The sequence below is a fragment of the Pristiophorus japonicus genome, unplaced genomic scaffold, assembly GCF_044704955.1.
Source record: "Pristiophorus japonicus isolate sPriJap1 unplaced genomic scaffold, sPriJap1.hap1 HAP1_SCAFFOLD_244, whole genome shotgun sequence".
Classification (NCBI taxonomy): domain Eukaryota; kingdom Metazoa; phylum Chordata; class Chondrichthyes; family Pristiophoridae; genus Pristiophorus; species Pristiophorus japonicus.
This window is the reverse complement of record NW_027252166.1, coordinates 850,696-922,784: the sequence shown is the minus strand read 5'-3', so window position 1 is coordinate 922,784 and position 72,089 is coordinate 850,696.

Genomic DNA, 72,089 nt, shown 5'->3' with positions numbered 1-72,089 from the left:
CTCTCTGAGTGTGGGAAGGGATTCAATCAGTTATCCCAGCTGCTGATACACCACCGTGTTCACACTGGGGAGAGACCGTTCACCTCTCTGAGTGTGGGAAGGGATTCACTCAGTTATCCCACCTGCGGATACACCAGTGAGTTCACACTGGGGAGAGACCGTTCACCTCTCTGAGTGTGGGAACGGATTCACTCAGTTATCCCACCTGCTGATACACCAGCGAGGTCACACTGGGGAGAGACCGTTCACCTGCTCTGAGTGTGGGGAGGGATTCACTTAGTTATCCCACCTGCTGATACACCAGCGACTTCACACTGGGGAGAGACCGTTCACCTCTCTGAGTGTGGGAAGAGATTCACTCAGTTATCCCATCTACTGATACAAGAGCGAGTGCACACTGGGGAGAGACCGTTCACCTCTCTGAGTGTGGGAAGGGATTCACTCAGTTATCCCACCGACTGATACACCAGCGAGTTCACACTGGGGAGAGACAGTTCACTTCTCTGAGTGTGGGAAGGGATTCACTCAGTTATCCCACCTGCTGATACACCAGCGAGTTCACACTGTGGAGACACCGTTCACCTCTCTGAGTGTGGGAAGGGATTCACTCAGTTATCCCACCTGCTGATACACCAGCGAGGTCACACTGGGGAGAGGCCGTTCACCTCTCTGAGTGTGGGAAGGGATTCACGCAGTTACCCCACCTGCTGATACACCAGCGAGTTCACGCTGGGGAGAGGCCGTTCACCCCTCTGTGTGTGGGAAGGGACTCACTCAGTTATCCCACCTGGTGATACACCAGCGAGTTCACACTGGGGAGAGACCGTTCACCTCTCTGAGTGTGGGAAGGGATTCACTCAGTTATCCCACCTGCTGATACACCAGCGAGGTCACACTGGGGAGAGGCCGTTCACCTCTCTGAGTGTGGGAACGGATTCACTCAGTTATCCCACCGACTGATACACCAGCGAGTTCACACTGGGGAGAGGCTGTTCACCTCTCTGAGTGTGGGGAGGGATTCACTCAGTTATCCCACCTGCTGATACACCAGCGAGGTCACACTGGGGAGAGACCGTTCACCTCTCTGAGTGTGGGAAGGGATTCACTCAGTAATCCCACCTGCTGATACACCAGCGAGGTCACACTGGGGAGAGACCGTTCACTTCTCTGAGTGTGGGAAGGGATTCACTCAGTTATCCAACCTGCGGATACACCAGCGAGTTCACACTGGGGAGAGACCGTTCACCTCTCTGAGTGTGGGAAGGGATTCACTCAGTTATCCCACCTACTGATACACCAGCGAGTTCACACTGGGGAGAGACCGTTCACCTCTCTGAGTGTGGGAAGGGATTCACTCAGTTATCCCACCTACTGATACACCAGCGAGTTCACACTGGGGAGAGACCGTTCACCTCTCTGAGTGTGGGAAGGGATTCACTCAGTTATCCCACCTGCTGATACACCAGCGAGGTCACACTGGGGAGAGACCGTTCACTTCTCTGAGTATGGGAAGGGATTCACTCAGTTATCCCACCTGCGGATACACCAGCGAGTTCACACTGGGGAGAGACCGTTCACCTCTCTGAGTGTGGGAAGAGATTCACTCAGTTATCCCACCTGCTGATACACCAGCGAGTCCACACCGGGGAGAGACCGTTCACTTCTCTGAGTGTTGGAAGGGATTCACTCAGTTACCCCACCTACTGATACACCAGCGAGTTCACACTGGGGAGAGACCGTTCACCTCTCTGAGTGTGGGAAGTGATTCACTCAGTTATCCCACCTGCGGATACACCAGCGAGTTCACACTGGGGAGAGGCCGTTCACCTCTCTGAGTGTGGGAAGAGATTCACTCAGTTATCCCAACTGCTGACACACCAGCGAGTTCACACTGGGGAGAGTCTGTTCACCTCTCTGAGTGTGGGAAGGGATTCACTCAGTTATCCCACCTGCTGATACACCAGCGAGTTCACACTGGGGAGAGGCCGTTCACCTCTCTGAGTGTGGGAAGGGATTCACTCAGTTATCCCACCTGCTGATACACCAGCGAGGTCACACTGGGGAGAGGCCGTTCACCTCTCTGAGTGTGGGAAGGGATTCACTCAGTTATCCCACCGACTGATACACCAGCGAGTTCACACTGGGGAGAGACCGTTCACCTCTCTGAGTGTGGGAAGGGATTCACTCAGTTATCTCACCTGCTGATGCACCAGCGAGGTCACTCTGGGGAGAGACCGTTCACCTCTCTGAGTGTGGGAAGGGATTCACTCAGTTATCCCACCGACTGATACACCAGCGATTTCACACTGGGGAGAGACCGTTCACCTCTCTGTGTGTGGGAAGGGATTCACTCAGTTATCCCACCTGCTGATACACCAGCGAGTTCACACTGGGGAGAGACCGTTCACCTCTCTGTGTGTTGGAAGGGATTCACTCAGTTATCCCACCTGCTGATACACCAGTGCGTTCACACTGGGGAGAGGCGGTTCACCTCTCTGAGTGTGGGAAGGGATTCACTCACTTATCCCACCTACTGATACACCAGTGAGTTCACACTAGGGAGAGACAGTTCACCTCTCTGAGTGTGGGAAGGGATTCACTCAGTTATCCCACCTGCTGATACACCAGCGAGTTCACACTGAGGAGACACCGTTCACCTCTCTGAGTGTGGGAACGGATTCACTCAGTTATCCCACCTGCTGATACACCAGCGAGGTCACTCTGGGGAGAGGCCGTTCACCTCTCTGAGTGTGGGAAGGGATTCACGCAGTTACCCCACCTGCTGATACACCAGCGAGTTCACGCTGGGGAGAGGCCGTTCACCCCTCTGAGTGTGGGAAGGGACTCACTCAGTTATCCCACCTGGTGATACACCAGCGAGTTCACACTGGGGAGAGACCGTTCACCTCTCTGAGTGTGGGAAGGGATTCACTCAGTTATCCCACCTGCTGATACAACAGCGATTTCACACTCGGGAGAGATCGTTCACCTCTCTGAGTGTGGGAAGGGATTCACTCAGTTATCCCACCTGCTGATACACCAGCGAGTTCACACTGGGGAGAGACCGTTCACCTCTCTGAGTGTGGGAAGGGATTCACTCAGTTATCCCACCTGCTGATAGACCAGCGAGGTCACACTGGGGAGAGACCGTTCACCTCTCTGAGTGTGGGAAGGGATTCACTCAGTTATCCCACCGACTGATACACCAGCGATTTCACACTGGGGAGAGACCGTTCACCTCTCTGTGTGTGGGAAGGGATTCACTCAGTTATCCCACCTGCTGATACACCAGCGAGTTCACACTGGGGAGAGACCGTTCACCTCTCTGTGTGTTGGAAGGGATTCACTCAGTTATCCCACCTGCTGATACACCAGTGCGTTCACACTGGGGAGAGGCGGTTCACCTCTCTGAGTGTGGGAAGGGATTCACTCACTTATCCCACCTACTGATACACCAGTGAGTTCACACTGGGGAGAGACAGTTCACCTCTCTGAGTGTGGGAAGGGATTCACTCAGTTATCCCACCTGCTGATACACCAGCGAGTTCACACTGAGGAGACACCGTTCACCTCTCTGAGTGTGGGAACGGATTCACTCAGTTATCCCACCTGCTGATACACCAGCGAGGTCACTCTGGGGAGAGGCCGTTCACCTCTCTGAGTGTGGGAAGGGATTCACGCAGTTACCCCACCTGCTGATACACCAGCGAGTTCACGCTGGGGAGAGGCCGTTCACCCCTCTGAGTGTGGGAAGGGACTCACTCAGTTATCCCACCTGGTGATACACCAGCGAGTTCACACTGGGGAGAGACAGTTCACCTCTCTGAGTATGGGAAGGGATTCACTCAGTTATCCCACCTGCTGATACAACAGCGATTTCACACTCGGGAGAGATCGTTCACCTCTCTGAGTGTGGGAAGGGATTCACTCAGTTCTCCCACCTGCTGATACACCAGCGAGTTCACACTGGGGAGAGACCGTTCACCTCTCTGAGTGTGGGAAGGGATTCACTCAGTTATCCCACCTGCTCATAGACCAGCGAGGTCACACTGGGGAGAGACCGTTCACTTCTCTGAGTGTGGGAAGGGATTCACTCAGCTATCCCACCTGCGGATACACCAGCGAGTTCACACTGGGGAGAGGCCGTTCACCTCTCTGAGTGTGGGAAGAGTTTCACTCAGTTATCCCACCTGCTGATACACCAGCGAGTTCACACTGGGGAGAGACTGTTCACCTCTCTGAGTGTGGGAAGGGATTCACTCAGTTATCCCACCTGCGGATACACCAGCGAGTTCACACTGGGGAGAGACCGTTCACCTCTCTGAGTGTGGGAAGGGATTCACTCAGTTATCCCACCTGCTGATACACCAGCGAGTTCACACTGGGGAGAGACCGTTCACCTCTCTGAGTGTGGGAAGGGATTCACTCAGTTATCTCACCTGCTGATACACCAGCGAGGTCACATTGGGGAGAGGCCGTTCACCTCTCTGAGTGTGGGAAGGGATTCACTCAGTTATCCCACCTGCTGATACACCAGCGAGGTCACACTGGGGAGAGACCGTTCACCTCTCTGAGTGTGGGGAGGGATTCACTCAGTTATCCCACCGACTGATACACCAGCGAGTTCACACTGGGGAGAGGCCGTTCACCTCTCTGAGTGTGGGAAGGTATTCACTCAGTTATCCCACCTGCTGATACGCCAGCGAGTTCACACTGGGGAGAGACCGTTCACCTCACTGAGTGTGGGAAGGGATTCACTCAGTTATCCCACCTGCTGATACACCACCGAGTTCACACTGGGGAGAGACCGTTCACCTCGCTGAGTGTGGGAAGGGATTCACTCAGTTATCCCACCTGCTGATACACCAGCGAGGTCACACTGGGGAGAGACCGTTCACCTCTCTGAGTGTGGGAAGGGATTCACTCAGTTATCCCACCTGCTGATACACCAGCGAGTTCACACTGGGGAGAGGCCGTTCACCTCTCTGAGTGTGGGAAGGGATTCACTCAGTTATCCCACCTGCTGATACACCAGCGAGTTCACACTGGGGTGAGACCGTTCACCTCTCTGAGTGTGGGAAGGGATTCACTCAGTTATCTCACCTGCTGATACACCAGCGAGGTCACATTGGGGAGAGGCCGTTCACCTCTCTGAGTGTGGGAAGGGATTCACTCAGTTATCCCACCTGCTGATACACCAGCGAGGTCACACTGGGGAGAGACCGTTCACCTCTCTGAGTGTGGGGAGGGATTCACTTAGTTATCCCACCTGCTGATACACCAGCGACTTAACACTGGGGATAGGCCGTTCACCTGCTCTGAGTGTGGGAAGGGATTCACTCAGTTATCCCACCTACTGGTACACCAGCGAGTTCACATTGGGGAGAGACCGTTCACCTCTCTGAGTGTGGGAAGGGATTCACTCAGTTATCCCACCGACTGATACACCAGCGAGTTCACACTGGGGAGAGGCCGTTCACCTCTCTGAGTGTGGGAAGGTATTCACTCAGTTATCCCACCTGCTGATACGCCAGCGAATTCACACTGGGGAGAGACCGTTCACCTCACTGAGTGTGGGAAGGGATTCACTCAGTTATCCCACCTGCTGATACACCACCGAGTTCACACTGGGGAGAGACCGTTCACCTCTCTGAGTGTGGGAAGGGATTCACTCAGTTATCCCACCTGCTGATACACCAGCGAGGTCACACTGGGGAGAGACCGTTCACCTCTCTGAGTGTGGGAAGGGATTCACTCAGTTATCCCACCTGCTGATACACCAGCGAGTTCACACTGGGGAGAGGCCGTTCACCTCTCTGAGTGTGGGAAGGGATTCACTCAGGTATCCCACCTGCTGATACGCCAGCGAGTTCACACTGGGGAGAGGCCGTTCACCTCTCTGAGTGTGGGAAGGGACTCACTCAGTTATCCCACCTGCTGATACACCAGCGAGTTCACACTGGGGAGAGACTGTTTACCTCTTTGAGTGTGGGAAGGGATTCACTCAGTTATCCCACCTGCTGATACACCAGCGAGTTCACACTGGGGAGAGACTGTTTACGTCTCTGAGTGTGGGAAGAGATTCACTCAGTTATCCAACCTGCTGATACACCAGTGAGTACACACTGGGGAGAGGCCGTTCACCTCTCTGAGTGTGGGAAGTGATTCACTCAGTTATCCCACCTGCTGATACACCAGCGAGTTCACATTCGGGAGAGATGTTCACCTCTCTGAGTGTGGGAAGGGATTCACTCTGTTATCCCACCTGCGGATACACCAGCGAGGTCACACTGGGGAGAGACCGTTCACCTCTCTGAGTGTGGGAAGGGATTCACTCAGTTATCCCACCTGCTGATACACCAGCGAGTTCACACTGGGGAGAGACCGTTCACCTCTCTGAGTGTGGGAAGGGATTCACTCAGTTATCCCACCTGCTGATAGACCAGCGAGGTCACACTGGGGAGAGACCGTTCACTTCTCTGATTGTGGGAAGGGATTCACTCAGTTATCCCACCTGCGGATACACCAGCGAGTTCACACTGGGGAGAGGCCGTTCACCTCTCTGAGTGTGGGAAGAGTTTCACTCAGTTATCCCACCTGCTGATACACCAGCGAGTTCACACTGGGGAGAGACTGTTCACCTCTCTGAGTGTGGGAAGGGATTCACTCAGTTATCCCACCTGCGGATACACCAGCGAGTTCACACTGGGGAGAGACCGTTCACCTCTCTGAGTGTGGGAAGGGATTCACTCAGTTATCCCACCTGCTGATACACCAGCGAGTTCACACTGGGGAGAGACCGTTCACCTCTCTGAGTGTGGGAAGGGATTCACTCAGTTATCTCACCTGCTGATACACCAGCGAGGTCACATTGGGGAGAGGCCGTTCACCTCTCTGAGTGTGGGAAGGGATTCACTCAGTTATCCCACCTGCTGATACACCAGCGAGGTCACACTGGGGAGAGACCGTTCACCTCTCTGAGTGTGGGGAGGGATTCACTCAGTTATCCCACCGACTGATACACCAGCGAGTTCACACTGGGGAGAGGCCGTTCACCTCTCTGAGTGTGGGAAGGTATTCACTCAGTTATCCCACCTGCTGATACGCCAGCGAGTTCACACTGGGGAGAGACCGTTCACCTCACTGAGTGTGGGAAGGGATTCACTCAGTTATCCCACCTGCTGATACACCACCGAGTTCACACTGGGGAGAGACCGTTCACCTCTCTGAGTGTGGGAAGGGATTCACTCAGTTATCCCACCTGCTGATACACCAGCGAGGTCACACTGGGGAGAGACCGTTCACCTCTCTGAGTGTGGGAAGGGATTCACTCAGTTATCCCACCTGCTGATACACCAGCGAGTTCACACTGGGGAGAGGCCGTTCACCTCTCTGAGTGTGGGAAGGGATTCACTCAGTTATCCCACCTGCTGATACACCAGCGAGTTCACACTGGGGAGAGACCGTTCACCTCTCTGAGTGTGGGAAGGGATTCACTCAGTTATCTCACCTGCTGATACACCAGCGAGGTCACATTGGGGAGAGGCCGTTCACCTCTCTGAGTGTGGGAAGGGATTCACTCAGTTATCCCACCTGCTGATACACCAGCGAGGTCACACTGGGGAGAGACCGTTCACCTCTCTGAGTGTGGGGAGGGATTCACTTAGTTATCCCACCTGCTGATACACCAGCGACTTCACACTGGGGATAGGCCGTTCACCGGCTCTGAGTGTGGGAAGGGATTCACTCAGTTATCCCACCTACTGGTACACCAGCGAGTTCACATTGGGGAGAGACCGTTCACCTCTCTGAGTGTGGGAAGGGATTCACTCAGTTATCCCACCGACTGATACACCAGCGAGTTCACACTGGGGAGAGGCCGTTCACCTCTCTGAGTGTGGGAAGGTATTCACTCAGTTATCCCACCTGCTGATACGCCAGCGAGTTCACACTGGGGAGAGACCGTTCACCTCACTGAGTGTGGGAAGGGATTCACTCAGTTATCCCACCTGCTGATACACCACCGAGTTCACACTGGGGAGAGACCGTTCACCTCTCTGAGTGTGGGAAGGGATTCACTCAGTTATCCCACCTGCTGATACACCAGCGAGGTCACACTGGGGAGAGACCGTTCACCTCTCTGAGTGTGGGAAGGGATTCACTCAGTTATCCCACCTGCTGATACACCAGCGAGTTCACACTGGGGAGAGGCCGTTCACCTCTCTGAGTGTGGGAAGGGATTCACTCAGTTATCCCACCTGCTGATACGCCAGCGAGTTCACACTGGGGAGAGGCCGTTCACCTCTCTGAGTGTGGGAAGGGACTCACTCAGTTATCCCACCTGCTGATACACCAGCGAGTTCACACTGGGGAGAGACTGTTTACCTCTTTGAGTGTGGGAAGGGATTCACTCAGTTATCCCACCTGCTGATACACCAGCGAGTTCACACTGGGGAGAGACTGTTTACGTCTCTGAGTGTGGGAAGAGATTCACTCAGTTATCCAACCTGCTGATACACCAGTGAGTACACACTGGGGAGAGGCCGTTCACCTCTCTGAGTGTGGGAAGTGATTCACTCAGTTATCCCACCTGCTGATACACCAGCGAGTTCACATTCGGGAGAGATGTTCACCTCTCTGAGTGTGGGAAGGGATTCACTCTGTTATCCCACCTGCGGATACACCAGCGAGGTCACACTGGGGAGAGACCGTTCACCTCTCTGAGTGTGGGAAGGGATTCAATCAGTTATCCCACCTGCTGATACACCACCGTGTTCACACTGGGGAGAGACCGTTCACCTCTCTGAGTGTGGGAACGGATTCACTCAGTTATCTCTCCTGCTGATACACCAGCGAGGTCACATTGGGGAGAGACCGTTCACCTCTCTGAGTGTGGGGAGGGATTCACTTAGTTATCCCACCTGCTGATACACCAGCGACTTCACACTGGGGATAGGCCGTTCACCTGCTCTGAGTGTGGGAAGGGATTCACTCAGTTATCCCACCTACTGGTACACCAGCGAGTTCACATTGGGGAGAGACCGTTCACCTCTCTGAGTGTGGGAAGGGATTCCCTCAGTTATCCCACCGACTGATACACCAGCGAGTTCACACTGGGGAGAGGCCGTTCACCTCTCTGAGTGTGGGAAGGTATTCACTCAGTTATCCCACCTGCTGATACGCCAGCGAGTTCACACTGGGGAGAGACCGTTCACCTCTCTGAGTGTGGGAAGGGATTCACTCAGTTATCCCACCTGCTGATACACCACCGAGTTCGCACTGGGGAGAGACCGTTCACCTCTCTGAGTGTGGGATGGGATTCACTCAGTTATCCCACCGACTGATACACCAGCGATTTCACACTGGGGAGAGACCGTTCACCTCTCTGTGTGTGGGAAGGGATTCACTCAGTTATCCCACCTGCTGATACACCAGCGAGTTCACACTGGGGAGAGACCGTTCACCTCTCTGTGTGTTGGAAGGGATTCACTCAGTTATCCCACCTGCTGATACACCAGTGCGTTCACACTGGGGAGAGGCGGTTCAGCTCTCTGAGTGTGGGAAGGGATTCACTCACTTATCCCACCTACTGATACACCAGTGAGTTCACACTGGGGAGAGACAGTTCACCTCTCTGAGTGTGGGAAGGGATTCACTCAATTATCCCACCTGCTGATACACCAGCGAGTTCACACTGAGGAGACACCGTTCACCTCTCTGAGTGTGGGAACGGATTCACTCAGTTATCCCACCTGCTGATACACCAGCGAGGTCACTCTGGGGAGAGGCCGTTCACCTCTCTGAGTGTGGGAAGGGATTCACGCAGTTACCCCACCTGCTGATACACCAGCGAGTTCACGCTGGGGAGAGGCCGTTCACCCCTCTGAGTGTGGGAAGGGACTCACTCAGTTATCCCACCTGGTGATACACCAGCGAGTTCACACTGGGGAGAGACCGTTCACCTCTCTGAGTGTGGGAAGGGATTCACTCAGTTATCCCACCTGCTGATACAACAGCGATTTCACACTCGGGAGAGATCGTTCACCTCTCTGAGTGTGGGAAGGGATTCACTCAGTTATCCCACCTGCTGATACACCAGCGAGTTCACACTGGGGAGAGACCGTTCACCTCTCTGAGTGTGGGAAGGGATTCACTCAGTTATCCCACCTGCTGATAGACCAGCGAGGTCACACTGGGGAGAGACCGTTCACTTCTCTGAGTGTGGGAAGGGATTCACTCAGTTATCCCACCTGCGGATACACCAGCGAGTTCACACTGGGGAGAGGCCGTTCACCTCTCTGAGTGTGGGAAGAGTTTCACTCAGTTATCCCACCTGCTGATACACCAGCGAGTTCACACTGGGGAGAGGCTGTTCACCTCTCTGAGTGTGGGAAGGGATTCACTCAGTTATCCCACCTGCGGATACACCAGCGAGTTCACACTGGGGAGAGACCGTTCACCTCTCTGAGTGTGGGAAGGGATTCACTCAGTTATCCCACCTGCTGATACACCAGCGAGTTCACACTGGGGAGAGACCGTTCACCTCTCTGAGTGTGGGAAGGGATTCACTCAGTTATCTCACCTGCTGATACACCAGCGAGGTCACACTGGGGAGAGACCGTTCACCTCTCTGAGTGTGGGAAGGGATTCACTCAGTTATCCCACCTGCTGATACACCAGCGAGGTCACACTGGGGAGAGACCGTTCACCTCTCTGAGTGTGGGGAGGGATTCACTTAGTTATCCCACCTGCTGATACACCAGCGACTTCACACTGGGGATAGGCCGTTCACCTGCTCTGAGTGTGGGAAGGGATTCACTCAGTTATCCCACCTACTGGTACACCAGCGAGTTCACATTGGGGAGAGACCGTTCACCTCTCTGAGTGTGGGAAGGGATTCACTCAGTTATCCCACCGACTGATACACCAGCGAGTTCACACTGGGGAGAGGCCGTTCACCTCTCTGAGTGTGGGAAGGTATTCACTCAGTTATCCCACCTGCTGATACGCCAGCGAGTTCACACTGGGGAGAGACCGTTCACCTCACTGAGTGTGGGAAGGGATTCACTCAGTTATCCCACCTGCTGATACACCACCGAGTTCACACTGGGGAGAGACCGTTCACCTCTCTGAGTGTGGGAAGGGATTCACTCAGTTATCCCACCTGCTGATACACCAGCGAGGTCACACTGGGGAGAGACCGTTCACCTCTCTGAGTGTGGGAAGGGATTCACTCAGTTATCCCACCTGCTGATACACCAGCGAGTTCACACTGGGGAGAGGCCGTTCACCTCTCTGAGTGTGGGAAGGGATTCACTCAGTTATCCCACCTGCTGATACACCAGCGAGTTCACACTGGGGAGAGACCGTTCACCTCTCTGAGTGTGGGAAGGGATTCACTCAGTTATCTCACCTGCTGATACACCAGCGAGGTCACATTGGGGAGAGGCCGTTCACCTCTCTGAGTGTGGGAAGGGATTCACTCAGTTATCCCACCTGCTGATACACCAGCGAGGTCACACTGGGGAGAGACCGTTCACCTCTCTGAGTGTGGGGAGGGATTCACTTAGTAATCCCACCTGCTGATACACCAGCGACTTCACACTGGGGATAGGCCGTTCACCTGCTCTGAGTGTGGGAAGGGATTCACTCAGTTATCCCACCTACTGGTACACCAGCGAGTTCACACTGGGGAGAGGCTGTTCACCTCTCTGAGTGTGGGAAGGGATTCACTCAGTTATCCCACCTGCGGATACACCAGCGAGTTCACACTGGGGAGAGACCGTTCACCTCTCTGAGTGTGGGAAGGGATTCACTCAGTTATCCCACCTGCTGATACACCAGCGAGTTCACACTGGGGAGAGACCGTTCACCTCTCTGAGTGTGGGAAGGGATTCACTCAGTTATCTCACCTGCTGATACACCAGCGAGGTCACACTGGGGAGAGACCGTTCACCTCTCTGAGTGTGGGAAGGGATTCACTCAGTTATCCCACCTGCTGATACACCAGCGAGGTCACACTGGGGAGAGACCGTTCACCTCTCTGAGTGTGGGGAGGGATTCACTTAGTTATCCCACCTGCTGATACACCAGCGACTTCACACTGGGGATAGGCCGTTCACCTGCTCTGAGTGTGGGAAGGGATTCACTCAGTTATCCCACCTACTGGTACACCAGCGAGTTCACATTGGGGAGAGACCGTTCACCTCTCTGAGTGTGGGAAGGGATTCACTCAGTTATCCCACCGACTGATACACCAGCGAGTTCACACTGGGGAGAGGCCGTTCACCTCTCTGAGTGTGGGAAGGTATTCACTCAGTTATCCCACCTGCTGATACGCCAGCGAGTTCACACTGGGGAGAGACCGTTCACCTCACTGAGTGTGGGAAGGGATTCACTCAGTTATCCCACCTGCTGATACACCACCGAGTTCACACTGGGGAGAGACCGTTCACCTCTCTGAGTGTGGGAAGGGATTCACTCAGTTATCCCACCTGCTGATACACCAGCGAGGTCACACTGGGGAGAGACCGTTCACCTCTCTGAGTGTGGGAAGGGATTCACTCAGTTATCCCACCTGCTGATACACCAGCGAGTTCACACTGGGGAGAGGCCGTTCACCTCTCTGAGTGTGGGAAGGGATTCACTCAGTTATCCCACCTGCTGATACACCAGCGAGTTCACACTGGGGAGAGACCGTTCACCTCTCTGAGTGTGGGAAGGGATTCACTCAGTTATCTCACCTGCTGATACACCAGCGAGGTCACATTGGGGAGAGGCCGTTCACCTCTCTGAGTGTGGGAAGGGATTCACTCAGTTATCCCACCTGCTGATACACCAGCGAGGTCACACTGGGGAGAGACCGTTCACCTCTCTGAGTGTGGGGAGGGATTCACTTAGTAATCCCACCTGCTGATACACCAGCGACTTCACACTGGGGATAGGCCGTTCACCTGCTCTGAGTGTGGGAAGGGATTCACTCAGTTATCCCACCTACTGGTACACCAGCGAGTTCACATTGGGGAGAGACCGTTCACCTCTCTGAGTGTGGGAAGGGATTCACTCAGTTATCCCACCGACTGATACACCAGCGAGTTCACACTGGGGAGAGGCCGTTCAACTCTCTGAGTGTGGGAAGGTATTCACTCAGTTATCCCACCTGCTGATACGCCAGCGAGTTCACACTGGGGAGAGACCGTTCACCTCACTGAGTGTGGGAACGGATTCACTCAGTTATCCCACCTGCTGATACACCACCGAGTTCACACTGGGGAGAGACCGTTCACCTCTCTGAGTGTGGGAAGGGATTCACTCAGTTATCCCACCTGCTGATACACCAGCGAGGTCACACTGGGGAGAGACCGTTCACCTCTCTGAGTGTGGGAAGGGATTCACTCAGTTATCCCACCTGCTGATACACCAGCGAGTTCACACTGGGGAGAGGCCGTTCACCTCTCTGAGTGTGGGAAGGGATTCACTCAGTTATCCCACCTGCTGATACGCCAGCGAGTTCACACTGGGGAGAGGCCGTTCACCTCTCTGAGTGTGGGAAGGGACTCACTCAGTTATCCCACCTGCTGATACACCAGCGAGTTCACACTGGGGAGAGACTGTTTACCTCTTTGAGTGAGGGAAGGGATTCACTCAGTTATCCCACCTGCTGATACACCAGCGAGTTCACACTGGGGAGAGACTGTTTACGTCTCTGAGTGTGCGAAGAGATTCACTCAGTTATCCAACCTGCTGTTACACCAGTGAGTACACACTGGGGAGAGGCCGTTCACCTCTCTGAGTGTGGGAAGTGATTCACTCAGTTATCCCACCTGCTGATACACCAGCGAGTTCACATTCGGGAGAGATGTTCACCTCTCTGAGTGTGGGAAGGGATTCACTCTGTTATCCCACCTACGGATACACCAGCGAGGTCACACTGGGGAGAGACCGTTCACCTCTCTGAGTGTGGGAAGGGATTCAATCAGTTATCCCACCTGCTGATACACCACCGTGTTCACACTGGGGAGAGACCGTTCACCTCTCTGAGTGTGGGAACGGATTCACTCAGTTATCCCACCTGCTGATACACCAGCGAGGTCACATTGGGGAGAGACCGTTCACCTCTCTGAGTGTGGGGAGGGATTCACTTAGTTATCCCACCTGCTGATACACCAGCGACTTCACACTGGGGATAGGCCGTTCACCTCTCTGAGTGTGGGAAGCGATTCACTCAGTTATCCCACCTACTGGTACACCAGCGAGTTCACACTGGGGAGAGACCGTTCACCTCTCTGAGTGTGGGAAGGGATTCACTCAGTTATCCCACCTACTGGTACACCAGCGAGTTCACACTGGGGAGAGACCGTTCACCTCTCTGAGTGTGGGAAGGGATTCACTCAGTTATCCCACCTACTGGTACACCAGCGAGGTCACACTGGGGAGAGACCGTTCACCTCTCTGAGTGTGGGAAGGGATTCCCTCAGTTATCCCACCGACTGATACACCAGCGAGTTCACACTGGGGAGAGGCCGTTCACCTCTCTGAGTGTGGGAAGGTATTCACTCAGTTATCCCACCTGCTGATACGCCAGCGAGTTCACACTGGGGAGAGACCGTTCACCTCTCTGAGTGTGGGAAGGGATTCACTCAGTTATCCCACCTGCTGATACACCACCGAGTTCACACTGGGGAGAGACCGTTCACCTCTCTGAGTGTGGGATGGGATTCACTCAGTTATCCCACCTGCTGATACACCAGCGAGGTCACACTGGGGAGAAACCGTTCACCTCTCTGAGTGTGGGAAGGGATTCACTCAGTTATCCCACCTGCTGATACACCAGCGAGTTCACACTGGGGAGAGGCCGTTCACCTCTCTGAGTGTGGGAAGGGATTCACTCAGTTATCCCACCTGCTGATACGCCAGCGAGTTCACACTGTGGAGAGGCCGTTCACCTCTCTGAGTGTGGGAAGGGACTCACTCAGTTATCCCACCTGCTGATACACCAGCGAGTTCACACTGGGGAGAGACTGTTTACCTCTTTGAGTGTGGGAAGGGATTCACTCAGTTATCCCACCTGCGGATACACCAGCGAGGTCACACTGGGGAGAGACCGTTCACCTCTCTGAGTGTGGGAAGGGATTCAATCAGTTATCCCACCTGCTGATACACCACCGTGTTCACACTGGGGAGAGACCGTTCACCTCTCTGAGTGTGGGAACGGATTCACTCAGTTATCCCACCGACTGATACACCAGCGAGTTCACACTGGGGAGAGGCTGTTCACCTCTCTGAGTGTGGGGAGGGATTCACTTAGTTATCCCACCTGCTGATACACCAGCGACTTCACACTGGGGATATGCCGTTCACCTGCTCTGAGTGTGGGAAGGGATTCACTCAGTTATCCCACCTACTGGTACACCAGCGAGTTCACATTGGGGAGAGACCGTTCACCTCTCTGAGTGTGTAAAGGGATTCACTCAGTTATCCCACCGACTGATACACCAGCGAGTTCACACTGGGGAGAGGCCGTTCACCTCTCTGAGTGTGGGAAGGTATTCACTCAGTTATCCCACCTGCTGATACGCCAGCGAGTTCACACTGGGGAGAGACCGTTCACCTCTCTGAGTGTGGGAAGGGATTCGCTCAGTTATCCCACCTGCTGATACACCAGCGAGGTCACACTGGGGAGAGACCGTTCACCTCTCTGAGTGTGGGAAGGGATTCACTCAGTTATCCCACCTGCTGATACACCAGCGAGTTCACACTGGGGAGAGGCCGTTCACCTCTCTGAGTGTGGGAAGGGACTCACTCAGTTATCCCACCTGCTGATACACCAGCGAGTTCACACTGGGGAGAGACTGTTTACCTCTCTGAGTGTGGGAAGGGATTCACTCAGTTATCCCACCTGCTGATACACCAGCGAGTTCACACTGGGGAGAGACTGTTTACCTCTCTGAGTGTGGGAAGAGATTCACGCAGTTATCCCACCTGCTGATACACCAGCGAGTTCACACTGGGGAGAGACCGTTCACCTCTCTGAGTGTGGGAAGGGATTCACTCAGTTATCCAACCTGCTGATACACCAGTGAGTACACACTGGGGAGAGGCCGTTCACCTCTCTGAGTGTGGGAAGTGATTCACTCAGTTAGTCCACCTGCTGATACACCAGCGAGGTCACATTGGGGAGAGGCCGTTCACCTCTCTGAGTGTGGGAAGGGATTCACTCAGTTATCCCACCAGCTCAAACACCAGCCAGTTCACACTGGGGAGAGACCGTTCACCTCTCTGAGTGTGGGGAGGGATTCACTTAGTTATCCCACCTGCTGATACACCAGTGAGTTCACACTGGGGAGAGACCGTTCATCTCTCTGAGTGTGGGAAGGGATTCACTCAGTTATCTCACCTGCTGATACACCAGCGAGGTCACACTGGGGAGAGACCGTTCACCTCTCTGAGTGTGGGAAGGGATTCACGCAGTTACCCCACCTGCTGATACACCAGTGAGTTCACACTGGGGAGAGACTGTTCACCTCTCTGAGTGTGGGAAGGGATTCACTCAGTTATCCCACCTGCTGATACACCAGTGAGTGCACACTGGAGAGAGACCGTTCACCTCTCTGAGTGTGGGAAGGGATTCACTCAGTTATCCCACCTACTGATACACCAGCGAGTTCACACTGGGGAGAGACCGTTCACCGCTCTGAGTGTGGGAAGGGATTCACTCAGTTATCCCACCTGCTGATGCACCAGCGAGGTCACACTGGGGAGAGGCCGTTCACCTCTCTGAGTGTGGGACGGGATTCACTCAGTTATCCCACCGACTGATACACCAGCGAGTTCACACTGGGGAGAGACCGTTCACCTCTCTGAGTGTGGGAAGGGATTCACTCAGTTATCTCACCTGCTGATACACCAGCGAGGTCACTCTGGGGAGAGACCGTTCACCTCTCTGAGTGTGGGAAGGGATTCACTCAGTTATCCCACCGACTGATACACCAGCGAGTTCACACTGGGGAGAGACCGTTCACCTCTCTGTGTGTGGGAAGGGATTCACTCAGTTATCCCACCTGCTGATACACCAGCGAGTTCACACTGGGGAGAGACCGTTCACCTCTCTGTGTGTTGGAAGGGATTCACTCAGTTATCCCACCTGCTGATACACCAGTGCGTTCACACTGGGGAGAGGCCGTTCACCTCTCTGAGTGTGGGAAGGGATTCACTCACTTATCCCACCTACTGATACACCAGTGAGTTCACACTGGGGAGAGACAGTTCACCTCTCTGAGTGTGGGAAGGGATTCAGTCAGTTATCCCACCTGCTGATTCACCAGCGAGTTCACACTGAGGAGACACCGTTCACCTCTCTGAGTGTGGGAACGGATTCACTCAGTTATCCCACCTGCTGATACACCAGCGAGGTCACTCTGGGGAGAGGCCGTTCACCTCTCTGAGTGTGGGAAGGGATTCAAGCAGTTACCCCACCTGCTGATACACCAGCGAGTTCACGCTGGGTGCAGGCCGTTCACCCCTCTGAGTGTGGGAAGGGACTCACTCAGTTATCCCACCTGGTGATACACCAGCGAGTTCACATTGCGGAGAGACCGTTCACCTCTCTGAGTGTGGGAAGGGATTCACTCAGTTATCCCACCTGCTGATACAACAGCGAGTTCACACTCGGGAGAGATCGTTCACCTCTCTGAGTGTGGGAACGGATTCACTCAGTTATCCCACCTGCTGATACACCAGCGAGTTCACACTGGTGAGAGACCGTTCAGCTCTCTGAGTGTGGGAAGGGATTCACTCAGTTATCCCACCTGCTGATAGACCAGCGAGGTCACACTGGGGAGAGACCGTTCACTTCTCTGAGTGTGGGAAGGGATTCACTCAGTTATCCCACCTGCGGATACACCAGCGAGTTCACACTGGGGAGAGGCCGTTCACCTCTCTGAGTGTGGGAAGAGTTTCACTCAGTTATCCCACCTGCTGATACACCAGCGAGTTCACACTTGGGAGAGACTGTTCACCTCTCTGAGTGTGGGAAGGGATTCACTCAGTTATCCCACCTGCGGATAAACCAGCGAGTTCACACTGGTGAGAGACCGTTCACCTCTCTGAGTGTGGGAAGGGATTCACTCAGTTATCCCACCTGCTGATACACCAGCGAGTTCACACTGGGGAGAGACCGTTCACCTCTCTGAGTGTGGGAAGGGATTCACTCAGTTATCTCACCTGCTGATACACCAGCGAGGTCAAATTGGGGAGAGGCCGTTCACCTCTCTGAGTGTGGGAAGGGATTCACTCAGTTATCCCACCTGCTGATACACCAGCGAGGTCACACTGGGGAGAGACCGTTCACCTCTCTGAGTGTGGGGAGGGATTCACTTAGTTATCCCACCTGCTGATACACCAGCGACTTCACACTGGGGAGAGGCCGTTCACCTGCTCTGAGTGAGGGAAGGGATTCACTCAGTTATCCCACCTACTGGTACACCAGCGAGTTCACATTGGGGAGAGACCGTTCACCTCTCTGAGTGTGGGAAGGGATTCACTCAGTTATCCCACCGACTGATACACCAGCGAGTTCACACTGGGGAGAGGCCGTTCACCTCTCTGAGTGTGGGAAGGTATTCACTCAGTTATCCCACCTGCTGATACGCCAGCGAGTTCACACTGGGGAGAGACCGTTCACCTCTCTGAGTGTGGGAAGGGATTCACTCAGTTATCCCACCTGCTGATACACCACCGAGTTCACACTTGGGAGAGACCGTTCACCTCTCTGAGTGTGGGAAGGGATTCACTCAGTTATCCCACCTGCTGATACACCAGCGAGGTCACACTGGGGAGAGACCGTTCACCTCTCTGAGTGTGGGAAGGGATTCACTCAGTTATCCCACCTGCTGATACACCAGCGAGTTCACACTGGGGAGAGGCCGTTCACCTCTCTGAGTGTGGGAAGGGATTCACTCAGTTATCCCACCTGCTGATACGCCAGCGAGTTCACACTGGGGAGAGGCCGTTCACCTCTCTGAGTGTGGGAAGGGATTCACTCAGTTATCCCACCTGCTGATACGCCAGCGAGTTCACACTGGGCAGAGGCCGTTCACCTCTCTGAGTGTGGGAAGGGACTCACTCAGTTATCCCACCTGCTGATACACCAGCGAGTTCACACTGGGGAGAGACTGTTTACCTCTTTGAGTGTGGGAAGGGATTCACTCAGTTATCCCACCTGCAGATACACCAGCGAGTTCACACTGGGGAGAGACTGTTTACGTCTCTGAGTGTGGGAAGAGATTCACTCAGTTATCCAACCTGCTGATACACCAGTGAGTACACACTGGGGAGAGGCCGTTCACCTCTCTGAGTGTGGGAAGGGATTCACTCTGTTATCCCACCTGCGGATACACCAGCGAGGTCACACTGGGGAGAAACCGTTCACCTCTCTGAGTGTGGGAACGGATTCACTCAGTTATCCCACCGACTGATACACCAGCGAGTTCACACTGGGGAGAGGCTGTTCACCTCTCTGAGTGTGGGGAGGGATTCACTTAGTTATACCACCTGCTGATACACCAGCGACTTCACACTGGGGATATGCCGTTCACATGCTCTGAGTGTGGGAAGGGATTCACTCAGTTATCCCACCTACTGGTACACCAGCGAGTTCACATTGGGGAGAGACCGTTCACCTCTCTGAGTGTGGGAAGGGATTCACTCAGTTATCCCACCGACTGATACACCACCGAGTTCACACTGGGGAGAGACCGTTCACCTCTCTGAGTGTGGGAAGGGATTCACTCAGTTATCCAACCTGCTGATACACCAGTGAGTACACACTGGGGAGAGGCCGTTCACCTCTCTGAGTGTGGGAAGTGATTCACTCAGTTATTCCACCTGCTGATACACCAGCGAGGTCACACTGGGGAGAGACTGTTTACCTCTCTGAGTGTGGGAAGGGATTCACTCAGTTATCCCACCTGCTGATACACCAGCGAGTTCACACTGGGGAGAGACTGTTTACCTCTCTGAGTGTGGGAAGAGATTCACGCAGTTATCCCACCTGCTGATACACCAGCGAGTTCACACTGGGGAGAGACCGTTCACCTCTCTGAGTGTGGGAAGGGATTCACTCAGTTATCCAACCTGCTGATACAGCAGTGAGTACACACTGGGGAGAGGCCGTTCACCTCTCTGAGTGTGGGAAGTGATTCACTCAGTTATTCCACCTGCTGATACACCAGCGAGGTCACATTGGGGAGAGGCCGTTCACCTCTCTGAGTGTGGGAAGGGATTCACGCAGTTACCCCACCTGCTGATACACCAGTGAGTTCACACTGGGGAGAGACTGTTCACCTCTCTGAGTGTGGGAAGGGATTCACTCAGTTATCCCACCTGCTGATACACCAGTGAGTTCACACTGGAGAGAGACCGTTCACCTCTCTGAGTGTGGAAGGGATTCACTCAGTTATCCCACCTGCTGATACACCAGCGAGTTCACACTGGGGAGAGACCGTTCACCTCTCTGAGTGTGGGAAGGGATTCACTCAGTTATCCCACCTACTGATACACCAGTGAGTTCACACTGGAGAGAGACTGTTCACCTCTCTGAGTGTGGGAAGGGATTCACTCAGTTATCCCACCTGCTGATACACCAGCGAGTTCACACTGGGGAGAGACCGTTCACCTCTCTGAGTGTGGGAAAGGATTCACTCAGTTATCCCACCTGCTGATACACCAGCGAGGTCACACTGGGGAGAGACCGTTCACCTCTCTGAGTGTGGGAAGGGATTCACTCAGTTATCTCACCTGCTGATACACCAGCGAGGTCACACTGGGGAGAGACCTTTCACCTCTCTGAGTGTGGGAAGGGATTCACGCAGTTACCCCACCTGCTGATACACCAGTGAGTTCACACTGGGGAGAGGCCGTTCACCTCTCTGAGTGTTGGAAGGGATTCACTCAGTTATCCCACCTGCTGTTACAGCAGTGAGTTCACACTGGGGAGAGACCGTTCACCTCTCTGAGTGTGGGAAGGGATTCACTCAGTTATCCTTCCTGCTGATACACCAGTGAGTTCACACTGGGGAGAGACTGTTCACCTCTCTGAGTGTGGGAACGGATTCAATCAGTTATCCCACCTGCTGATGCACCAGCGAGGTCACACTGGGGAGAGACCGTTCACCTCTCTGAGTGTGGGAAGAGATTCACTCAGTTATCCCACCTACTGATACACCAGCGAGTTCACACTGGAGAGAGACCGTTCACCTCTCTGAGTGTGGGAAGGGATTCACTCAGTTATCCCACCGACTGATACACCAGCGAGTTCACACTGGGGAGAGACTGTTCACCTCTCTGAGTGTGGGAAGGGATTCACTCAGTTATCCCAACGACTGATACACCATCGAGGTCACACTGGGGAGAGACCGTTCACCTCTCTCAGTGTGAGGTAGGATTCACTCAGTTATCCCACCTACTGATACACCAGCGAGTTCACACTGGGGAGAGGCCGTTCACCTCTCTGAGTGTGGGAAGGGATTCACTCAGTTATCCCACCTGCTGATACACCAGCGAGGTCACACTGGGGAGAGACCGTTCACCTTTCTGAGTGTGGGAAAGGATTCACTCAGTTATCCCACCTGCTGATACACCATCGAGGTCACACTGGGGAGAGACCGTTCACCTCTCTCAGTGTGAGGTAGGATTCACTCAGTTATCCCACCTACTGATACACCAGCGAGTTCACACTGGGGAGAGGCCGTTCACCTCTCTGAGTGTGGGAAGGGATTCACTCAGTTATCCCACCTGCTGATACACCAGCGAGGTCACACTGGGGAGAGACCGTTCACCTTTCTGAGTGTGGGAAGGGACTCACTCAGTTATCCCACCTGCTGATACACCAGTGAGTTCACACTGGGGAGAGACAGTTCACCTCTCTGTGTGTGGGAAGGGATTCACTCAGTTATCCCACCTGCTGATACACCAGCGAGTTCACACTGGGGAGAGACCGTTCACTTCTCTGAGTGTGGGAAGGGATTCACTCAGTTATCCCACCTGCTGATACACCAGCGAGGTCAAACTGGGGAGAGGCCGTTCACCTCTCTGAGTGTGGGAAGGGATTCACGCAGTTACCCCACCTGCTGATACACCAGCGAGTTCACACTGGGGAGAGGCCGTTCACCTCTCTGAGTGTGGGAAGGGACTCACTCAGTTATCCCACCTGGTGATACACCAGCGAGTTCACACTGGGGAGAGACCGTTCACCTCTCTGAGTGTGGGAAGGGATTCACTCAGTTATCCCACCTGCTGATACAAAAGCGAGTTCACACTCGGGAGAGACCGTTCACCTCTTTGAGTGTGGGAAGGGATTCACTCAGTTATCCCACCTGCTGATACACCAGCGAGGTCACACTGGGGAGAGACCGTTCACTTCTCTGAGTGTGGGAAGGGATTCACTCAGTTATCCCACCTGCGGATACACCAGCGAGTTCACACTGGGGAGAGGCCGTTTACCTCTCTGAGTGTGGGAAGAGATTCACTCAGTTATCCCACCTGCTGATACACCAGCGAGTTCACACTGGGGAGAGGCCGTTCACCTCTCTGAGTGTGGGAAGGGACTCACTCAGTTATCCCACCTGCTGATACACCAGCGAGTTCACACTGGGGAGAGACCGTTCACCTCTCTGAGTGTGGGAAGGGATTCATTCAGTTATCCCACCTGCTGATACACCAGCGAGTTCACACTAGGGAGAGACCGTTCACCTCTCTGAGTGTGGGAAGGGATTCACTCAGTTATCCCACCTGCTGATACACCAGCGAGTTCACACTGGGGAGAGGCCGTTCACCTCTCTGAGTGTTGGAAGGGATTCACTCAGTTATCCCACCTGCTGATACACCAGCGAGTTCACACTGGGGAGAGACCGTTCACTTCTCTGAGTGTGGGAAGGGATTCACTCAGTTATCCCACCTGCGGATACACCAGCGAGTTCACACTGGGGAGAGGCCGTTCACCTCTCTGAGTGTGGGAAGAGATTCACTCAGTTATCCCACCTGCTGATACACCAGCGAGTTCACACTGGGGAGAGACCGTTCACCTCTCTGAGTGTGGGAAGGTATTCACTCAGTTATCCCACCTGCTGATACGCCAGCGAGTTCACACTGGGGAGAGACCGTTCACCTCTCTGAGTGTGGGAAGGGATTCACTCAGTTATCCCACCTGCTGATACACCACCGAGTTCACACTTGGGAGAGACCGTTCACCTCTCTGAGTGTGGGAAGGGATTCACTCAGTTATCCCACCTGCTGATACACCAGCGAGGTCACACTGGGGAGAGACCGTTCACCTCTCTGAGTGTGGGAAGGGATTCACTCAGTTATCCCACCTGCTGTTACACCAGCGAGTTCACACTGGGGAGAGGCCGTTCACCTCTCTGAGTGTGGGAAGGGATTCACTCAGTTATCCCACCTGCTGATACGCCAGCGAGTTCACACTGGGGAGAGGCCGTTCACCTCTCTGAGTGTGGGAAGGGATTCACTCAGTTATCCCACCTGCTGATACGCCAGCGAGTTCACACTGGGCAGAGGCCGTTCACCTCTCTGAGTGTGGGAAGGGACTCACTCAGTTATCCCACCTGCTGATACACCAGCGAGTTCACACTGGGGAGAGACTGTTTACCTCTTTGAGTGTGGAAAGGGATTCACTCAGTTATCCCACCTGCAGATACACCAGCGAGTTCACACTGGGGAGAGACTGTTTACGTCTCTGAGTGTGGGAAGAGATTCACTCAGTTATCCAACCTGCTGATACACCAGTGAGTACACACTGGGGAGAGGCCGTTCACCTCTCTGAGTGTGGGAAGTGATTCACTCAGTTATCCCACCTGCTGATACACCAGCGAGTTCACATTCGGGAGAGATGTTCACCTCTCTGAGTGTGGGAAGGGATTCACTCAGTTATCCCACCTGCGGATACACCAGTGAGTTCACACTGGGGCGAGACTGTTCACCTCTCTGAGTGTGGGAAGTGATTCAATCAGTTATCCCACCTGCTGATACACCACCGTGTTCACACTGGGGAGAGACCGTTCACCTCTCTGAGTGTGGGAAGGGATTCACTCAGTTATCCCACCTGCTGATACGCCAGCGAGTTCACACTGGGGAGAGGCCGTTCACCTCTCTGAGTGTGGGAAGGGATTCACTCAGTTATCCCACCTGCTGATACGCCAGCGAGTTCACACTGGGGAGAGGCCTTTCACCTCTCTGAGTGTGGGAAGGGACTCACTCAGTTATCCCACCTGCTGATACACCAGCGAGTTCACACTGGGGAGAGACTGTTTACCTCTTTGAGTGTGGGAAGGGATTCACTCAGTTATCCCACCTGCAGATACACCAGCGAGTTCACACTGGGGAGAGACTGTTTACGTCTCTGAGTGTGGGAAGAGATTCACTCAGTTATCCAACCTGCTGATACACCAGTGAGTACACACTGGGGAGAGGCCGTTCACCTCTCTGAGTGTGGGAAGTGATTCACTCAGTTATCCCACCTGCTGATACACCAGCGAGTTCACATTCGGGAGAGATGTTCACCTCTCTGAGTGTGGGAAGGGATTCACTCAGTTATCCCACCTGCGGATACACCAGCGAGGTCACATTGGGGAGAGACCGTTCACCTCTCTGAGTGTGGGAAGGGATTCACTCAGTTATCCCACCTGCTGATACGCCAGCGAGTTCACACTGGGCAGAGGCCGTTCACCTCTCTGAGTGTGGGAAGGGACTCACTCAGTTATCCCACCTGCTGATACACCAGCGAGTTCACACTGGGGAGAGACTGTTTACCTCTTTGAGTGTGGAAAGGGATTCACTCAGTTATCCCACCTGCAGATACACCAGCGAGTTCACACTGGGGAGAGACTGTTTACGTCTCTGAGTGTGGGAAGAGATTCACTCAGTTATCCAACCTGCTGATACACCAGTGAGTACACACTGGGGAGAGGCCGTTCACCTCTCTGAGTGTGGGAAGTGATTCACTCAGTTATCCCACCTGCTGAAACACCAGCGAGTTCACATTCGGGAGAGATGTTCACCTCTCTGAGTGTGGGAAGGGATTCACTCAGTTATCCCACCTGCGGATACACCAGTGAGTTCACACTGGGGCGAGACTGTTCACCTCTCTGAGTGTGGGAAGGGATTCAATCAGTTATCCCACCTGCTGATACACCACCGTGTTCACACTGGGGAGAGACCGTTCACCTCTCTGAGTGTGGGAAGGGATTCACTCAGTTATCCCACCTGCTGATACGCCAGCGAGTTCACACTGGGGAGAGGCCGTTCACCTCTCTGAGTGTGGGAAGGGATTCACTCAGTTATCCCACCTGCTGATACGCCAGCGAGTTCACACTGGGGAGAGGCCTTTCACCTCTCTGAGTGTGGGAAGGGATTCACTCAGTTATCCCACCTGTAGATACACCAGCGAGTTCACACTGGGGAGAGACTGTTTACGTCTCTGAGTGTGGGAAGAGATTCACTCAGTTATCCAACCTGCTGATACACCAGTGAGTACACACTGGGGAGAGGCCGTTCACCTCTCTGAGTGTGGGAAGTGATTCACTCAGTTATCCCACCTGCTGATACACCAGCGAGTTCACATTCGGGAGAGATGTTCACCTCTCTGATTGTGGGAAGGGATTCACTCAGTTATCCCACCTGCGGATACACAAGCGAGGTCACATTGGGGAGAGACCGTTCACCTCTCTGAGTGTGGGAAGGGATTCAATCAGTTATCCCACCTACTGATACACCAGTGAGTTCACACTGGGGAGAGACTGTTCACCTCTCTGAGTGTGGGAAGGGATTCAATCAGTTATCCCACCTACTGATACACCAGTGAGTTCACACTGGGGAGAGACCGTTCACCTCTCTGAGTGTAGGAAGGGATTCACTCAGTTATCCCACCTGCTGATACACCACCGTGTTCACACTGGGGAGAGACCGTTCACCTCTCTGAGTGTGGGAACGGATTCACTCAGTTATCCCACCTGCTGATACACCAGCGAGGTCACATTGGGGAGAGACCGTTCACCTCTCTGAGTGTGGGGAGGGATTCACTTAGTTATCCCACCTGCTGATACACCAGCGACTTCACACTGGGGATAGGCCGTTCACCTGCTCTGAGTGTAGGAAGGGATTCACTCAGTTATCCCACCTACTGGTACACCAGCGAGTTCACATTGGGGAGAGACCGTTCACCTCTCTGAGTGTGGGAAGGGATTCCCTCAGTTATCCCACCGACTGATACACCAGCGAGTTCACACTTGTGAGAGGCCGTTCACCTCTCTGAGTGTGCGAAGGTATTCACTCAGTTATCCCACCTGCTGATACGCCAGCGAGTTCACACTGGGGAGAGACCGTTCACCTCTCTGAGTGTGGGAAGGGATTCACTCAGTTATCCCACCTGCTGATACACCACCGAGTTCACACTGGGGAGAGACCGTTCACCTCTCTGAGTGTGGGAAGGGATTCACTCAGTTATCCCACCTGCTGATACACCAGCGAGTTCACACTGGGGAGAGACTGTTTACCTCTCTGAGTGTGGGAAGAGATTCACTCAGTTATCCAACCTGCTGATACACCAGTGAGTACACACTGGGGAGAGGCCGTTCACCTCTCTGAGTGTGGGAAGTGATTCACTCAGTTATCCCATCTGCTGATACACCAGCGAGTTCACATTCGGGAGAGATGTTCACCTCTCTGAGTGTGGGAAGGGATTCACTCTGTTATCCCACCTGCGGATACACCAGCGAGGTCACACTGGGGAGAAACCGTTCACCTCTCTGAGTGTGGGAACGGATTCACTCAGTTATCCCACCGACTGATACACCAGCGAGGTCACACTGGGGAGAGACTGTTTACCTCTCTGAGTGTGGGAAGGTATTCACTCAGTTATCCCACCTGCTGATGCACCAGCGAGGTCACAATGGGGAGAGGCCGTTCACCTCTCTGAGTGTGGGAAGGGATTCACTCAGTTATCCCACCGACTGATACACCAGCGAGTTCACACTGGGCAGAGACCGTTCACCTCTCTGAGTGTGGGAAGGGATTCACTCAGTTATCTCACCTGCTGATACACCAGCGAGGTCACTCTGGGGAGAGACCGTTCACCTCTCTGAGTGTGGGAAGGGATTCACTCAGTTATCCCACCGACTGATACACCAGCGAGTTCACACTGGGGAGAGACCGTTCACCTCTCTGTGTGTGGGAAGGGATTCACTCAGTTATCCCACCTGCTGATACACCAGCGAGTTCACACTGGGGAGAGACCGTTCACCTCTCTGTGTGTTGGAAGGGATTCACTCAGTTATCCCACCTACTGATACACCAGTGAGTTCACACTGGGGAGAGACAGTTCACCTCTCTGAGTGTGGGAAGGGATTCACTCAGTTATCCCACCTGCTGATACACCAGCGAGTTCACACTGAGGAGACACCGTTCACCTCTCTGAGTGTGGGAACGGATTCACTCAGTTATCCCACCTGCTGATACACCAGCGAGGTCACTCTGGGGAGAGGCCGTTCACCTCTCTGAGTGTGGGAAGGGATTCACGCAGTTACCCCACCTGCTGATACACCAGCGAGTTCACGCTGGGTGCAGGCCGTTCACCCCTCTGAGTGTGGGAAGGGACTCACTCAGTTATCCCACCTGGTGATACACCAGCGAGTTCACACTGGGGAGAGACCGTTCACCTCTCTGAGTGTGGGAAGGGATTCACTCAGTTATCCCACCTGCTGATACAACAGCGAGTTCACACTCGGGAGAGATCGTTCACCTCTCTGAGTGTGGGAAGGGATTCACTCAGTTATCCCACCTGCTGATACACCAGCGAGTTCACACTGGGGAGAGACCGTTCAGCTCTCTGAGTGTGGGAAGGGATTCACTCAGTTATCCCACCTGCTGATCGACCAGCGAGGTCACACTGGGGAGAGACCGTTCACTTCTCTGAGTGTGGGAAGGGATTCACTCAGTTATCCCACCTGCGGATACACCAGCGAGTTCACACTGGGGAGAGGCCGTTCACCTCTCTGAGTGTGGGAAGAGTTTCACTCAGTTATCCCACCTGCTGATACACCAGCGAGTTCACACTTGGGAGAGACTGTTCACCTCTCTGAGTGTGGGAAGGGATTCACTCAGTTATCCCACCTGCGGATACACCAGCGAGTTCACACTGGGGAGAGACCGTTCACCTCTCTGAGTGTGGGAAGGGATTCACTCAGTTATCCCACCTGCTGATACACCAGCGAGTTCACACTGGGGAGAGACCGTTCACCTCTCTGAGTGTGGGAAGGGATTCACTCAGTTATCTCACCTGCTGATACACCAGCGAGGTCAAATTGGGGAGAGGCCGTTCACCTCTCTGAGTGTGGGAAGGGATTCACTCAGTTATCCCACCTGCTGATACACCAGCGAGGTCACACTGGGGAGAGACCGTTCACCTCTCTGAGTGTGGGAAGGGATTCACTCAGTTATCCCACCTACTGGTACACCAGCGAGTTCACATTGGGGAGAGACCGTTCACCTCTCTGAGTGTGGGAAGGGATTCACTCAGTTATCCCACCGACTGATACACCAGCGAGTTCACACTGGGGAGAGGCCGTTCACCTCTCTGAGTGTGGGAAGGTATTCACTCAGTTATCCCACCTGCTGATACGCCAGCGAGTTCACACTGGGGAGAGACCGTTCACCTCTCTGAGTGTGGGAAGGGATTCACTCAGTTATCCCACCTGCTGATACACCACCGAGTTCACACTTGGGAGAGACCGTTCACCTCTCTGAGTGTGGGAAGGGATTCACTCAGTTATCCCACCTGCTGATACACCAGCGAGGTCACACTGGGGAGAGACCGTTCACCTCTCTGAGTGTGGGAAGGGATTCACTCAGTTATCCCACCTGCTGATACACCAGCGAGTTCACACTGGGGATAGGCCGTTCACCTCTCTGAGTGTGGGAAGGGATTCACTCAGTTATCCCACCTGCTGATACGCCAGCGAGTTCACACTGGGGAGAGGCCGTTCACCTCTCTGAGTGTGGGAAGGGATTCACTCAGTTATCCCACCTGCTGATACGCCAGCGAGTTCACACTGGGCAGAGGCCGTTCACCTCTCTGAGTGTGGGAAGGGACTCACTCAGTTATCCCACCTGCTGATACACCAGCGAGTTCACACTGGGGAGAGACTGTTTACCTCTTTGAGTGTGGGAAGGGATTCACTCAGTTATCCCACCTGCAGATACACCAGCGAGTTCACACTGGGGAGAGACTGTTTACGTCTCTGAGTGTGGGAAGAGATTCACTCAGTTATCCAACCTGCTGATACACCAGTGAGTACACACTGGGGAGAGACTGTTCACCTCTCTGAGTGTGGGAAGGGATTCAATCAGTTATCCCACCTACTGATACACCACCGTGTTCACACTGGGGAGAGACTGTTTACCTCTTTGAGTGTGGGAAGGGATTCACTCAGTTATCCCACCTGCTGATACACCACCGTGTTCACACTGGGGAGAGACCGTTCACCTCTCTGAGTGTGGGAACGGATTCACTCAGTTATCCCACCTGCTGATACACCAGCGAGGTCACATTGGGGAGAGACCGTTCACCTCTCTGAGTGTGGGGAGGGATTCACTTAGTTATCCCACCTGCTGATACACCAGCGACTTCACACTGGGGATAGGCCGTTCACCTGCTCTGAGTGTGGGAAGGGATTCACTCAGTTATCCCACCTACTGGTACACCAGCGAGTTCACATTGGGGAGAGACCGTTCACCTCTCTGAGTGTGGGAAGGGACTCACTCAGTTATCCCACCTGCTGATACACCAGCGAGTTCACACTGGGGAGAGACTGTTTACCTCTTTGAGTGTGGGAAGGGATTCACTCAATTATCCCACCTGCTGATACACCAGCGAGTTCACACTGGGGAGAGACTGTTTACCTCTCTGAGTGTGGGAAGAGATTCACTCAGTTATCCAACCTGCTGATACACCAGTGAGTACACACTGGGGAGAGGCCGTTCACCTCTCTGAGTGTGGGAATTGATTCACTCAGTTATCCCATCTGCTGATACACCAGCGAGTTCACATTCGGGAGAGATGTTCACCTCTCTGAGTGTGGGAAGGGATTCACTCTGTTATCCCACCTGCGGATACACCAGCGAGGTCACACTGGGGAGAAACCGTTCACCTCTCTGAGTGTGGGAACGGATTCACTCAGTTATCCCACCGACTGATACACCAGCGAGTTCACACTGGGGAGAGGCTGTTCACCTCTCTGAGTGTGGGGAGGGATTCACTTAGTTATCCCACCTGCTGATACACCAGCGACTTCACACTGGGGATATGCCGTTCACCTGCTCTGAGTGTGGGAAGGGATTCACTCAGTTATCCCACCTACTGGTACACCAGCGAGTTCACATTGGGGAGAGACCGTTCACCTCTCTGAGTGTGGGAAGGGATTCACTCAGTTATCCCACCGACTGATACACCACCGAGTTCACACTGGGGAGAGACCGTTCACCTCTCTGAGTGTGGGAAGGGATTCGCTCAGTTATCCCACCTGCTGATACACCAGCGAGGTCACACTGGGGAGAGACCGTTCACCTCTCTGAGTGTGGGAAGGGATTCACTCAGTTATCCCACCTGCTGATACACCAGCGAGTTCACACTGGGGAGAGGCCGTTCACCTCTCTGAGTGTGGGAAGGGATTCACTCTGTTATCCCACCTGCTGATACACCAGCGAGTTCACACTGGGGAGAGGCCGTTCACCTCTCTGAGTGTGGGAAGGGACTCACTCAGTTAACCCACCTGCTGATACACCAGCGAGTTCACACTGGGGAGAGACTGTTTACCTCTCTGAGTGTGGGAAGGGATTCACTCAGTTATCCCACCTGCTGATACACCAGCGAGTTCACACTGGGGAGAGACTGTTTACCTCTCTGAGTGTGGGAAGAGATTCACGCAGTTATCCCACCTGCTGATACACCAGCGAGTTCACACTGGGGAGAGACCGTTCACCTCTCTGAGTGTGGGAAGGGATTCACTCAGTTATCCAACCTGCTGATACACCAGTGAGTACACACTGGGGAGAGGCCGTTCACCTCTCTGAGTGTGGGAAGTGATTCACTCAGTTATTCCACCTGCTGATACACCAGCGAGGTCACATTGGGGAGAGGCCGTTCACCTCTCTGAGTGTGGGAAGGGATTCACGCAGTTACCCCACCTGCTGATACACCAGTGAGTTCACACTGGGGAGAGACTGTTCACCTCTCTGAGTGTGGGAAGGGATTCACTCAGTTATCCCACCTGCTGATACACCAGTGAGTTCACACTGGAGAGAGACCGTTCACCTCTCTGAGTGTGGAAGGGATTCACTCAGTTATCCCACCTGCTGATACACCAGCGAGTTCACACTGGGGAGAGACCGTTCACCTCTCTGAGTGTGGGAAGGGATTCACTCAGTTATCCCACCTACTGATACGCCAGTGAGTTCACACTGGAGAGAGACTGTTCACCTCTCTGAGTGTGGGAAGGGATTCACTCAGTTATCCCACCTGCTGATACACCAGCGAGTTCACACTGGGGAGAGACCGTTCACCTCTCTGAGTGTGGGAAAGGATTCACTCAGTTATCCCACCTGCTGATACACCAGCGAGGTCACACTGGGGAGAGACCGTTCACCTCTCTGAGTGTGGGAAGGGATTCACTCAGTTATCTCACCTGCTGATACACCAGCGAGGTCACACTGGGGAGTGACCTTTCACCTCTCTGAGTGTGGGAAGGGATTCACGTAGTTACCCCACCTGCTGATACACCAGTGAGTTCACACTGGGGAGAGGCCGTTCACCTCTCTGAGTGTTGGAAGGGATTCACTCAGTTATCCCACCTGCTGATACAGCAGTGAGTTCAGACTGGGGAGAGACCGTTCACCTCTCTGAGTGTGGGAAGGGATTCACTCAATTATCCCACCTGCTGATACACCAGCGAGGTCACACTGGGGAGAGGCCGTTCACCTCTCTGAGTGTTGGAAGGGATTCACTCAGTTATCCCACCTGCTGATACACCAGTGAGTTAACACTGGGGAGAGGCCGTTCACCTCTCTGAGTGTGGGAAGCGATTCACTCAGTTATCCCACCTGCTGATACACCAGCGAGTTCGCACTGGGGAGAGACCATTCACCTCTCTGAGTGTGGGAAGGGATTCACTCAGTTATCCTTCCTGCTGATACACCAGTGAGTTCACACTGGGGAGAGACTGTTCACCTCTCTGAGTGTGGGAACGGATTCAATCAGTTATCCCACCTGCTGATGCACCAGCGAGGTCACACTGGGGAGAGACCGTTCACCTCTCTGAGTGTGGGAAGAGATTCACTCAGTTATCCCACCTACTGATACACCAGCGAGTTCACACTGGAGAGAGACCGTTCACCTCTCTGAGTGTGGGAAGGGATTCACTCAGTTATCCCACCGACTGATACACCAGCGAGTTCACACTGGGGAGAGACTGTTCACCTCTCTGAGTGTGGGAAGGGATTCACTCAGTTATCCCACCGACTGATACACCATCGAGGTCACACTGGGGAGAGACCGTTCACCTCTCTCAGTGTGAGGTAGGATTCACTCAGTTATCCCACCTACTGATACACCAGCGAGTTCACACTGGGGAGAGGCCGTTCACCTCTCTGAGTGTGGGAAGGGATTCACTCAGTTATCCCACCTGCTGATACACCAGCGAGGTCACACTGGGGAGAGACCGTTCACCTCTCTGAGTGTGGGAAAGGATTCACTCAGTTATCCCACCTGCTGATACACCAGCGAGGTCACACTGCGGAGAGACCGTTCACCTCTCTGATTGTGGGAAGGGACTCACTCAGTTATCCCACCTGCTGATACACCAGTGAGTTCACACTGGGGAGAGACAGTTCACCTCTCTGTGTGTGGGAAGGGATTCACTCAGTTATCCCACCTGCTGATACACCAGCGAGTTCACACTGGGGAGAGACCGTTCACTTCTCTGAGTGTGGGAAGGGATTCACTCAGTTATCCCACCTGCTGATACACCAGCGAGGTCAAACTGGGGAGAGGCCGTTCACCTCTCTGAGTGTGGGAAGGGATTCTCGCAGTTACCCCACCTGCTGATACACCAGCGAGTTCACACTGGGGAGAGGCCGTTCACCTCTCTGAGTGTGGGAAGGGACTCACTCAGTTATCCCACCTGGTGATACACCAGCGAGTTCACACTGGGGAGAGACCGTTCACCTCTCTGAGTGTGGGAAGGGATTCACTCAGTTATCCCACCTGCTGATACAAAAGCGAGTTCACACTCGGGAGAGACCGTTCACCTCTTTGAGTGTGGGAAGGGATTCACTCAGTTATCCCACCTGCTGATACACCAGCGAGGTCACACTGGGGAGAGACCGTTCACTTCTCTGAGTGTGGGAAGGGATTCACTCAGTTATCCCACCTGCGGATACACCAGCGAGTTCACACTGGGGAGAGGCCGTTTACCTCTCTGAGTGTGGGAAGAGATTCACTCAGTTATCCCACCTGCTGATACACCAGCGAGTTCACACTGGGGAGAGGCCGTTCACCTCTCTGAAGTGGGAAGGGATTCATTCAGTTATCCCACCTGCTGATACACCAGCGAGTTCACACTGGGGAGAGACCGTTCACCTCTCTGAGTGTGGGAAGGGATTCACTCAGTTATCCCACCTGCTGATACACCAGCGAGTTCACACTGGGGAGAGGCCGTTCACCTCTCTGAGTGTTGGAAGGGATTCACTCAGTTATCCCACCTGCTGATACACCAGCGAGTTCACACTGGGGAGAGACCGTTCACTTCTCTGAGTGTGGGAAGGGATTCACTCAGTTATCCCACCTGCGGATACACCAGCGAGTTCACACTGGGGAGAGGCCGTTCACCTCTCTGAGTGTGGGAAGAGATTCACTCAGTTATCCCACCTGCTGATACACCAGCGAGTTCACACTGGGGAGAGACCGTTCACCTCTCTGAGTGTGGGAAGGTATTCACTCAGTTATCCCACCTGCTGATACGCCAGCGAGTTCACACTGGGGAGAGACCGTTCACCTCTCTGAGTGTGGGAAGGGATTCACTCAGTTATCCCACCTGCTGATACACCACCGAGTTCACACTTGGGAGAGACCGTTCACCTCTCTGAGTGTGGGAAGGGATTCACTCAGTTATCCCACCTGCTGATACACCAGCGAGTTCACACTGGGGAGAGACCGTTCACCTCTCTGAGTGTGGGAAGGGATTCATTCAGTTATCCCATCTGCTGATACACCAGCGAGTTCACACTGGGGAGAGACCGTTCACCTCTCTGAGTGTGGGAAGGGATTCACTCAGTTATCCCACCTGCTGATACACCAGCGAGTTCACACTGGGGAGAGGCCGTTCACCTCTCTGAGTGTTGGAAGGGATTCACTCAGTTATCCCACCTGCTGATACACCAGCGAGTTCACACTGGGGAGAGACCGTTCACTTCTCTGAGTGTGGGAAGGGATTCACTCAGTTATCCCACCTGCGGATACACCAGCGAGTTCACACAGGGGAGAGGCCGTTCACCTCTCTGAGTGTGGGAAGAGATTCACTCAGTTATCCCACCTGCTGATACACCAGCGAGTTCACACTGGGGAGAGACCGTTCACCTCTCTGAGTGTGGGAAGGGATTCACTCAATTATCCCACCTGCTGATACACCAGCGAGGTCACACTGGGGAGAGGCCGTTCACCTCTCTGAGTGTTGGAAGGGATTCACTCAGTTATCCCACCTGCTGATACACCAGTGAGTTAACACTGGGGAGAGGCCGTTCACCTCTCTGAGTGTGGGAAGCGATTCACTCAGTTATCCCACCTGCTGATACACCAGCGAGTTCGCACTGGGGAGAGACCATTCACCTCTCTGAGTGTGGGAAGGGATTCACTCAGTTATCCTTCCTGCTGATACACCAGTGAGTTCACACTGGGGAGAGACTGTTCACCTCTCTGAGTGTGGGAACGGATTCAATCAGTTATCCCACCTGCTGATGCACCAGCGAGGTCACACTGGGGAGAGACCGTTCACCTCTCTGAGTGTGGGAAGAGATTCACTCAGTTATCCCACCTACTGATACACCAGCGAGTTCACACTGGAGAGAGACCGTTCACCTCTCTGAGTGTGGGAAGGGATTCACTCAGTTATCCCACCGACTGATACACCAGCGAGTTCACACTGGGGAGAGACTGTTCACCTCTCTGAGTGTGGGAAGGGATTCACTCAGTTATCCCACCGACTGATACACCATCGAGGTCACACTGGGGAGAGACCGTTCACCTCTCTCAGTGTGAGGTAGGATTCACTCAGTTATCCCACCTACTGATACACCAGCGAGTTCACACTGGGGAGAGGCCGTTCACCTCTCTGAGTGTGGGAAGGGATTCACTCAGTTATCCCACCTGCTGATACACCAGCGAGGTCACACTGGGGAGAGACCGTTCACCTCTCTGAGTGTGGGAAAGGATTCACTCAGTTATCCCACCTGCTGATACACCAGCGAGGTCACACTGCGGAGAGACCGTTCACCTCTCTGATTGTGGGAAGGGACTCACTCAGTTATCCCACCTGCTGATACACCAGTGAGTTCACACTGGGGAGAGACAGTTCACCTCTCTGTGTGTGGGAAGGGATTCACTCAGTTATCCCACCTGCTGATACACCAGCGAGTTCACACTGGGGAGAGACCGTTCACTTCTCTGAGTGTGGGAAGGGATTCACTCAGTTATCCCACCTGCTGATACACCAGCGAGGTCAAACTGGGGAGAGGCCGTTCACCTCTCTGAGTGTGGGAAGGGATTCTCGCAGTTACCCCACCTGCTGATACACCAGCGAGTTCACACTGGGGAGAGGCCGTTCACCTCTCTGAGTGTGGGAAGGGACTCACTCAGTTATCCCACCTGGTGATACACCAGCGAGTTCACACTGGGGAGAGACCGTTCACCTCTCTGAGTGTGGGAAGGGATTCACTCAGTTATCCCACCTGCTGATACAAAAGCGAGTTCACACTCGGGAGAGACCGTTCACCTCTTTGAGTGTGGGAAGGGATTCACTCAGTTATCCCACCTGCTGATACACCAGCGAGGTCACACTGGGGAGAGACCGTTCACTTCTCTGAGTGTGGGAAGGGATTCACTCAGTTATCCCACCTGCGGATACACCAGCGAGTTCACACTGGGGAGAGGCCGTTTACCTCTCTGAGTGTGGGAAGAGATTCACTCAGTTATCCCACCTGCTGATACACCAGCGAGTTCACACTGGGGAGAGGCCGTTCACCTCTCTGAAGTGGGAAGGGATTCATTCAGTTATCCCACCTGCTGATACACCAGCGAGTTCACACTGGGGAGAGACCGTTCACCTCTCTGAGTGTGGGAAGGGATTCACTCAGTTATCCCACCTGCTGATACACCAGCGAGTTCACACTGGGGAGAGGCCGTTCACCTCTCTGAGTGTTGGAAGGGATTCACTCAGTTATCCCACCTGCTGATACACCAGCGAGTTCACACTGGGGAGAGACCGTTCACTTCTCTGAGTGTGGGAAGGGATTCACTCAGTTATCCCACCTGCGGATACACCAGCGAGTTCACACTGGGGAGAGGCCGTTCACCTCTCTGAGTGTGGGAAGAGATTCACTCAGTTATCCCACCTGCTGATACACCAGCGAGTTCACACTGGGGAGAGACCGTTCACCTCTCTGAGTGTGGGAAGGTATTCACTCAGTTATCCCACCTGCTGATACGCCAGCGAGTTCACACTGGGGAGAGACCGTTCACCTCTCTGAGTGTGGGAAGGGATTCACTCAGTTATCCCACCTGCTGATACACCACCGAGTTCACACTTGGGAGAGACCGTTCACCTCTCTGAGTGTGGGAAGGGATTCACTCAGTTATCCCACCTGCTGATACACCAGCGAGTTCACACTGGGGAGAGACCGTTCACCTCTCTGAGTGTGGGAAGGGATTCATTCAGTTATCCCATCTGCTGATACACCAGCGAGTTCACACTGGGGAGAGACCGTTCACCTCTCTGAGTGTGGGAAGGGATTCACTCAGTTATCCCACCTGCTGATACACCAGCGAGTTCACACTGGGGAGAGGCCGTTCACCTCTCTGAGTGTTGGAAGGGATTCACTCAGTTATCCCACCTGCTGATACACCAGCGAGTTCACACTGGGGAGAGACCGTTCACTTCTCTGAGTGTGGGAAGGGATTCACTCAGTTATCCCACCTGCGGATACACCAGCGAGTTCACACTGGGGAGAGGCCGTTCACCTCTCTGAGTGTGGGAAGAGATTCACTCAGTTATCCCACCTGCTGATACACCAGCGAGTTCACACTGGGGAGAGACCGTTCACCTCTCTGAGTGTGGGAAGGTATTCACTCAGTTATCCCACCTGCTGATACGCCAGCGAGTTCACACTGGGGAGAGACCGTTCACCTCTCTGAGTGTGGGAAGGGATTCACTCAGTTATCCCACCTGCTGATACACCACCGAGTTCACACTTGGGAGATACCGTTCACCTCTCTGAGTGTGGGAAGGGATTCACTCAGTTATCCCACCTGCTGATACACCAGCGAGGTCACACTTGGGAGAGACCGTTCACCTCTCTGAGTGTGGGAAGGGATTCACTAAGTTATCCCACCTGCTGATACACCAGCGAGTTCACACTGGGGAGAGGCCGTTCACCTCTCTGAGTGTGGGAAGGGATTCACTCAGTTATCCCACCTGCTGATACGCCAGCGAGTTCACACTGGGGAGAGGCCGTTCACCTCTCTGAGTGTGGGAAGGGATTCACTCAGTTATCCCACCTGCTGATACGCCAGCGAGTTCACACTGGGCAGAGGCCGTTCACCTCTCTGAGTGTGGGAAGGGACTCACTCAGTTATCCCACCTGCTGATACACCAGCGAGTTCACACTGGGGAGAGACTGTTTACCTCTTTGAGTGTGGAAAGGGATTCACTCAGTTATCCCACCTGCAGATACACCAGCGAGTTCACACTGGGGAGAGACTGTTTACGTCTCTGAGTGTGGGAAGAGATTCACTCAGTTATCCAACCTGCTGATACACCAGTGAGTACACACTGGGGAGAGGCCGTTCACCTCTCTGAGTGTGGGAAGTGATTCACTCAGTTATCCCACCTGCTAATACACCAGCGAGTTCACATTCGGGAGAGATGTTCACCTCTCTGAGTGTGGGAAGGGATTCACTCAGTTATCCCACCTGCGGATACACCAGTGAGTTCACACTGGGGCGAGACTGTTCACCTCTCTGAGTGTGGGAAGGGATTCAATCAGTTATCCCACCTGCTGATACACCACCGTGTTCACACTGGGGAGAGACCGTTCACCTCTCTGAGTGTGGGAAGGGATTCACTCAGTTATCCCACCTGCTGATACGCCAGCGAGTTCACACTGGGGAGAGGCCGTTCACCTCTCTGAGTGTGGGAAGGGATTCACTCAGTTATCCCACCTGCTGATACGCCAGCGAGTTCACACTGGGGAGAGGCCTTTCACCTCTCTGAGTGTGGGAAGGGACTCACTCAGTTATCCCACCTGCTGATACACCAGCGAGTTCACACTGGGGAGAGACTGTTTACCTCTTTGAGTGTGGGAAGGGATTCACTCAGTTATCCCACCTGCAGATACACCAGCGAGTTCACACTGGGGAGAGACTGTTTACGTCTCTGAGTGTGGGAAGAGATTCACTCAGTTATCCAACCTGCTGATACACCAGTGAGTACACACTGGGGAGAGGCCGTTCACCTCTCTGAGTGTGGGAAGTGATTCACTCAGTTATCCCACCTGCTGATACACCAGCGAGTTCACATTCGGGAGAGATGTTCACCTCTCTGAGTGTGGGAAGGGATTCACTCAGTTATCCCACCTGCGGATACACCAGTGAGTTCACACTGGGGAGAGACTGTTCACCTCTCTGAGTGTGGGAAGGGATTCAATCAGTTATCCCACCTACTGATACACCAGTGAGTTCACACTGGGGAGAGACCGTTCACCTCTCTGAGTGTGGGAAGGGATTCACTCAGTTATCCCACCTGCTGATACACCACCGTGTTCACACTGGGGAGAGACCGTTCACCTCTCTGAGTGTGGGAACGGATTCACTCAGTTATCCCACCTGCTGATACACCAGCGAGGTCACATTGGGGAGAGACCGTTCACCTCTCTGAGTGTGGGGAGGGATTCACTTAGTTATCCCACCTGCTGATAAACCAGCGACTTCACACTGGGGATAGGCCGTTCACCTGCTCTGAGTGTGGGAAGGGATTCACTCAGTTATCCCACCTACTGGTACACCAGCGAGTTCACATTGGGGAGAGACCGTTCACCTCTCTGAGTGTGGGAAGGGATTCCCTCAGTTATCCCACCGACTGATACACCAGCGAGTTCACACTTGTGAGAGGCCGTTCACCTCTCTGAGTGTGCGAAGGTATTCACTCAGTTATCCCACCTGCTGATACGCCAGCGAGTTCACACTGGGGAGAGACCGTTCACCTCTCTGAGTGTGGGAAGGGATTCACTCAGTTATCCCACCTGCTGATACACCACCGAGTTCACACTGGGGAGAGACGGTTCACCTCTCTGAGTGTGGGAAGGGATTCACTCAGTTATCCCACCTGCTGATACACCAGCGAGGTCACACTGGGGAGAAACCGTTCACCTCTCTGAGTGTGGGAAGGGATTCACTCAGTTATCCCACCTGCTGATACACCAGCGAGTTCACACTGGGGAGAGGCCGTTCACCTCTCTGAGTGTGGGAAGGGATTCACTCAGTTATCCCACCTGCTGATACGCCAGCGAGTTCATACTGTGCAGAGGCCGTTCACCTCTCTGAGTGTGGGAAGGGATTCACTCAGTTATCCCACCTGCTGATACACCAGCGAGTTCACACTGGGGAGAGACTGTTTACCTCTCTGAGTGTGGGAAGAGATTCACTCAGTTATCCAACCTGCTGATACACCAGTGAGTACACACTGGGGAGAGGCCGTTCACCTCTCTGAGTGTGGGAAGTGATTCACTCAGTTATCCCATCTGCTGATACACCAGCGAGTTCACATTCGGGAGAGATGTTCACCTCTCTGAGTGTGGGGAGGGATTCACTTAGTTATCCCACCTGCTGATACACCAGCGACTTCACACTGGGGATATGCCGTTCACCTGCTCTGAGTGTGGGAAGGGATTCACTCAGTTATCCCACCTACTGGTACACCAGCGAGTTCACACTGGGGAGAGACTGTTTACCTCTCTGAGTGTGGCAAGAGATTCACGCAGTTATCCCACCTGCTGATACACCAGCGAGTTCACACTAGGGAGAGACCGTTCACCTCTCTGAGTGTGGGAAGGGATTCACTCAGTTATCCAACCTGCTGATACACCAGTGAGTACACACTGGGGAGAGGCCGTTCACCTCTCTGAGTGTGGGAAGTGATTCACTCAGTTATTCCACCTGCTGATACACCAGCGAGGTCACATTGGGGAGAGGCCGTTCACCTCTCTGAGTGTGGGAAGGGATTCACGCAGTTACCCCACCTGCTGATACACCAGTGAGTTCACACTGGGGAGAGACTGTTCACCTCTCTGAGTGTGGGAAGGGATTCACTCAGTTATCCCACCTGCTGATACACCAGTGAGTTCACACTGGAGAGAGACCGTTCACCTCTCTGAGTGTGGAAGGGATTCACTCAGTTATCCCACCTGCTGATACACCAGCGAGTTCACACTGGGGAGAGACCGTTCACCTCTCTGAGTGTGGGAAGGGATTCACTCAGTTATCCCACCTACTGATACACCAGTGAGTTCACACTGGAGAGAGACTGTTCACCTCTCTGAGTGTGGGAAGGGATTCACTCAGTTATCCCACCTGCTGATACACCAGCGAGTTCACACTGGGGAGAGACCGTTCACCTCTCTGAGTGTGGGAAAGGATTCACTCAGTTATCCCACCTGCTGATACACCAGCGAGGTCACACTGGGGAGAGACCGTTCACCTCTCTGAGTGTGGGAAGGGATTCACTCAGTTATCTCACCTGCTGATACACCAGCGAGGTCACACTGGGGAGAGACCTTTCACCTCTCTGAGTGTGGGAAGGGATTCACGCAGTTACCCCACCTGCTGATATACCAGTGAGTTCACACTGGGGAGAGGCCGTTCACCTCTCTGAGTGTTGGAAGGGATTCACTCAGTTATCCCACCTGCTGATACAGCAGTGAGTTCACACTGGGGAGAGACCGTTCACCTCTCTGAGTGTGGGAAGGGATTCACTCAATTATCCCACCTGCTGATACACCAGCGAGGTCACACTGGGGAGAGGCCGTTCACCTCTCTGAGTGTTGGAAGGGATTCACTCAGTTATCCTTCTGCTGATACACCAGTGAGTTAACACTGGGGAGAGGCCGTTCACCTCTCTGAGTGTGGGAAGCGATTCACTCAGTTATCCCACCTGCTGATACACCAGCGAGTTCGCACTGGGGAGAGACTGTTCACCTCTCTGAGTATGGGAACGGATTCAATCAGTTATCCCACCTGCTGATGCACCAGCGAGGTCACACTGGGGAGAGACCGTTCACCTCTCTGAGTGTGGGAAGAGATTCACTCAGTTATCCCACCTACTGATACACCAGCGAGTTCACACTGGAGAGAGACCGTTCACCTCTCTGAGTGTGGGAAGGGATTCACTCAGTTATCCCACCGACTGATACACCAGCGAGTTCACACTGGGGAGAGACTGTTCACCTCTCTGAGTGTGGGAAGGGATTCACTCAGTTATCCCACCGACTGATACACCATCGAGGTCACACTGGGGAGAGACCGTTCACCTCTCTCAGTGTGAGGTAGGATTCACTCAGTTATCCCACCTACTGATACACCAGCGAGTTCACACTGGGGAGAGGCCGTTCACCTCTCTGAGTGTGGGAAGGGATTCATTCAGTTATCCCACCTGCTGATACACCAGCGAGGTCACACTGGGGAGAGACCGTTCACCTTTCTGAGTGTGGGAAAGGATTCACTCAGTTATCCCACCTGCTGATACACCAGCGAGGTCACACTGCGGAGAGACCGTTCACCTCTCTGATTGTGGGAAGGGATTCACTCAGTTATCCCACCTGCTGATACACCAGTGAGTTCACACTGGGGAGAGACAGTTCACCTCTCTGTGTGTGGGCAGAGATTCACTCAGTTATCCCACCTGCTGATACACCAGCGAGTTCACACTGGGGAGAGGCCGTTCACCTCTCTGAGTGTGGGAAGGGACTCACTCAGTTATCCCACCTGCTGATACACCAGCGAGTTCACACTGGGGAGAGACCGTTCACCTCTCTGAGTGTGGGAAGGGATTCATTCAGTTATCCCACCTGCTGATACACCAGCGAGTTCACACTGGGGAGAGACCGTTCACCTCTCTGAGTGTGGGAAGGGATTCACTCAGTTATCCCACCTGCTGATACACCAGCGAGTTCACACTGGGGAGAGGCCGTTCACCTCTCTGAGTGTTGGAAGGGATTCACTCAGTTATCCCACCTGCTGATACACCAGCGAGTTCACACTGGGGAGAGACCGTTCACTTCTCTGAGTGTGGGAAGGGATTCACTCAGTTATCCCACCTGCGGATACACCAGCGAGTTCACACTGGGGAGAGGCCGTTCACCTCTCTGAGTGTGGGAAGAGATTCACTCAGTTATCCCACCTGCTGATACACCAGCGAGTTCACACTGGGGAGAGACCGTTCACCTCTCTGAGTGTGGGAAGGGATTCACTCAGTTATCCCACCTGCTGATACACCAGCGAGGTCACACTGGGGAGAGACCGTTCACTTCTCTGAGTGTGGGTAGGGATTCACTCAGTTATCCAACCTGCGGATACACCAGCGACTTCACACTGGGGAGAGGCCGTTCACCTCTCTGAGTGTGGGAAGAGATTCAATCAATTATCCCACCTGCTGATACACCAGCGAGTTCACACCGGGGAGAGACCGTTCACCTCTCTGAGTGTTGGAAGGGATTCACTCAGTTATCCCACCTGCTGATACACCAGCGAGTTCACACTGGGGAGAGACCGTTCACCTCTCTGAGTGTGGGAAGGAATTCACTCAGTTATCCCACCTGCTGATACACCAGCGAGTTCACACTGGGGAGAGACCGTTCACCTCTCTGAGTGTGGGAAGGGATTCACTCAGTTATCCCACCTGCTGACACACCAGCGAGTTCACACTGGGGAGAGTCTGTTCACCTCTCTGAGTGTGGGAAGGGATTCACTCAGTTATCCCACCTGCTGATACACCAGCGAGTTCACACTGGGGAGAGGCCGTTCACCTCTCTGAGTGTGGGAAGGGATTCACTCAGTTATCCCACCTGCTGATACACCAGCGAGGTCACACTGGGGAGAGGCCGTTCACCTCTCTGAGTGTGGGAAGCGATTCACTCAGTTATCCCACCGACTGATAAACCAGCGAGTTCACACTGGGGAGAGGCCGTTCACCTCTCTGAGTGTGGGAAGGGATTCACTCAGTTATCCCACCGACTGATACACCAGCGAGTCCACACTGGGGAGAGGCTGTTCACCTCTCTGAGTGTGGGGAGGGATTCACTTAGTTATCCCACCTGCTGATACACCAGCGAGTTCACACTGGGGAGAGGCCGTTCACCTGCTCTGAGTGTGGGAAGGGATTCACTCAGTTATCCCACCTACTGATACACCAGTGAGTTCACACTGGGGAGAGACCGTTCACCTCTCTGAGTGTGGGAAGGGATTCACTCAGTTATCTCACCTGCTGATACACTAGCGAGGTCACTCTGGGGAGAGACCGTTCACCTCTCTGAGTGTGGGAAGGGATTCACGCAGTTACCCCACCTGCTGATACACCAGTGAGTTCACACTGGGGAGAAACTGTTCACCTCTCTGAGTGTGGGAAGGGATTCACTCAGTTATCCCACCTGCTGATACACCAGTGAGTTCACAATGGGGAGAGACCGTTCACCTCTCTGAGTGTGGGAAGGGATTCACTCAGTTATCCAACCTGCTGATACACCAGTGAGTACACACTGGGGAGAGGCCGTTCACCTCTCTGAGTGTGGGAAGTGATTCACTCAGTTATTCCACCTGCTGATACACCAGCGAGGTCACATTGGGGAGAGGCCGTTCACCTCTCTGAGTGTGGGAAGGGATTCACTCAGTTATCCCACCAGCTCAAACACCACCCAGTTCACACTGCGGAGAGACCGTTCACCTCTCTGAGTGTGGGAAGGGATTCACTCAGTTATCCCACCGACTAATGCACCAGCGAGTTCACACTGGAGAGAGGCTGTTCACCTCTCTGAGTGTGGGAAGGGATTCACTCAGTTATCCCACCTGCTGATACACCAGTGAGTTCACACTGGGGAGGGACCGTTCATCTCTCTGAGTGTGGGAAGGGATTCACTCAGTTATCTCACCTGCTGATACACCAGCGAGGTCACACTGGGGAGAGACCGTTCACCTCTCTGAGTGTGGGAAGGGATTCACGCAGTTACCCCACCTGCTGATACACCAGTGAGTTCACACTGGGGAGAGACAGTTCACCTCTCTGAGTGTGGGAAGGGATTCACTCAGTTATCCCACCTGCTGATACACCAGTGAGTTCACACTGGAGAGAGACCGTTCACCTCTCTGAGTGTGGGAAGGGATTCACTCAGTTATCCCACCTACTGATACACCAGCGAGTTCACACTGGGGAGAGACCGTTCACCTATCTGAGTGTGGGAAGGGATTCACTCAGTTATCCCACCTACTGATACACCAGTGAGTTCACACTGGAGAGAGACTGTTCACCTCTCTGAGTGTGGGAAGGGATTCACTCAGTTATCCCACCTGCTGATACACCAGCGAGTTCACACTGGGGAGAGACCGTTCACCTCTCTGAGTGTGGGAAAGGATTCACTCAGTTATCCCACCTGCTGATACACCAGTGAGTTCACACTGGAGAGAGACTGTTCACCTCTCTGAGTGTGGGAAGGGACTCACTCAGTTATCCCACCTGCTGATACACCAGCGAGTTCACACTGGGGAGAGACCGTTCACCTCTCTGAGTGTGGGAAGGGATTCATTCAGTTATCCCACCTGCTGATACACCAGCGAGTTCACACTGGGGAGAGACCGTTCACCTCTCTGAGTGTGGGAAGGGATTCACTCAGTTATCCCACCTGCTGATACACCAGCGAGTTCACACTGGGGAGAGGCCGTTCACCTCTCTGAGTGTTGGAAGGGATTCACTCAGTTATCCCACCTGCTGATACACCAGCGAGTTCACACTGGGGAGAGACCGTTCACTTCTCTGAGTGTGGGAAGGGATTCACTCAGTTATCCCACCTGCGGATACACCAGCGAGTTCACACTGGGGAGAGGCCGTTCACCTCTCTGAGTGTGGGAAGAGATTCACTCAGTTATCCCACCTGCTGATACACCAGCGAGTGCACACTGGGGAGAGACCGTTCACCTCTCTGAGTGTGGGAAGGGATTCACTCAGTTATCCCACCTGCTGATACACCAGCGAGGTCACACTGGGGAGAGACCGTTCACTTCTCTGAGTGTGGGTAGGGATTCACTCAGTTATCCAACCTGCGGATACACCAGCGAGTTCACACTGGGGAGAGGCCGTTCACCTCTCTGAGTGTGGGAAGAGATTCAATCAATTATCCCACCTGCTGATACACCAGCGAGTTCACACCGGGGAGAGTCCGTTCACCTCTCTGAGTGTTGGAAGGGATTCACTCAGTTATCCCACCTGCTGATACACCAGCGAGTTCACACTGGGGAGAGACCGTTCACCTCTCTGAGTGTGGGAAGGAATTCACTCAGTTATCCCACCTGCTGATACACCAGCGAGTTCACACTGGGGAGAGACCGTTCACCTCTCTGAGTGTGGGAAGGGATTCACTCAGTTATCCCACCTGCTGACACACCAGCGAGTTCACACTGGGGAGAGTCTGTTCACCTCTCTGAGTGTGGGAAGGGATTCACTCAGTTATCCCACCTGCTGATACACCAGCGAGTTCACACTGGGGAGAGGCCGTTCACCTCTCTGAGTGTGGGAAAGGGATTCACTCAGTTATCCCACCTGCTGATACACCAGCGAGGTCACACTGGGGAGAGGCCGTTCACCTCTCTGAGTGTGGGAAGGGATTCACTCAGTTATCCCACCGACTGATAAACCAGCGAGTTCACACTGGGGAGAGGCCGTTCACCTCTCTGAGTGTGGGAAGGGATTCACTCAGTTATCCCACCGACTGATACACCAGCGAGTCCACACTGGGGAGAGGCTGTTCACCTCTCTGAGTGTGGGGAGGGATTCACTTAGTTATCCCACCTGCTGATACACCAGCGAGTTCACACTGGGGAGAGGCCGTTCACCTGCTCTGAGTGTGGGAAGGGATTCACTCAGTTATCCCACCTACTGATACACCAGTGAGTTCACACTGGGGAGAGACCGTTCACCTCTCTGAGTGTGGGAAGGGATTCACTCAGTTATCTCACCTGCTGATACACTAGCGAGGTCACTCTGGGGAGAGACCGTTCACCTCTCTGAGTGTGGGAAGGGATTCACGCAGTTACCCCACCTGCTGATACACCAGTGAGTTCACACTGGGGAGAAACTGTTCACCTCTCTGAGTGTGGGAAGGGATTCACTCAGTTATCCCACCTGCTGATACACCAGTGAGTTCACAATGGGGAGAGACCGTTCACCTCTCTGAGTGTGGGAAGGGATTCACTCAGTTATCCAACCTGCTGATACACCAGTGAGTACACACTGGAGAGAGGCCGTTCACCTCTCTGAGTGTGGGAAGTGATTCACTCAGTTATTCCACCTGCTGATACACCAGCGAGGTCACATTGGGGAGAGGCCGTTCACCTCTCTGAGTGTGGGAAGGGATTCACTCAGTTATCCCACCAGCTCAAACACCACCCAGTTCACACTGCGGAGAGACCGTTCACCTCTCTGAGTGTGGGAAGGGATTCACTCAGTTATCCCACCGACTAATGCACCAGCGAGTTCACACTGGAGAGAGGCTGTTCACCTCTCTGAGTGTGGGAAGGGATTCACTCAGTTATCCCACCTGCTGATACACCAGTGAGTTCACACTGGGGAGGGACCGTTCATCTCTCTGAGTGTGGGAAGGGATTCACTCAGTTATCTCACCTGCTGATACACCAGCGAGGTCACACTGGGGAGAGACCGTTCACCTCTCTCAGTGTGGGAAGGGATTAACGCAGTTACCCCACCTGCTGATACACCAGTGAGTTCACACTGGGGAGAGACTGTTCACCTCTCTGAGTGTGGGAAGGGATTCACTCAGTTATCCCACCTGCTGATACACCAGTGAGTTCACACTGGAGAGAGACCGTTCACCTCTCTGAGTGTGGAAAGGGATTCACTCAGTTATCCCACCTACTGATACACCAGCGAGTTCACACTGGGGAGAGACCGTTCACCTATCTGAGTGTGGGAAGGGATTCACTCAGTTATCCCACCTACTGATACACCAGTGAGTTCACACTGGAGAGAGACTGTTCACCTCTCTGAGTGTGGGAAGGGATTCACTCAGTTATCCCACCTGCTGATACACCAGCGAGTTCACACTGGGGAGAGACCGTTCACCTCTCTGAGTGTGGGAAAGGATTCACTCAGTTATCCCACCTGCTGATACACCAGCGAGGTCACACTGGGGAGAGACCGTTCACCTCTCTGAGTGTGGGAAGGGATTCACTCAGTTATCTCACCTGCTGATACACCAGCGAGGTCACACTGGGGAGAGACCTTTCACCTCTCTGAGTGTGGGAAGGGATTCACGCAGTTACCCCACCTGCTGATACACCAGTGAGTTCACACTGGGGAGAGGCCGTTCACCTCTCTGAGTGTTGGAAGGGATTCACTCAGTTATCCCACCTGCTGATACAGCAGTGAGTTCACACTGGGGAGAGACCGTTCACCTCTCTGAGTGTGGGAAGGGATTCACTCAGTTATCCCACCTGCTGAAACACCAGCGAGGTCACACTGGGGAGAGGCCGTTCACCTCTCTGAGTGTTGGAAGGGATTCACTCAGTTATCCCACCTGCTGATACACCAGTGAGTTAACACTGGGGAGAGGCCGTTCACCTCTCTGAGTGTGGGAAGCGATTCACTCAGTTATCCCACCTGCTGATACACCAGCGAGTTCGCACTGGGGAGAGACCATTCACCTCTCTGAGTGTGGGAAGGGATTCACTCAGTTATCCTTCCTGCTGATACACCAGTGAGTTCACACTGGGGAGAGACTGTTCACCTCTCTGAGTGTGGGAACGGATTTAATCAGTTATCCCACCTGCTGATACACCAGCGAGGTCACACTGGGGAGAGACCGTTCACCTCTCTGAGTGTGGGAAGAGATTCACTCAGTTATCCCACCTACTGATACACCAGCGAGTTCACACTGGAGAGAGACCGTTCACCTCTCTGAGTGTGGGAAGGGATTCACTCAGTTATCCCACCGACTGATACATCAGCGAGTTCACACTGGGGAGAGACTGTTCACCTCTCTGAGTGTGGGAAGGGATTCACTCAGTTATCCCACCGACTGATACACCATCGAGGTCACACTGGGGAGAGACCGTTCACCTCTCTCAGTGTGAGGTAGGATTCACTCAGTTATCCCACCTACTGATACATCAGCGAGTTCACACTGGGGAGAGGCCGTTCACCTCTCTGAGTGTGGGAAGGGATTCACTCAGTTATCCCACCTGCTGATACACCAGCGAGGTCACACTGGGGAGAGACCGTTCACCTTTCTGAGTGTGGGAAAGGATTCACTCAGTTATCCCACCTGCTGATACACCAGCGAGGTCACACTGGGGAGAGACCGTTCACCTCTCTGAGTGTGGGAAGGGACTCACTCAGTTATCCCACCTGCTGATACACCAGTAAGTTCACACTGGGGAGAGACAGTTCACCTCTCTGTGTGTGGGAACGGATTCACTCAGTTATCCCACCTGCTGATACACCAGCGAGTTCACACTGGGGAGAGACTGTACACTTCTCTGAGTGTGGGAAGGGATTCACTCAGTTATCCCACCTGCTGATACACCAGCGAGGTCACAATGGGGAGAGGCCGTTCACCTCTCTGAGTGTGGGGAGGGATTCACTTAGTTATCCCACCTGCTGATACACCAGCGAGTTCACACTGGGGAGAGGCCGTTCACCTGCTCTGCGTGTGGGAAGGGATTCACTCAGTTATCCCACCTACTGATACACCAGTGAGTTCACACTGGGGAGAGACCGTTCACCTCTCTGAGTGTGGGAAGGGATTCACTCAGTTATCTCACCTGCTGATACACTAGCGAGGTCACTCTGGGGAGAGACCGTTCACCTCTCTGAGTGTGGGAAGGGATTCACGCAGTTACCCCACCTGCTGATACACCAGCGAGTTCACACTGGGGAGAGGCCGTTCACCTGCTCTGAGTGTGGGAAAGGGATTCACTCAGTTATCCCACCTGCTGATACACCAGCGAGGTCACACTGGGGAGAGGCCGTTCACCTCTCTGAGTGTGGGAAGGGATTCACTCAGTTATCCCACCGACTGATAAACCAGCGAGTTCACACTGGGGAGAGGCCGTTCACCTCTCTGAGTGTGGGAAGGGATTCACTCAGTTATCCCACCGACTGATACACCAGCGAGTCCACACTGGGGAGAGGCTGTTCACCTCTCTGAGTGTGGGGAGGGATTCACTTAGTTATCCCACCTGCTGATACACCAGCGAGTTCACACTGGGGAGAGGCCGTTCACCTGCTCTGAGTGTGGGAAGGGATTCACTCAGTTATCCCACCTACTGATACACCAGTGAGTTCACACTGGGGAGAGACCGTTCACCTCTCTGAGTGTGGGAAGGGATTCACTCAGTTATCTCACCTGCTGATACACTAGCGAGGTCACTCTGGGGAGAGACCGTTCACCTCTCTGAGTGTGGGAAGGGATTCACGCAGTTACCCCACCTGCTGATACACCAGTGAGTTCACACTGGGGAGAAACTGTTCACCTCTCTGAGTGTGGGAAGGGATTCACTCAGTTATCCCACCTGCTGATACACCAGTGAGTTCACAATGGGGAGAGACCGTTCACCTCTCTGAGTGTGGGAAGGGATTCACTCAGTTATCCAACCTGCTGATACACCAGTGAGTACACACTGGAGAGAGGCCGTTCACCTCTCTGAGTGTGGGAAGTGATTCACTCAGTTATTCCACCTGCTGATACACCAGCGAGGTCACATTGGGGAGAGGCCGTTCACCTCTCTGAGTGTGGGAAGGGATTCACTCAGTTATCCCACCAGCTCAAACACCACCCAGTTCACACTGCGGAGAGACCGTTCACCTCTCTGAGTGTGGGAAGGGATTCACTCAGTTATCCCACCGACTAATGCACCAGCGAGTTCACACTGGAGAGAGGCTGTTCACCTCTCTGAGTGTGGGAAGGGATTCACTCAGTTATCCCACCTGCTGATACACCAGTGAGTTCACACTGGGGAGGGACCGTTCATCTCTCTGAGTGTGGGAAGGGATTCACTCAGTTCTCTCACCTGCTGATACACCAGCGAGGTCACACTGGGGAGAGACCGTTCACCTCTCTGAGTGTGGGAAGGGATTCACGCAGTTACCCCACCTGCTGATACACCAGTGAGTTCACACTGGGGAGAGACTGTTCACCTCTCTGAGTGTGGGAAGGGATTCACTCAGTTATCCCACCTGCTGATACACCAGTGAGTTCACACTGGAGAGAGACCGTTCACCTCTCTGAGTGTGGGAAGGGATTCACTCAGTTATCCCACCTACTGATACACCAGCGAGTTCACACTGGGGAGAGACCGTTCACCTATCTGAGTGTGGGAAGGGATTCACTCAGTTATCCCACCTACTGATACACCAGTGAGTTCACACTGGGGAGAGACCGTTCACCTCTCTGAGTGTGGGAAGGGATTCACTCAGTTATCTCACCTGCTGATACACCAGCGAGGTCACACTGGGGAGAGACCTTTCACCTCTCTGAGTGTGGGAAGGGATTCACGCAGTTACCCCACCTGCTGATACACCAGTGAGTTCACACTGGGGAGAGGCCGTTCACCTCTCTGAGTGTTGGAAGGGATTCACTCAGTTATCCCACCTGCTGATACAGCAGTGAGTTCACACTGGGGAGAGACCGTTCACCTCTCTGAGTGTGGGAAGGGATTCACTCAGTTATCCCACCTGCTGAAACACCAGCGAGGTCACACTGGGGAGAGGCCGTTCACCTCTCTGAGTGTTGGAAGGGATTCACTCAGTTATCCCACCTGCTGATACACCAGTGAGTTAACACTGGGGAGAGGCCGTTCACCTCTCTGAGTGTGGGAAGCGATTCACTCAGTTATCCCACCTGCTGATACACCAGCGAGTTCGCACTGGGGAGAGACCATTCACCTCTCTGAGTGTGGGAAGGGATTCACTCAGTTATCCTTCCTGCTGATACACCAGTGAGTTCACACTGGGGAGAGACTGTTCACCTCTCTGAGTGTGGGAACGGATTTAATCAGTTATCCCACCTGCTGATACACCAGCGAGGTCACACTGGGGAGAGACCGTTCACCTCTCTGAGTGTGGGAAGAGATTCACTCAGTTATCCCACCTACTGATACACCAGCGAGTTCACACTGGAGAGAGACCGTTCACCTCTCTGAGTGTGGGAAGGGATTCACTCAGTTATCCCACCGACTGATACATCAGCGAGTTCACACTGGGGAGAGACTGTTCACCTCTCTGAGTGTGGGAAGGGATTCACTCAGTTATCCCACCGACTGATACACCATCGAGGTCACACTGGGGAGAGACCGTTCACCTCTCTCAGTGTGAGGTAGGATTCACTCAGTTATCCCACCTACTGATACATCAGCGAGTTCACACTGGGGAGAGGCCGTTCACCTCTCTGAGTGTGGGAAGGGATTCACTCAGTTATCCCACCTGCTGATACACCAGCGAGGTCACACTGGGGAGAGACCGTTCACCTTTCTGAGTGTGGGAAAGGATTCACTCAGTTATCCCACCTGCTGATACACCAGCGAGGTCACACTGGGGAGAGACCGTTCACCTCTCTGAGTGTGGGAAGGGACTCACTCATTTATCCCACCTGCTGATACACCAGTAAGTTCACACTGGGGAGAGACAGTTCACCTCTCTGTGTGTGGGAAGGGATTCACTCAGTTATCCCACCTGCTGATACACCAGCGAGTTCACACTGGGGAGAGACTGTACACTTCTCTGAGTGTGGGAAGGGATTCACTCAGTTATCCCACCTGCTGATACACCAGCGAGGTCACAATGGGGAGAGGCCGTTCACCTCTCTGAGTGTGGGGAGGGATTCACTTAGTTATCCCACCTGCTGATACACCAGCGAGTTCACACTGGGGAGAGGCCGTTCACCTGCTCTGAGTGTGGGAAGGGATTCACTCAGTTATCCCACCTACTGATACACCAGTGAGTTCACACTGGGGAGAGACCGTTCACCTCTCTGAGTGTGGGAAGGGATTCACTCAGTTATCTCACCTGCTGATACACTAGCGAGGTCACTCTGGGGAGAGACCGTTCACCTCTCTGAGTGTGGGAAGGGATTCACGCAGTTACCCCACCTGCTGATACACCAGTGAGTTCACACTGGAGAGAGACCGTTCACCTCTCTGAGTGTGGGAAGGGATTCACTCAGTTATCCCACCTACTGATACACCAGCGAGTTCACACTGGGGAGAGACCGTTCACCTATCTGAGTGTGGGAAGGGATTCACTCAGTTATCCCACCTACTGATACACCAGTGAGTTCACACTGGAGAGAGACTGTTCACCTCTCTGAGTGTGGGAAGGGATTCACTCAGTTATCCCACCTGCTGATACACCAGCGAGTTCACACTGGGGAGAGACCGTTCACCTCTCTGAGTGTGGGAAAGGATTCACTCAGTTATCCCACCTGCTGATACACCAGCGAGTTCACACTGGGGAGAGACCGTTCACTTCTCTGAGTGTGGGAAGGGATTCACTCAGTTATCCCACCTGCTGATACACCAGCGAGGTCAAACTGGGGAGAGGCCGTTCACCTCTCTGAGTGTGGGAAGGGATTCTCGCAGTTACCCCACCTGCTGATACACCAGCGAGTTCACACTGGGGAGAGGCCGTTCACCTCTCTGAGTGTGGGAAGGGATTCACTCAGTTATCCCACCTGCTGAAACACCAGCGAGGTCACACTGGGGAGAGGCCGTTCACCTCTCTGAGTGTTGGAAGGGATTCACTCAGTTATCCCACCTGCTGATACACCAGTGAGTTAACACTGGGGAGAGGCCGTTCACCTCTCTGAGTGTGGGAAGCGATTCACTCAGTTATCCCACCTGCTGATACACCAGCGAGTTCGCACTGGGGAGAGACCATTCACCTCTCTGAGTGTGGGAAGGGATTCACTCAGTTATCCTTCCTGCTGATACACCAGTGAGTTCACACTGGGGAGAGACTGTTCACCTCTCTGAGTGTGGGAACGGATTTAATCAGTTATCCCACCTGCTGATACACCAGCGAGGTCACACTGGGGAGAGACCGTTCACCTCTCTGAGTGTGGGAAGAGATTCACTCAGTTATCCCACCTACTGATACACCAGCGAGTTCACACTGGAGAGAGACCGTTCACCTCTCTGAGTGTGGGAAGGGATTCACTCAGTTATCCCACCGACTGATACATCAGCGAGTTCACACTGGGGAGAGACTGTTCACCTCTCTGAGTGTGGGAAGGGATTCACTCAGTTATCCCACCGACTGATACACCATCGAGGTCACACTGGGGAGAGACCGTTCACCTCTCTCAGTGTGAGGTAGGATTCACTCAGTTATCCCACCTACTGATACATCAGCGAGTTCACACTGGGGAGAGGCCGTTCACCTCTCTGAGTGTGGGAAGGGATTCACTCAGTTATCCCACCTGCTGATACACCAGCGAGGTCACACTGGGGAGAGACCGTTCACCTTTCTGAGTGTGGGAAAGGATTCACTCAGTTATCCCACCTGCTGATACACCAGCGAGGTCACACTGGGGAGAGACCGTTCACCTCTCTGAGTGTGGGAAGGGACTCACTCAGTTATCCCACCTGCTGATACACCAGTAAGTTCACACTGGGGAGAGACAGTTCACCTCTCTGTGTGTGGGAAGGGATTCACTCAGTTATCCCACCTGCTGATACACCAGCGAGTTCACACTGGGGAGAGACTGTACACTTCTCTGAGTGTGGGAAGGGATTCACTCAGTTATCCCACCTGCTGATACACCAGCGAGGTCACAATGGGGAGAGGCCGTTCACCTCTCTGAGTGTGGGGAGGGATTCACTTAGTTATCCCACCTGCTGATACACCAGCGAGTTCACACTGGGGAGAGGCCGTTCACCTGCTCTGAGTGTGGGAAGGGATTCACTCAGTTATCCCACCTACTGATACACCAGTGAGTTCACACTGGGGAGAGACCGTTCACCTCTCTGAGTGTGGGAAGGGATTCACTCAGTTATCTCACCTGCTGATACACTAGCGAGGTCACTCTGGGGAGAGACCGTTCACCTCTCTGAGTGTGGGAAGGGATTCACGCAGTTACCCCACCTGCTGATACACCAGTGAGTTCACACTGGAGAGAGACCGTTCACCTCTCTGAGTGTGGGAAGGGATTCACTCAGTTATCCCACCTACTGATACACCAGCGAGTTCACACTGGGGAGAGACCGTTCACCTATCTGAGTGTGGGAAGGGATTCACTCAGTTATCCCACCTACTGATACACCAGTGAGTTCACACTGGAGAGAGACTGTTCACCTCTCTGAGTGTGGGAAGGGATTCACTCAGTTATCCCACCTGCTGATACACCAGCGAGTTCACACTGGGGAGAGACCGTTCACCTCTCTGAGTGTGGGAAAGGATTCACTCAGTTATCCCACCTGCTGATACACCAGCGAGGTCACACTGGGGAGAGACCGTTCACCTCTCTGAGTGTGGGAAGGGATTCACTCAGTTATCTCACCTGCTGATACACCAGCGAGGTCACACTGGGGAGAGACCTTTCACCTCTCTGAGTGTGGGAAGGGATTCACGCAGTTACCCCACCTGCTGATACACCAGTGAGTTCACACTGGGGAGAGGCCGTTCACCTCTCTGAGTGTTGGAAGGGATTCACTCAGTTATCCCACCTGCTGATACAGCAGTGAGTTCACACTGGGGAGAGACCGTTCACCTCTCTGAGTGTGGGAAGGGATTCACTCAGTTATCCCACCTGCTGATACACCAGCGAGGTCACACTGGGGAGAGGCCGTTCACCTCTCTGAGTGTTGGAAGGGATTCACTCAGTTATCCCACCTGCTGATACACCAGTGAGTTAACACTGGGGAGAGGCCGTTCACCTCTCTGAGTGTGGGAACGATTCACTCAGTTATCCCACCTGCTGATACACCAGCGAGTTCGCACTGGGGAGAGACCATTCACCTCTCTGAGTGTGGGAAGGGATTCACTCAGTTATCCCACCTACTGATACACCAGCGAGTTCACACTGGAGAGAGACCGTTCACCTCTCTGAGTGTGGGAAGGGATTCACTCAGTTATCCCACCGACTGATACATCAGCGAGTTCACACTGGGGAGAGACTGTTCACCTCTCTGAGTGTGGGAAGGGATTCACTCAGTTATCCCACCGACTGATACACCATCGAGGTCACACTGGGGAGAGACCGTTCACCTCTCTCAGTGTGAGGTAGGATTCACTCAGTTATCCCACCTACTGATACATCAGCGAGTTCACACTGGGGAGAGGCCGTTCACCTCTCTGAGTGTGGGAAGGGATTCACTCAGTTATCCCACCTGCTGATACACCAGCGAGGTCACACTGGGGAGAGACCGTTCACCTTTCTGAGTGTGGGAAAGGATTCACTCAGTTATCCCACCTGCTGATACACCAGCGAGGTCACACTGGGGAGAGTCCGTTCACCTCTCTGAGTGTGGGAAGGGACTCACTCAGTTATCCCACCTGCTGATACACCAGTAAGTTCACACTGGGGAGAGACAGTTCACCTCTCTGTGTGTGGGAAGGGATTCACTCAGTTATCCCACCTGCTGATACACCAGCGAGTTCACACTGGGGAGAGACTGTACACTTCTCTGAGTGTGGGAAGGGATTCACTCAGTTATCCCACCTGCTGATACACCAGCGAGGTCACACTGGGGAGAGGCCGTTCACCTCTCTGTGTGTGGGAAGGGATTCACGCAGTTACCCCACCTGCTGATACACCAGCGAGTTCACACTGGGGAGAGGCCGTTCACCTCTCTGAGTGTGGGAAGGGACTCAATCAGTTATCCCACCTGGTGATACACCAGCGAGTTCACACTGGGGAGAGACCGTTCACCTCTCTGAGTGTGGGAAGGGATTCACTCAGTTATCCCACGTGCTGATACAAAAGCGAGTTCACACTCGGGAGAGACCGTTCACCTCTTTGAGTGTGGGAAGGGATTCACTCAGTTATCCCACCTGCTGATACACCAGCGAGGTCACACTGGGGAGAGACCGTTCACTTCTCTGAGTGTGGGAAGGGATTCACTCAGTTATCCCACCTGCGGATACACCAGCGAGTTCACACTGGGGAGAGGCCGTTTACCTCTCTGAGTGTGGGAAGAGATTCACTCAGTTATCCCACCTGCTGATACACCAGCGAGTTCACACTGGGGAGAGGCCGTTCACCTCTCTGAGTGTGGGAAGGGACTCACTCAGTTATCCCACCTGCTGATACACCAGCGAGTTCACACTGGGGAGAGACCGTTCACCTCTCTGAGTGTGGGAAGGGATTCATTCAGTTATCCCACCTGCTGATACACCAGCGAGTTCACACTGGGGAGAGACCGTTCACCTCTCTGAGTGTGGGAAGGGATTCACTCAGTTATCCCACCTGCTGATACACCAGCGAGTTCACACTGGGTAGAGGCCGTTCACCTCTCTGAGTGTTGGAAGGGATTCACTCAGTTATCCCACCTGCTGATACACCAGCGAGTTCACACTGGGGAGAGACCGTTCACTTCTCTGAGTGTGGGAAGGGATTCACTCAGTTATCCAACCTGCGGATACACCAGCGAGTTCACACTGGGGAGAGGACGTTCACCTCTCTGAGTGTGGGAAGAGATTCAATCAGTTATCCCACCTGCTGATACACCAGCGAGTTCACACCAGGGAGAGACCGTTCACCTCTCTGAGTGTTGGAAGGGATTCACTCAGTTATCCCACCTGCTGATAAACCAGCGAGTTCACACTGGGGAGAGACCGTTCACCTCTCTGAGTGTGGGAAGGGATTCACTCAGTTATCCCACCTGCTGATACACCAGCGAGTTCACACTGGGGAGAGACCGTTCACCTCTCTGAGTGTGGGAAGGGATTCACTCAGTTATCCCACCTGCTGACACACCAGCGAGTTCACACTGGGGAGAGTCTGTTCACCTCTCTGAGTGTGGGAAGGGATTCACTCAGTTATCCCACCTGCTGATACACCAGCGAGTTCACACTGGGGAGAGGCCGTTCACCTCTCTGAGTGTGGGAAGGGATTCACTCAGTTATCCCACCTGCTGATACACCAGCGAGGTCACACTGGGGAGAGGCCGTTCACCTCTCTGAGTGTGGGAAGGGATTCACTCAGTTATCCCACCGACTGATAAACCAGCGAGTTCACACTGGGGAGAGGCCGTTCACCTCTCTGAGTGTGGGAAGGGATTCACTCATTTATCCCACCGACTGATACACCAGCGAGTTCACACTGGGGAGAGGCTGTTCACCTCTCTGAGTGTGGGGGGGGATTCACTTAGTTATCCCACCTGCTGATACACCAGCGAGTTCACAGTGGGGAGAGGCCGTTCACCTGCTCTGAGTGTGGGAAGGGATTCACTCAGTTATCCCACCTACTGATACACCAGTGAGTTCACACTGGGGAGAGACCGTTCACCTCTCTGAGTGTGGGAAGGGATTCACTCAGTTATCTCACCTGCTGATACACCAGCGAGGTCACTCTGGGGAGAGACCGTTCACCTCTCTGAGTATGGGAAGGGATTCACGCAGTTACCCCACCTGCTGATACACCAGTGAGTTCACACTGGGGAGAAACTTGTCACCTCTCTGAGTGTGGGAAGGGATTCAATCAGTTATCCCACCTGCTGATACACCAGTGAGTTCACAATGGGGAGAGACCGTTCACCTCTCTGAGTGTGGGAAGGGATTCACTCAGTTATCACACCTACTGATACACCAGCGAGTTCACACTGGGGAGAGACCGTTCACCTCTCTGTGTGTGGGAAGGGATTCACTCAGTTATCCCACCGACTGATACACCAGCGAGTTCACACTGGGGAGAGACCGTTCACCTCTCTGTGTGTGGGAAGGGATTCACTCAGTTATCCCACCTGCTGATACACCAGCGATTTCACACTGGGGAGAGACCGTTCACCTCTCTGTGTGTTGGAAGGGATTCACTCAGTTATCCCACCTGCTGTTACACCAGTGAGTTCACACTGGGGAGAGGCCGTTCACCTCTCTGAGTGTGGGAAGGGATTCACTCACTTATCCCACCTACTGATACACCAGTGAGTTCACACTGGGGAGAGACAGTTCACCTCTCTGAGTGTGGGAAGGGATTCACTCAGTTATCCCACCTGCTGATACAGCAGCGAGTTCACACTGAGGAGTCACCGTTCACCTCTCTGAGTGTGGGAAGGGATTCACTCAGTTATCCCACCTGCTGATACACCAGCGAGTTCACACTGGGGAGAGGCCGTTCACCTCTCTGAGTGTGGGAAGGGATTCACGCAGTTACCCCACCTGCTGATACACCAGCGAGTTCACGCTGGGGAGAGGCCGTTCACCCCTCTGAGTGTGGGAAGGGACTCACTCAGTTGTCCCACCTGGTGATACACCAGCGAGTTCACACTGGGGAGAGACCGTTCACCTCTCTGAGTGTGGGAAGGGATTCACTCAGTTATCCCACCTGCTGATACAACAGCGAGTTCACACTCGGGAGAGATCGTTCACCTCTCTGAGTGTGGTAAGGGATTCACTCAGTTATCCCACCTGCTGATACACCAGCGAGTTCACACTGGGTAGAGACCGTTCAGCTCTCTGAGTGTGGGAAGGGATTCACTCAGTTATCCCACCTGCTGATACACCAGCGAGGTCACACTGGGGAGAGACCGTTCACTTCTCTGAGTGTGGGAAGGGATTCACTCAGTTATCCCACTTGCGGATACACCAGCGAGTTCACACTGGGGAGAGGCCGTTCACCTCTCTGAGTGTGGGAAGAGATTCACTCAGTTATCCCACCTGCTGATACACCAGCGAGTTCACACTGGGGAGAGACTGTTCACCTCTCTGAGTGTGGGAAGGGATTCACTCAGTTATCCCACCTGCGGATACACCAGCGAGTTCACACTGGGGAGAGACCGTTCACCTCTCTGAGTGTGGGAAGAGATTCACTCAGTTATCCCACCTGCTGATACACCAGCGAGTTCACACTGGGGAGAGGCCGTTCACCTCTCTGAGTGTGGGAAGGGACTCACTCAGTTATCCCACCTGCTGATAGACCAGCGAGTTCACACTGGGGAGAGACCGTTCACCTCTCTGAGTGTGGGAAGGGATTCACTCAGTTATCCCACCTGCCGATACACCAGCGAGTTCACACTGGGGAGAGACCGTTCACCTCACTGAGTGTGGGAAGGGATTCTGTCAGTTATCCCACCTGCTGATACACCAGCGAGGTCACACTGGGGAGAGACCGTTCACTTCTCTGAGTGTGGGAAGGGATTCACTCAGTTATCCCACCTGCGGATACACCAGCGAGTTCACACTGGGGAGAGGCCGTTCACCTCTCTGAGTGTGGGAAGGGATTCACTCAGTTACCCCACCTGCTGATACACCAGCGAGGTCACACTGGGGAGAGGCCGTTCACCTCTCTGAGTGTGGGAACGGATTCACTCAGTTATCCCACCGACTGATACACCAGCGAGTTCACACTGGGGAGAGGTTGTTCACCTCTCTGAGTGTGGGGAGGGATTCACTTAGTTATCCCACCTGCTGATACACCAGCGACTTCACACTGGGGATAGGCCGTTCACCTGCTCTGAGTGTGGGAAGGGATTCACTCAGTTATCCCACCTACTGGTACACCAGCGAGTTCACATTGGGGAGAGACCGTTCACCTCTCTGAGTGTGGGAAGGGATTCACTGAGTTATCCCACCGACTGATACACCAGCGAGTTCACACTGGGGAGAGGCCGTTCACCTCTCTGAGTGTGGGAAGGTATTCACTCAGTTATCCCACCTGCTGATACGCCAGCGAGTTCACACTGGGGAGAGACCGTTCACCTCTCTGAGTGTGGGAAGGGATTCACTCAGTTATCCCACCTGCTGATACACCACCGAGTTCACACTGGGGAGAGACCGTTCACCTCTCTGTGTGTGGGAAGGGATTCACTCAGTTATCCCACCTGCTGATACACCAGCGAGGTCACACTGGGGAGAGACCGTTCAGCTCTCTGAGTGTGGGAAGGGATTCACTCAGTTATCCCACCTGCTGATACACCAGCGAGTTCAGACTGGGGAGAGGCCGTTCACCTCTCTGAGTGTGGGAAGGGATTCACTCAGTTATCCCACCTGCTGATACGCCAGCGAGTTCACACTGGGGAGAGGCCGTTCACCTCTCTGAGTGTGGGAAGGGTCTCACTCAGTTATCCCACCGGCTGATACACCAGCGAGTTCACACTGGGGAGAGACTGTTTACCTCTCTGAGTGTGGGAAGAGATTCACTCAGTTATCCCACCTGCTGATACACCAGTGAGTACACACTGGGGAGAGGCCGTTCACATCTCTGACTGTGGGAAGTGATTCACTCAGTTATCCCACCTGCTGATAAACCAGCGAGTTCACATTCGGGAGAGATGTTCATCTCTCTGAGTGTGGGAAGGGATTCACTCAGTTATCCCACCTGCGGATACACCAGCGAGGTCACACTGGGGAGAGACCGTTCACCTCTCTGAGTGTGGGAAGGGATTCAATCAGTTATCCCACCTGCTGATACACCACCGTGTTCACACTGGGGAGGGACCGTTCACCTCTCTGAGTGTGGGAACGGATTCACTCAGTTATCCCACCGACTGATACACCAGCGAGTTCACACTGGGGAGAGGCTGTTCACCTCTCTGAGTGTGGGGAGGGATTCACTTAGTTATCCCACCTGCTGATACACCAGCGACTTCACACTGGGGATATGCCGTTCACCTGCTCTGAGTGTGGGAATGGATTCACTCAGTTATCCCACCTACTGGTACACCAGCGAGTTCATATTGGGGAGAGACCGTTCACCTCTCTGAGTGTGGGAAGGGATTCACTCAGTTATCCCACCTGCTGATACACCAGCGAGGTCACACTGGGGAGAGACCGTTCAGCTCTCTGAGTGTGGGAAGGGATTCACTCAGTTATCCCACCTGCTGATACACCAGCGAGTTCACACTGGGGAGAGGCCGTTCACCTCTCTGAGTGTGGGAAGGGATTCACTCAGTTATCCCACCTGCTGATACGCCAGCGAGTTCACACTGGGGAGAGGCCGTTCACCTCTCTGAGTGTGGGAAGGGTCTCACTCAGTTATCCCACCTGCTGATACACCAGCGAGTTCACACTGGGGAGAGACTGTTTACCTCTCTGAGTGTGGGAAGAGATTCACTCAGTTATCCCACCTGCTGATACACCAGTGAGTACACACTGGGGAGAGGCCGTTCACCTCTCTGAGTGTGGGAAGTGATTCACTCAGTTATCCCACCTGCTGATACACCAGCGAGTTCACATTCGGGAGAGATGTTCATCTCTCTGAGTGTGGGAAGGGATTCACTCTGTTATCCCACCTGCGGATACACCAGCGAGGTCACACTGGGGAGAGACCGTTCACCTCTCTGAGTGTGGGAAGGGATTCAATCAGTTATCCCACCTGCTGATACACCACCGTGTTCACACTGGGGAGGGACCGTTCACCTCTCTGAGTGTGGGAACGGATTCACTCAGTTATCCCACCGACTGATACACCAGCGAGTTCACACTGGGGAGAGGCTGTTCACCTCTCTGAGTGTGGGGAGGGATTCACTTAGTTATCCCACCTGCTGATACACCAGCGACTTCACACTGGGGATATGCCGTTCACCTGCTCTGAGTGTGGGAAGGGATTCACTCAGTTATCCCACCTACTGGTACACCAGCGAGTTCATATTGGGGAGAGACCGTTCACCTCTCTGAGTGTGGGAAGGGATTCACTCAGTTATCCCACCGACTGATACACCAGCGAGTTCACACTGGGGAGAGGCCGTTCACCTCTCTGAGTGTGGGAAGGTATTCACTCAGTTATCCCACCTGCTGATACGCCAGCGAGTTCACACTGGGGAGAGACCGTTCACCTCTCTGAGTGTGGGAAGGGATTCACTCAGTTATCCCACCTGCTGATACACCAGCGAGTTCACACTGGGGAGAGACTGTTCACCTCTCTGAGTGTGGGAAGGGATTCGCTCAGTTATCCCACCTGCTGATACACCAGCGAGGTCACACTGGGGAGAGACCGTTCACCTCTCTGAGTGTGGGAAGGGATTCACTCAGTTATCCCACCTGCTGATACACCAGCGAGTTCACACTGGGGAGAGACCGTTCACCTCTCTGAGTGTGGGAAGGGATTCACTCATTTATCCCACCTGCTGATACACCAGCGAGTTCACACTGGGGAGAGGCCGTTCACCTCTCTGAGTGTGGGAAGGGACTCACTCAGTTATCCCACCTGCTGATACACCAGCGAGTTCACACTGGGGAGAGACTGTTTACCTCTCTGAGTGTGGGAAGGGATTCACTCAGTTATCCCACCTGCTGATACACCAGCGAGTTCACACTGGGGAGCGACTGTTTACCTCTCTGAGTGTGGAAAGAGATTCACTCAGTTATCCCACCTGCTGATACACCAGCGAGTTCACACTGGGGAGAGACCGTTCACCTCTCTGAGTGTGGGAAGGGATTCACTCAGTTATCCAACCTGCTGATACACCAGTGAGTACACACTGGGGAGAGGCCGTTCACCTCTCTGAGTGTGGGAAGTGATTCACTCAGTTATCCCACCTGCTGATACACCAGCGAGTTCACATTCGGGAGTGATGTTCACCTCTCTGAGTGTGGGAAGGGATTCAGTCAGTTATCCCACCTGCTGATACACCAGCGAGGTCACACTGGGGAGAGACCGTTCACCTCTCTGAGTGTGGGAAGGGATTCAATCAGTTATCCCACCTGCTGATACACCACCGTGTTCACACTGGGGAGAGACCGTTCACCTCTCTGAGTGTGGGAAGGGATTCACTCAGTTATCCCACCTGCTGATACACTGGCGAGGTCACATTGGGAAGAGACCGTTCACCTCTCTGAGTGTGGGAAGGGATTCACTCAGTTATCCCACCTGCTGATACACCACCGCGTTCACACTGGGGATAGACCGTTCACCTCTCTGAGTGTGGGAAGGGATTCACTCAGTTTCCCCACCTGCTGATACACCAGCGAGGTCACACTGGGGAGAGACCGTTCACCTCTCTGAGTGTGGGAAGGGATTCACTCAGTTATCCCACCTGCTGATACACCAGCGAGGTCACACTGGGGAGAGGCCGTTCACCTCTCTGAGTGTGGGAAGGGATTCACGCAGTTACCCCACCTGCTGATACACCAGCGAGTTCACGCTGGGGAGAGGCCGTTCACCCCTCTGTGTGTGGGAAGGGACTCACTCAGTTATCCCACCTGGTGATACACCAGCGAGTTCACACTGGGGAGAGACTGTTTACCTCTCTGAGTGTGGGAAGGGATTCACTCAGTTATCCCACCTGCTGATACACCAGCGAGTTCACACTGGGGAGAGACCGTTCACCTCTCTGAGTGTGGGAAGGGATTCACTCAGTTATCCCACCTGCTGATACACCAGCGAGTTCACATTCGGGAGAGATGTTCACCTCTCTGAGTGTGGGAAGGGATTCACTCAGTTATCCCACCTGCTGATACACCAGCGAGGTCACACTGGGGAGAGACCGTTCACCTCTCTGAGTGTGGGAAGTGATTCACTCAGTCATTGGAGTCAGGCAGAGAATTCCGCAGGTTCACAATTCTCTGAGTGAGTTATGTACTCAGAAAGGTGAGGGGCTTTAATGTCAGCTTTCCAGGCCCCTGTTTATTTTACGACCTTCTCTCTGATCCAATTATCTCTCAGTTCTGAAGAAAGGCCTTGTCTGAAATGTGAAATGAAGCGTTTGTTTCTCCAATATTGTTAATACTGCAGTACTGATGTACACCAGCAACTGGTGATATTGTACTGTAAAACTTTACAGACCTTTGCCCAGCTCACCATCCCCATCTCCTGGCTGTCAGTGGCCTACAATGGGCAACAAGGGAAGGTTAAACACTCTGGGGTGAATTCTCACTTTTACCTCCCACAACTCGGGTGTTAGGGTATCGGCTCCAGTTTTACAGCCCGCACGGAGGAAATGTGAACATTCAGCCCTTTAAAGCGAAGGTTTACAAACTCCGGGTCTCTGTGAAGAGAGAAAGTTTGTGTATTTCCCATCACCAATGGTGCGTGGTGCTGATACCTGAGCAATGTGCTCACTTTCAGAGCACAACTTATTGCTGCTTTTTAATACAAAGGAGCGGGGCAGTGATGAGAAAGGGCGAGGATGGAGCTGCTGTCTGCGTTTACTTTTTATTAAAGTCTTCTCACATTTTATATTTGTATCGGTTTATTTACAGTCTCACTGGGATTTACAATGTGTCATTTGGGATTACATTTTCTAACTCCCGACCTCTGGCCACTGCTCCTGACCCTATCCGCGCGGGGTCAAGTCATTGTCAGGTCACGGATGATGCGGGCAGAAAGATACTCAGAGAGGGAGAGAGAGAGAGAGATAGAGCGACATCGAGTGAGAAAGAGAAAGAGGGAGAGAGTGATAGACAGACAGAGAGAGAGAGAGATACAGAGAGGGAGAGAGAGAGAGGGAGAGAGACATCGAGTGAGAGAGAGACAGAGATGGAGAGAGAGAGAGGGAGAGAGACAGACATAGAGAGAGACAGAGAGCGAGACAAAGAGTGAGAGACATAGAGAGAGAGAGAGTGTTTGTGTCCCTACTCTCTCTCTCTTTCTTTATAGATTCTGGGTTTGATACAGGACTATGGGGAGAGAGCGGGTCAGTGGGATTAATTTGGGGATTGATACAGGGCTATGGGGAGAGAGCGGGGCAGTGGGATTAGTTTGGGGATTGATACAGGACTATGGGGAGAGAGCGGGGCAGTGGGATTAGTTTGGGGATTGATACAGGACTATGGGGAGAGAGCGGGGCAGTGGGATTAGTTTGGAGATTGAAATAGGACTATGGCGAGAGAGCGGGGATGTGGGATTAGTTTGGGGATTGATACAGGACTATGGGGAGAGAGCGGGGCAGTGGGATTAGTTTGGGGATTGATGCAGGACTATGGGGAGAGAGCGGGGCAGTAGGATTAGTTTGGGGATTGATACAGGGCTATGGAGAGAGCGGGGTAGTGGGATTAGTTTGAGAATTGATACAGGACTATGGGGAGAGAGCGGGGCAGTGGGATTTGTTTGGGGATTGACACAGGACTATGGGGAGAGAGCGGGGCAGTGGGATTAGTTTGGGGATTGATACATGACTATGGGGAGAGAACGGGGCAGTGGGATTAGTTTGGGATTGCTACAGGACTATGGAGAGAGAGCGGGGCAGTGGGATTAGTTTGGGGATAGATACAGGACTATGGGGAGAGAGCGGGGCAGTGGGATTAGTTTGGAGATTGATACATTACCAATGGGAGAGAGCGGGGCTGTGGGATTAGTTTGGGGATTGATAAAGGACTATGGGGAGAGAGCGGGGCAGTGGGATTAGTTTGGTGATTGATACAGGACTATGGGGAGAGAGCGAGGCAGTGGGATTAGTTTGGGGATTGATACAGGACTGTGGGTAGAGAGCGGAGCAGTGGGATTAGTTTGGGGAATTATACAGGGCTATGGGGAGAGAGCGGGGCAGTGGGATTATTTTGGGGATTGATACAGGACTATGGGGAGAATGCGGGGCAGTGGGATTAGTTTGCGGATTGATACAGGACTATGGGGAGAGAGCGGGGCAGTGGGATTAGTTTGGGATTGATACAGGACTATGGGGAGAGAGCGGGGCAGTGGGATTAGTTTGGGAATTGATACAGGAATATGGGGAGAGAGCGGGGCAGTGGGATTAGTTTGAGATTGATACAGGACTATGGGGTGAGAGCGGGGCAGTGGGATTAGTTTGGGGATTGATAGAGGATAAGGGGTGAGAGCAGGGCAGTGGGATTAGTTTGCGGAGTGATACAGGGCCATGGGAAGAGTGGGGCAGTGGGATTAGTTTGGAGATTGATACAGGACTATGAGGAGAGAGCGTGGCAGTGGGATTAATTTGGGAATTGATACAGGACTATGGGGAGAGAGCGAGGCATTTGGATTAGTTTGGGGATGGATACAGGACTATGAGGAGAGAGCGGGGCAGTGGGATTAGTTTGGGGATTCATACAGGACTATGGGGAGAGAGCGAGGCAGTGGGATTAGTTTGTGGATTGATACAGGACTATGGGGAGATAGCGGGGCAGTGGGATTAGTTTGGGGATTGATACAGGACTATGGGGAGAGAGCGGGGCAGTGGGATTAGTATCGAGATTGAAACAGGACTATGGCGAGAGAGCGGGGAAGTGGGATTAGTTTGGGGATTGATACAGGACTATGGGGAGAGAACGGAGCAGTGGGATTAGTTTGGGGATTAATACAGGACTATGGGGAGAGAGCGGGGCAGTGGGATTAGTTTGGGGATTGATACAGGACTATGGGGAGAGAGCGAGGCAGTAGGATTAGTTTTGGGATTGATACAGGGCCATTGGGAGAGCTGGGTAGTGGGATTAGTTTGGGAATTGATACAGGACTATGGGGAGAGAGCGGGCCAGTGGGATTAGTTTGGGGATAGATACAGGACTATGGGGAGAGAGCGTGGCAGTGGGATTAGTTTGGAGATTGATACAGGACTATGGGGAGAGAGCGGGGCAGTGGGATTAGTATGGGGAATTGATACAGGACTATGGGGAGAGAGCGGGGCAGTGGGATTAGTTTGGGGAGTTGATACTGGACAATGGGGAGAGAGCGGGGCAGTGGGATTCATTTGGGGATGGATACAGGACTATGGGGGGAGAGCGGGGCAGTGGGATTAGTTTGGGGATTGATACAGGACCAATGGGAGAGAGCAGGGCAGTGGGATTAGTTTGGGGATTGATACAGGACTATGGGGCGAGAGCGGGACAGTGGGATTAATTTGGGGATAGATACAGGACTATGGGGAGAGAGCGTGGCAGTATGATTAGTTTGGGGATTGACACAGGACTATGGGGAGAGAGCGGGACAGTGGGATTAATTTGGGGATAGATAGAGGACTATGGGGAGAGAGCGGGCCAGTGGGATTAGTTTGGGGATTGATACAGGACTATGGGGAGAGAGCGAGGCAGTGGGATAAATTTGTGGATTGATACAGGACTATGGGGAGAGAGCGGGGCAGTGGGCTTAGTTTGGGGATTGATACAGGACTGTGGGTAGAGAGCGGAGCAGTGGGATCAGTTTGGGGATTGATACAGGGCTATGGGGAGAGAGCAGGGCATTGGGATTAGTTTGGGGATTGATACAGGACTATGGGGAGAGAGCGGGGCATTGGGATTAGTTTGGGGATTGATACAGGACTATGGGGAGAGAGCGGGGGAGTGGGATTAGTTTGGAGATTGATGTAAGGCAATGGGGAGAGAGCGGGGTATTGGGATTAGTTTGGGGATGGACACAGACGATGGGGAGAGAGCGGGGCAGTGGGATTAGTTTGGGGCTTGATACAGGACTATGGGTAGAGAGCGGGGCAGTGGGATTAGTTTGAGGATTGATACAGGGCTATGGGGAGAGAGCGAAGCAGTGGGATTAGTTTGGGCATTGATACAGGACTATCGGGAGAGAGCGGGGCAGTGGGATTAGTTTGGGGATTTATACAGGACTATGGGGAGAGAGCGGGGCAGTGGGATAAGTTTGGAGATTGATACAGGACTATGGGGAGAGAGCGGGGCAGTGTGATTAGTTTGGGGATTGATACAGTGCTATGGGGTGAGAGCGGGGCAGTGGGATTAGTTGGAGATTGATACAGGGCTATGGGGAGAGAGCGGGGCAGTGAGATTAGTTTGGGGATTGAAACAGGGCTATGGGGAGAGAGCGGGGCAGTGGGATTAGTTTGGGATTGATACAGGACTATGGGAAGAGAGCGGGGCAGTGGGATTAGTTTGGGTATGGATACAGGACTATGGGGAGAGAGCGGGGCAGTGGGATTAGTTTGGGGATTGATACAGGACCAATGGGAGAGAGCGGGACAGTGGGATTAATTTGGGGATAGATACAGGACTATGGGGAGAGTGCGGGGTAGTGGGATTAGTTTGGTGATTGATACAAGACTATGGGGAGAGAGCGAGGCAGTGGGATTAGTTTGTGGATTGATACAGGATTATGGGGAGAGAGCGGGGCAGTGGGATTAGTTTGGGGATTGAAACAGGGCTATGGGGAGAGAGTGGGGCAGTGGGATTAGTTTGGCGATTGATACAGGACTGTGGGTAGAGAGCGGAGCAGTGGGATTAGTTTGGGGATTGATACAGGACTATGGGGAGAGAGCGGGGCAGTGGATTAGTTTGCGGATTGATACAGGACTATGGGGAGAGAGCGGGGCAGTGGGATTAGTTTGGGATTGATACAGGACTATGGGGAGAGAGCGGGGCAGTGGGATTCGTTAGGGAATAGATACAGGACTATGGGGTGAGAGCGGGGCAGTGGGATTAGTTTGGGGATTGATACAGGACCATGGGAAGAGTGGGTCAGTGGGATTAGTTTGGAGATTGATACAGGACTATGGGGATAGAGCGTCGCAGTGGGATTACTTAGGGAATTGATACAGGACTATGGGGAGAGAGCGAGGCAGTTGGATTAGTTTGGGGATGGATACAGGACTATGAGGAGAGACCAGGGCAGTGGGATTATTTTGGGGATTGATACAGGACGATGGGGAGAGAGCGGGGCAGTGGGATTAGTTTGGGGATTGATTTAGGACTATGGGGAGAGAGCGGGACAGTGGGATTAGTTTGGGGATTGATACAGGACTATGGGGAGAGAGCGGGGCAGTGGGATTAGTTTGGAGATTGATATAAGACTATGGGGAGAGAGTGGGGTAGTGGGATTAGTTTGGGGATGGATACAGACTATGGGGAGAGAGCGGGGCAGTGAGATTAGTTTGGGGATCGATACAGGACTATGGGGAGAGAGCGGGGCAGTGGGATTAGTTTGAGGATTGATACAGGACGATGGGGAGAGAGCGGGGCAGTGAGATTAGTGCGGGGATTGCTACAGAGCTATGGGGAGAGAGCGGGGCAGTGGGATTAGTTTGGAGATTGATACAGGACTATGGGGAGAGAGCGGGGCCGTGGGATTAGTTTGTGGATTGATACAGGACTATGGGGAGAGAACGAGGCAGTGGGATTAGTTTTGGGATTGATACAGGACTATGGGGATAGAGCGGGGCAGTGGGATTAGTTTGGGAATTGATACAGAACTATGGGGAGAGAGCGGGGCAGTGGGATTAGTTTGGGGATTGAAACAGGGCTTTGGGGAGAGAGCGGGGCAGTGGGATTAGTTTGGGATTGATACAGGACTATGGGGAGAGGGCGGGGCAGTGGGATTAGTTTGGGGATTGATACAGGACTATGGGGAGAGAGCGTGGCAGTGGGATTAGTTTGGGGATTGATACAGGACTATGGGCAGAGAGCGGGGCAGTGGGATTAGTTTGGAGATTGATACAGGACGATGGGGAGTGGGCGGGGCAGTGACATTAGTTTGGGGATTGATACAGGACTATGGGGAGAGAGCGTGGCAGTGGGATTAGTTTGGGGATTGATACAGGACTATGGGGTGAGAGCGGGGCAGTGGAATTAGTTTGGAGATTGATACAGGACTATGGGGAGAGAGCGGGGCAGTGGGATTAGTTTGGGGTTTGATACAGGGCTATGGGGAGAGAGCGGGGCAGTGGGATTAGTTTGAGGATTGATACAGGACCATGTGGAGAGAACGAGACAGTGGGATTAGTTTGGGGATTGATACAGGACTATGGGGAGAGAGCGGGGCTGTGGGATTAGTTTGGGGATTGATACAGCACTATGGGGAGAGAGCGGGGCAGTGGGATTAGTTTGGGGATTGATTTAGGACTATGGGGAGAGAGCGGGACAGTGGGATTAGTTTGGGGATTGATACAGGACTATGGGGAGAGAGCGGGGCAGTGGGATTAGTTTGGAGATTGATATAAGACTATGGGGAGAGAGTGGGGTAGTGGGATTAGTTTGGGGATGGATACAGACTATGGGGAGAGAGCGGGGCAGTGAGATTAGTTTGGGGATGGATACAGGACTATGGGGAGAGAGCGGGGCAGTGGGATTAGTTTGAGGATTGATACAGGACGATGGGGAGAGAGCGGGGCAGTGAGATTAGTGTGGGGATTGCTACAGAGCTGTGGGGAGAGAGCGGGGCAGTGGGATTAGTTTGGAGATTGATACAGGACTATGGGGAGAGAGCGGGGCAGTGGGATTAGTTTGGGGATTGATACAGGACTGTGGGTAGAGAGCAGAGCAGTGGGATTAGTTTGGGGATTGATGCAGGGCTATGGGGAGAGAGCGGGGCAGTGGGATTAGTTTGGGGATTGATACAGGTCTATAGTGAGAAACAGGGGCAGTGGGATTAGTTTACGGATTGATACAGGACTATGGGGAGAGAGCGGGGCAGTGGGATTAGTTTGGGATTGATACAGGACTATGGGGAGAGAGCGGGGCAGTGGGATTAGTTTGGGAATTGATACAGGACTATGGGGTGAGAGCGGGGCAGTGGGATTAGTTTGGGGATTGATACAGGGCCATGGGAAGAGTGGGGCAGTGGGATTAATTTGGAGATTGATACAGGACTATGGGGAAAGAGCGTGGCAGTAGGATTCGTTCGGGAATTGATACAGGAGTATGGGGAGAGAGCGAGGCAGTTGGATTAGTTTGGGGATGGATACAGGTCTATGAGGAGTGAGCGGGGCAGTGGGATTAGTTTGGGGATTGACACAGGAATATGGGGAGAGAGCGGGGCAGTGGGATTAGTTTGGGGATTGATACAGGACTATGGGAGAGAGCGGGGCAGTGGCATTAGTTTGGGGATTGATACAGGACTATGGGGGAGAGCGGGGCAGTGGGATTAGTTTGGGGATTGATATAGGACTATGGGGAGAGAGCGGGGCAGTGGGATTAGTTTGGTGATTGATACAGGACTATGGGGAGAGAGCGGGGCAGTGGGATTAGTTTGGGGATTGATACAGGACTATGGGGAGAGAGCGGGGCAGTGGGATTAGTTTGGAGATTGATATAAGACTATGGGGAGAGAGCGGGGTAGTGGGAATAGTTTGGGGATGGATACAGACTATGGGGAGAGAGCGGGGCAGTGGGATTAGTTTGGGGCTGGATACAGGACTATGGGGAGAGAGCGGGGCCGTGGGATTAGTTTGTGGATTGATACAGGACTATGGGGAGAGAACGAGGCAGTGGGATTAGTTTGGGGATTGATACAGGACTATGGGGATAGAGCGGGGCAGTGGGATTAGTTTGGGAATTGATACAGAACTATGGGGAGAGAGCGGGGCAGTGGGATTAGTTTGGGGATTGAAACAGGGCTTTGGGGAGAGAGCGGGGCAGTGGGATTAGTTTGGGATTGATACAGGACTATGGGGAGAGGGCGGGGCAGTGGGATTAGTTTGGGGATTG